Source organism: Equus caballus, chromosome X, assembly GCF_041296265.1.
Source record: "Equus caballus isolate H_3958 breed thoroughbred chromosome X, TB-T2T, whole genome shotgun sequence".
NCBI classification, from domain to species: Eukaryota; Metazoa; Chordata; class Mammalia; order Perissodactyla; family Equidae; genus Equus; species Equus caballus.
In genome coordinates, this window is record NC_091715.1 from 36387762 (window position 1) to 36459850 (window position 72089).

The window sequence follows — 72089 nt, forward strand, 5'->3', positions numbered from 1 at the left end:
AAAATCATTGCCTTTCTTGTATACCTGTCATAGCTAATGAAAGCTACAATTCATTCTTTTTCCTTATTTGAATTTTCAGACTTTCATATAATTACTATTTACTACTCGAGTAATAAAAAAGAGCAGTTGATCAATAAGAGAAATGAGAAAGTCACTGGTTTTAAGCAATTTGATCATGTTGTGAATCCTGTCGTTTTCTTCATGTTTCTTATTCTTGGAGGTCATTGAGCTTCTTGAATTTGTGGGTTTATAGTTTTCATCAAAATTGGACCCTTTTTTCACACATTCTAATTTTTTTTTCTGTCCCATTTCTCTCCTTTCTTTTAGAGATCCCAATTACATATATTATGTCACTTGACATTGTCCCACATCTTACTGATGCTCTCTTTATATATCTTTTTAGTGTTTTTTCTGACTCATTTCTTTTTTCAAAAAATTATTTTATTAAGGTCATGATGGCTTACAACATTTTGTATTTCAGGTGTACTTTATTATCTATCAGTTTCTGTATAGCGTACATTGTGCTCACCACCAATAGTCTAGTTCTTATCCATCACTATACATATGTGCCCCTTTACTCTTTATTTCATTTTGGGTAATTACTATTGCTCTATCTTCAAGTTTACCAGTCTTTTCTCCTACAAAGTTCAACATGTGGTAAATCCTGTCCCGAGTACTTTCCATCTCACATATTGCTGCTTTTATCTCTAACATTCCATTTGAGTTTTTCCTATTTCTTCCGTATCTCTACTTAATATGCTTAATCGTCTTCTACCCTCTACAAGATATGGAATATAACTACAATAGTTGTGATATCCTTGTCTACTTATTCTGTCTTCTCTGTCATTTGTGGATTTGTTTTGATTACGTGATTTTTCTCCTCATTTTGCCTCATAATTCCCCAAATCTTTGCATGCCTGATCATTTTTGATTGGTTGTTAGACTTCATGAATTTTACCTTGTTGGTGGTTGGATACTTTTGTGTTTCTAAAAAAAGTTTTGAGCTTTGTTCTAGGACATTATTGAAGTTACTTGGAAACGGTTTGATTATTTTGAGGGTTTGTTTTAAGTTTTGTTAGATGAGACCTGAGTAGCCTTTAGTATAGGTCTGATTTTGTCTCATTCAATATCTGTGTGATTACCCTATCCAATGCCCTCTCCATCTGTGAACCTATGAAACCAGATGACAAGTTATCTGCTTCCAAAAGACAATGGTGGGATAGACCCCAAAATACAAGTGAGTCCATGTTATGAGTGGACTCCTCAAAATTGTAAATTTAATTACTAAGTAAACTTGTGATAAACTGCTTAACATGGTAGTAATCAAATAACTGCAAACTAAAAGCAACAATGAAAATCTATTTTTACTTATCAAATTAAAAAAGATTAAGAAAATATAAAACCCAGGACAGCCCTGGTAGTCTAGTGATTAAGTTTGGTGTACTCTGCTTCAGCAGCCTGGGTTTGGTTCCCAGGTTCGGTCCTACACCACTCATCTATCAGTGGCTATACTGTGACGGCGACTCACATACAAAATAGAGGAAGACTGGCAACAGATGTCAGCTCAGGGCAAATCTTCCACAGCAAAAAAAAAGAAAAGATAAAACCCAAAGTTGGCAAGAGACGGGGAATGAAATAAGTGCTTGTCTATATTGCCAGTGGAAATAAAAATAAGAATTCTCTTTGTGAAAGCAATTTGGTAATATTTATCAGCAGTCTTAAAAGTGCTCCTCTCTTTTGATTCTGTAGGTCCACTTCTGGGAACCTATTTTAAGCAATAATAATTCTAAATGCAAAGATTTTTTGTACATGCAAAGGTTCAAATTATAAGAAATTGGACACCATCTAATATTGATTATATAAATTATATATCTATATAATAAAATGATAGACCATCATTAATAGTGTTTACAAAGAATATAGAGACGAAATAGATAAGTGTAAAAAACAGGAACAAAATCATATATATGGTAAGTACTCAACAATGTTAAAATTTCAGGGAACTAATGACTAGGATGATATTCACAAATGCATTGTTGATTATTATCCTTGGAAATAGGAATATACACTACTGTATTTTCTTCCTCATACTTCTCTGTATTTTCCAAATTTTCAACAATTAACATATATTATTTTTATAAGAAAAAAAATTAACACTTCAAAAATGCCAATCAAAATAGATTTGAAACAGTATAGAGGTTCCTAAAAAATTAAAAATAGAACTACTATATGACCTAGCAATTCTACTTCTGGATATTTTTCCAAAGAAAATGAAAACACTAGCTCAAAAAGATGTATGCACCCCCATATTTACTGCAGGATTATTTACAATAGCCAAGATATGGAAACAACTTAAGTGTCCATTGGAGGATGAATAAAGAAAATGTGGTATATATATACAAGGGAATATTATTCAGTCATTAAAAAGAAGGGAATCTTGTCATTTGCAACAGCACGGATGGAACTGGAGGCATTATGCTAAGTGAAATAAGTCAGATGGAAAAAGGCAAACACCACATGATCTCACTTATATGTGGAATCTAAATTTTTAAAAAAACAAGCTCATAGATACAGAGACTAGACTGGTGGTTGCCAGGGGAGGGGATGTAGGGGGGTGATGAAATGGGTGAAGGCGGTCAAAAGGTACATTACTTTCAGTTATAAAATAAATAAGTCCTGGGGATGTAATGTATAGTTGGTAACACTGTAGTGAATATTTGAAAGCTGCTAAGAGAGCAAATCTTTAAAGTTCTCATCACAAAAAAAAAAATTTGTACCTGTGTCATGACGGATGTTAGAAAAAAAAAGATAGACATGAAATTTCTTATAAGGTCTGTTTTAAAATAGATCTCAAGCTTGGTGTCCCCTAGGTAGTCTTACAGATAAGTATGATGATCTCCAAACTTCCTGGTCGAGAAATCATCGTTATTGTTAGTGTTATCAATGTTTTCATCATCTTCTGGAGCTGATGATAAAACCTCACTAATGATAAAATGTTTGGGCAGTAATCTACTTCTGAGGAAGTAGAGTTCCCCCCTCATGGTCCTTGTCATGTCCCCCTTCATTTCAGTTCTTGTAGCTCGTTACTACTGTGCAAGATCCCTAAGAGGAAGAACTTAGAATCATTCTGAAGTAATGCAGCGTTAGATAGAAGAAATGCTATCATGTACACCAGGATTTAAATTTATTAGCTGTTTACATCTGGAAAGGCTAATAAACTTTACTGAGTCTCAGAATTTTTACCTGCAAAATGGAGATAATAAAACCTAATTCCTAGAATTGCTAAGTGTTAGAAATAGTAGACACACACAAAAATCACATAGTAGATATTCAATAAATTATAGCCAGTAGTAGTAGTAATAATATTTCCTAGAACAAAGGCTAAATAGACATGGAAGGGATGCATATCGAAATTATGCAATCAGTTACACTCTTCAGAAAAATAGCAAACCAATCCTGAGATGTATTGTGCACATTATTATTTACATACTTGCTCCTCCCAAAACTAATACTTTTAACAAGATTCTTAGGAGGCAAAATCTTCAGTTGAAGTGTGCACTTTTTCTAACCACTTTATTGAGGTGTTATTAACATACAAAGAGCTGTAGATATTTAATGTATACACCTCAATGTGTTTGGTGATAAGCACACACATGTGAAACTATCATCACTATTAATGCCATAAACCTATCCATCACCTCCAAACATTTTTTCCCACCTCCTTTGTTTTTTTTTCCCTTTTGTGATAAGAGCACTTAACATAAGATCTACCCTCTCAGCAAATTTTTAAGTATATAATGCAGTATAGATCTACAGAATTTATTTATTTCATGTAATTGAAACTTTGTCCCCTCTGACCAGCCCTTCCCCATTTCCCCCTCCACCCAGCCCCTGACAACCACCATTCTATTCTCTGCTTCTACTTGTTTGACTATTTTAGATTCCACATATAAGTTGTTCAGAATTTGCTTTTCTGTGTCTAGGTTATCTCACTTAGCAAGAAGGAACTTCTAAGAGCACAGTTTAATAGTATAACAAGTGAGCTATGGAGTGATTTTGGAACAACAGGAATCATCCCAGAATAACCTCCAATCTTCCTTACTTTGCCTATGGGTAAGGCCATAAATATAATAAAGGAATAATGAAATTTCATGCATAGACAAAATCTTGAATATCTTTCTTTCCATCAACCCTTAATCAGCCACTTCATAGAGAGGGAAACCAAGACCCAAGGAGCTGCAGGAATCTCCCCAAGGTATAGTGTCAGAGGCAGGACCAGAAGCCAGATCAGGCCTCTTGGTTTCCAGTCTAACCTTTCCTGATGCTATTTTTCATGACAAGGAAGTGGGAGAGAAAGAGGAGGAGGAGGAGATGATGACAATGATGGTGGTGCTGCTGCTAAAGAAGGAATACTACATGTATAAGGGCTTCGCTTCACCTTGTTCCACAGAGGGACACTGACTTACAGTAGCATGGTGTTATGGGCTGAACTGTGTCCCCCACAAATACATGTGTTGAAGTCCTAATTTATAATACCTCAGAATACAACAGTGTTTGGAGATAAGGTCTTTAAAGAAATAATTAAATTAAATGGGATCATTAGGGTAGGTCCTAATCTAATACGACTGGTGTTCTTATAAGAAGAGAAGGTTAGGACACAGACAACATAGAGGGATGACCATGTGAGGACACAGCAAAAGGGTGGTCATCTTCAAGCCAAGGAGAGAGGCCTCAGAAGAAACCAACCCTGCCGACACCTTGATCTTGGACTTCCAGCCTCCAGAATTGTGAGACAGTAAATTTCTGTTGTTTAAGCCACTGAGCCTGTGGTGTTTTGTTATGGCAGCCCTAGCAAATTAATACACACGGCATTTAGCTCCTTTTTATAAGAGCAATTAGCCATTTATTTGCACTGATTCTTCTTTTTGATTAGAACTGCTCCTGGCCTCTTGTGTCCCACTCACGGAGAAATTTTTTAAGAGCGAAGGCATGGGAGAAAGTAAAGAAGTGTAAAGATGAATCAACAAAGGGATTAAACTCTGAAAAAGTAGAATAGAATAGAGAACGAAGTCATCTAAAAACTGACAGAGAAAATAGGGGAAAATATCACTCTTGTGAGTGAAGCTTTTCTTGGGTTTACAAAAATTTCCTTTTGTTCGCAGAGATTTCAATGCTATTTCAGCTGGCCTAAATGCTCTTCCTTCTCTTCAAGTCTTTCTATCACCCTCATCTTCCTAATCATTGTATTTAATTACATAACTACACATTTTATGCTGATTTTTTAAGTGGAAGAACAGGGCTGTCATAGTTCAATGAATATGAAATTGCCAAAAATCCTGATCACACTTTTACATGATAAATCATATCAACCGAAATATAGCAAGATATTTCTTTTGATCTGAAATCACTTGTCACATCTAGTACAAAGAAGCCTGTGCCACCTTTGTACATCCGAACAGCTTTAACCTGCAAATAAGCATATGCCTGTTGTGAAAGGAGGCTACTATCAGATGGTTCTGTTTCACCAATAACTGGATGCCTGTCCACTTATTATTTACCTCAAAGAGAAGATCTATGCCTCTGGATCAGATCATGATACATTTGGTTTTTAAGGTGTTGATGTACAGTCTAACTTGTTTCTTGCTTTATAGTTTGTTCTCTTTCACAAAGATAACGGTGACCTGAGAAAGAAAAGACTGGTAGTTGCGTATTCAGGTAGATACTTGTTTCAGCTTGAAAATATTTTACAAATAGAGTTATGTTTTTAATCTACCTATCTACATGATGTCCAAGATGCTGTAAAAAAACGTCTATACCTATTATTCCCTATTTATCAATATTTTTCCAAGAAACATCAGGGGTCTGCAGAAGCAAAGTGCTTTTGTGGAGGGTTGTAGATGGTTTTATTACTTTTAAATTGGACTTCCTGCTTTGTCATCAAATAATTTCTTCATATATCTCTTGGTAATTCTCCAGGGACTGATTATATAAGCCCTGATGGAAAATTTATAATTATGAATGGGTCTTTTTGTCTCTTTTCAAACAGGAAAAAGGCTTCTGGGATAAGTCTCTTAAGACTAAGATGTTATATTTCTGGCTTTTTCTTTGAGATCATTTAAATTAAAATTGAGGCTGAAAAAACCTTATGTGAAATATCATCTAGTGGTTTCAAATACCCTGAGTTCATTAGAACAGCAAAACACTTGCTAATAATTTATCAGTATCTGAACAAGTTGGTAACTGGCAGATGAAGAAACATAAATTTAATATGCAGTTTAATTAAAGCGTGAAAGGTTGTGATGATCACGTGAATCATATATTGTCATGAGAAAAGTGTCCCTAGAAATCTAGGGCATAATAATAGTATATGATAATAATAAGATAACGTCTTTGCCATTTTAACTTTGAGAATTTTCATGAGAGGGTGAACACATAGTTTGAGTGAGGTCTGGGTGCCAGGAAATTGTGTGCATCAAACTTAGCTTTAATGGCAATGCATAGGATGGCTTTATGTAACTTTTGGCTTTAGTTCCTTCACACAATGGAGGCAATCACAATTTCTTATTTTCTCACATGTCTTTTGTTTGCACGTTCAAAATTTATTGATGGAGTACACAATCAAAAAGGTGAAGACCTGGGCAATAAGCTACCTGTAAGGGTTTCTTTTAAAGGGGTAAGAGTATTGAATCTGTGTTTTAGAGTGATAACACTGAGGTACATGTAGGTGATACTTTAAGCGAGAAAAGGAAGTATTTTTTCCAGCTTTATTAAGATATTACTGACATATAACATATGTAAGTTTAAGGTGGACAACCTTAAAGGTGATCCTTTAATACACATATATATTGCAAAATGACTACCACAATAGGCTTAGTTAACACCTCCATCCCCTCACATATCTCTGTTTTTTTGTGTGTGTGGTGATAAACATTTAAAATCTACTCTCTTAACAACTTTCGAGTATATAACACATTACTGTTAATTATAGTCTTCATGCTGTACATTAGATCCCCAGAACTTATTCATCTTACAACTGGGAGTTTGTACCCTTTGTATCACGTAAGTCTTGATAAATGTTGGTTTAAGAAACCAATCAACCAACCAAAAATATTTAGTTATTTTGGGCCTTCTAATCTCATGTGTTCCTCATAACTTTTTCAAAACAGACACAAAGAATGATTAAGAATAAGTAATTTGCGTACAGACATGATGAAGTGGTCTACTGTCCAAAAGGCATTCTATTTTGAAGAGTTTGTGGGCCTAGAATTATAGGGCAGGGGAAGTATCATTCTAATTGCTGAAACAGAAATAATGCATCCACTCTTTGGGAGTTAAAAAAGAAAATCTTCCTTTTTCTTACCACATAGAGGATGTTTTCTTGACAGACTAAAATATCCACCAAACAGCCTTTATTTAATTTTGGGTTAAGTGCATTCTGATGGGAAAATGATACAACTTAACAACAATAAGTCAATATTCGTAATTATCAAGGAGAGCAGAGTCTCACTGATTTTTACAAAAATTTTGTCAAAACTTAATATTCAAGGGTCTTTATTTGCCAATTCTCTGCTATCTTTTATGGCTGTGCCATGCAGTTATTTAATCTGTCCACAATCACTACCAGCACACGACAGAGATGGATTGATAGATGTTGATAGATTGATGGATGTGGAACTGTACGTACAACTCTTGTGACAAATTGCTCTGTTTGCAGTTCATAAATGTGTGCAGGGATATTATGAAAATAAATCAATTTCCTTTTTCAAAACATGGTCAAAGACTAAAGGCAAAATGTGCTGGCTATCTTGCTACCTTCATCTGACTTCTGACGCTTCCTTTAGCTACACATGCTTCACAAACTTCTCTAAGAAACTTTTGCGTGACTGTACCAGTTAGCTTTTGCTGCACAGCAAACTACTTCAAAATCCAGTTCCTTAAAACAACCATTGTTTAGTTTATAATTCTATGGCAATATGGGCTGGGACTGGCTAGGAAGGTTCTTCTTCTGGTTTTGACTGGGCTTCCTCATGTGTCTAGGGCAAAGGTCAGCAAATTTTTTCTGCAAAGGGACAGATACTAAAGATTTTAGGTTTTGTGGGCCATACAGTCTCTGTCACAACTACTCTACTCTCCCAATAGAGCACTACAAAGCCATAGATAGTAGTAAATGAGTGAGCATGGCTATTTTCCAATAAAACTTTATTTATAAAAACAGGCAGCTGTCCAGCAAACGGTAGTTGCCAATCCCTGGCCTAGTGTCAGATGCTTGTCAGCTGTGGGCTGCCTGGTCTAGAATGGCATCAGCTGAAGTGATGAGTACTTTTCAAGCTTCTGTTTGCATCCTGTTTGCTAACACCCTATTAGCCAAAGCAAAGCAGAAGGCCAACCCAAATTCGAGGGGTGTAGAAATAGATTACACTTCTTGGTGGAAAGGGAAGAATTTGTGGCCATTTGTGATCCCTTAGCTCCCGGCCAATCATAATTCACTTAACTAAATGATCTTCAGCAATATATACTGAGGAGCCAAGACACAGCTAGAGTTCATAGTAGCCAGGCATAGTCAGGCTTCCTGCGTTGATCCTGGGTCCCCCTTCTGCAGGCAGAGCAGGAATGTACAAAATCTCTTAGAATGGTTCTCCCTTCTTGGATGAGGTCAGATGGTCCTGGTGAGACTGTTACCACACAAAGGGCACAATCTGTTTGCCGCGAGACAAAAGCCAATCGTCAAGAGGCAAAGTGGTGGCAGAGAAAGGGCATTTTACTACAGCTTGCTAGCAAGGGGGATGATGGGTGACTATATGTCCGAAAGAACCATCTTAAGGGGGCACAGAATCTTGAAGCAGTTGTATAGGCCAGTGGTTATAGGGGAGGGGTTAGGAACGTTGACCCTCTGGTGTTACAGACTGGGAGTCGCCACACCAGATCTTTCTGTTGTCATTGATGGATACGGCTATTAGCATAGACTCTCTGTTTGGAGGTCATCACATTCCTAAAGAACTCAAAAGAACAAAGTTATCATCTCATTGCAGCTGGGAGGTATGTGCACAAGCAGGGGTCATAAAATCTACAGAGCAGGTAGATCTCCTGAAGGGTGCAGATACAGCTGGGTTAGTTAGCCAGAGGTCATTCAAAGTTACGATATAGTTTCTTTTCTACAATATGGCTTCCCTTATGTCAACCTTGTGTTGAGCCAGTATCAAGACTGCCACCCTATCTATCTTATGTATAGTAAATGAACAAGTAGGGTAACCTGAGAATGAAAAGGGACCCAATTGGTCCAAAAGCATCGATCTCTACCGATAGCCTATCTTCCACCATTATAGCCACTTCTTTGGAGTTAACAATAGGGAGGCACCTGTTCCCAGGAGCGCCCAATCAAAGTGCAACCAGGCCAGCAGAAAGCCCAACTTATAGCTCAGATTTACTACCTGCCACCTTGCCAAGCACCTTATGACCCTAAGGGCACCATGAGGTCTGCTGGCTGCTCTCACATCTCTCATGGTGCTTTCACGTTGTTCTATGATGGTCTCTTTGTGTCTGTTCTGTTTTCTCCTTGTCATTGAGAGTAGGAGCATGCCTTATTCACCCAAAATCTGTTGCAAATTTTTGATGCAAATGTGAATGTGCTGGGGGCAGAGAAAGTGTAGGCACAGAGGACACATTTTTAAGAAGCTAGATCCTAGGGGGGCATTGTTCAGGCCTGTTAATAGCAGCATGAAAATATCTCAAATCAAATGCAGCCTGTTTCACGATTTGCTTGGAGGAAGCAGAATATCGTTAACCTAGTGTCTGCCATGATGCAGGCCCACCTTTAAGAACCTGGCTTACCTTCCCTCATTTAGTCTTCCTAAAAACACTTTGGCATACGTATTGTTATGCCCATTTTACAGATCAGAAAACTGAGACTCTGAGAAGTTCAGCAAATTGCTTAAGATTACTCAGCTAGTAAATGACAGAATCACGATTGAAACCTGAAACATGCTTTGACATCTCCAAGTGCTTCCTCCGAGACTGGAGAAGTGCTGCAGGTGTTTCTTCCATCATGTTTTCTCATCCCCAGAGCAAGCAGCCTTAACTTTCCAAATGTTTGAGACTCAAGCTTTCCTTTGCACATCGGTCTATTGAGTTTTCCAAATTACCGGGGGACTGTCAGAAACAACAGCAGTTAGAGTTTGGACCGTGACAGATGATGCACTCTCTATCCTGTGCTCAGAATGTTGTCATCTCTTACTAGAATTAAGAGAGGTCCTAGGAAATCATCCATCTTGCCTGGCCCTCACTTCAAGGCTAGAGAAAGGACTCAAGCTCTCTTAAATTGCTATTCTGTTCCTTTCTCAAGCTTTTCCAGCAGAGAGTCCCTATCTTCTCCACTTCAGGCCTCTTCCAGTGTTTTCTTTTCTTGAAAGAAAAGAATTTCTTTCTAATGAAGATCTAAAGTTCCTGCAGTTTTAACTTAAATCCACTACTGTATTTTTGTCTTCTAAGAAAATAAAGAAAAATGACCTAATTCACCCCCCATGAAAATCCTATTACATATTTGAAGATAGTAATTATGCCTCTTGACCTCCTCTACCTTCCTCAGTTAGTTTTTGGCCTTCTTTAGGAACAGTGATCTTGATCATAATCCTCTATCTCTCCATCTTTAGACACTCCTTATTAGCAAGGACCAAACTGACAGTCATAATTCTACTTCTTAAGAGATGAGCCTTTGGACTATATCACATGAAGCAATAAACAGAGAAGCAGATTTGGAATCAGATATTCTAGGTTTGAGCCCTGGGTCTACCAAGTGTTAGCTTATTTACTTCTGAGCCTCAGTTTTCTTCTCAATCTTCTATTTTATTTGCTCTCTTTCTTTTAGGGTAGAGGATACATTTTGAAATTTGGGAAGTTTTGTGTTTTTCTTAAAACTTAGTATATAGTTACTGTAATAGGCAGAGTAATGGCTCCCCCAAAGGTGTCAATGTCCTAATTCCTAGAACCTGTGAATATATTATGTTCCATGGCAAAAGGGAATTAAGGTCGCAGGTGGAATTAGGGTTACTAATTAGCTGACTTTAAGATAAGGAGATCATTCTGGATTGTCTGGGTGGACTCAGTGTAATCACAAGTGTTCTTAAAAGTGGAAGAGAGACAAGAGAGTCAGAGCAAGAGGAGGACATACGATGATGGAAGAAAGGTCAAAGTGACATGATGTGAAAAGCACTCAACTCACATTTGTGAGCTTTGAAGATGGAGGAAGGAGGCTGCAAGCTAAGGAATGTGGTGGTCTCCAGAAGCTGGAAAGGCAGGAAAATGCTTTCTCTTCTAGTGCCTCCAAAAGAAATGCAGCCCTGTCAACACTGGCTTTTAGCCTAGTGAGATCCATTTAGGATTTCTGACCTCCAGAACTGTGAGATAACAAATATGTATTGTTTAAGCCACTAAGTTTGTGATAATTTGTTACAGCAGCAATAGGAAACTAATACTATTAGTTACCTATATAGTAATGCCCTTGTAGAAGCCCTTAGTCCCTTCTTTGTTTATACTGTCTACAATGAGCAATATCGAAATTAGCTCATAAACACTTTCTCCCCTCTTGTCTCCCCTAGTATATAATTTTAAAGTAATATCCTTTTGATCCCAATTTATACATATAAAGCAGTCAGCAAATGTATTCTGCTTTTTATGTACTCTCTCCTTTCTCATTCAATTTTTTGAATACCACATTTACATTGTCAGAGATAACCATTATAACTACTTTCTACCTTACAATGATTTTAGTCTTAGATCATTTATTGATTCTCTGAAGCTTGTTGTCTAGTAGATTTTTCAGAAAGTGTTCATGGGAATAATATTCCCCAAGTTCTTGTAGATTCACAGCAGTTTGCCTATAGCCTCTATATTTAAAGGTTAGCCTAACTGCTTATAAAAACCATGGCTCACATTTTTTTTCCTTTAGTGTCATAAATATGCTAACTCCGTTGTCTTTGTTCATAAATTGTCTAATATCAATCTGATTTATCTCTCTTATCAGTGACATGGTCTTCTGGCCTGAATACCTAAAGGATGTTTTTTATTTTACTTTAAAATCCAATAGTTTTATTAGAATATGTCTTGAAGCTGGCTGTTCTAGTGGATTGTCCTAGACAACTTTTCAAGTTTTTTTTCATTTTACTCCAGGAAGGTGTTCTTGAATTCCTTCCTGAGCTCTGCTGTCTCTCCTAACTCTCCTCCTCTTTTATTTAGGCCTTCTCTTTCCTTTGCCTCTAGGGCACCTGTTTCTCCTCAGTGTGGCCCTTGTCTGGGAAGGGTGCTTCAATTGTTAGCTCTGAGAGTTCCTAGGGCCCATACGACTCCAGCAAAGTCCTACCTTAACATGGTCCCTAGATTGTAACCTGGAAATACCCCTCCTAATTTTGGCTGTTCTCAGATTGACCCCATGAGCTTTCCAAGCTAAGAGGAAATACATTCCTTTGGAGAAATCATTGGACAATTTTTGGATCTATTTCCTGGGCTCACAGAAGTTCCCATTTCTTTCCTTCACTTCCCCTGTACAATGGCTGATTCTATACGGGTCTTGTCGCTGTTGGTGTTTTGTCCCAGATTTGCTTATCTTTTGGACTTCGTAGGGACACCTCGCCACATGGTTTTGTTGTAGATGTTCTAGTGTTACTATCCTAGTTGCTCTATATTTTTTCTGAGAAGATTCAAAAGCTATGATGCTGCCAGAACCACTATCTTCCAAGAATTCCTTTCAGTAAAATGATATTGATAAATAATGATAATAATAAAACCCACCTTCCAATGCCACAAGGTTATCATAGAAATCAAGTGAGAAAATGTCTGTGATAACATGCATAAACCAGAGAACAATCTACACACGCTACTTTATATTGCTCATGGGAGAGAGAGACTACAGTCCTTTGATTGCTTAGACCACATTCAATGCAACATCCACATACTAGACATTAACAAGCTCACGTTCATAATCATTGATTGCTCAGTGTGACGTGGGGGTAGGGTGCAATCAGACTCCACACACTGAAATCAAAACTCCTGTATTTCTAGATGATTATTGTTATCCTATTAAAATATACACTGGAAACAGATGGCAAGTATTTAACGTCTTGGTATTCTAATTCTCAATGCAACATTCCAGAAGCAGAACCCGACAGAAAAAGAAGACAAAAAGTCTGAGTGAAATAAACTGGTTGAATAAAAGGTGTCCTTGGGAAAAAGGAAATTCATATTGCCATCGTTGGATTTTTCTCAGAAATGTTTCCAGATAAAATAGTACAACTGTAAACCCCTGTAGTTATTGAGAGCAATTTACTTTAAAAATGATCAAAATGTCTTAACAGAAATGGCCAAAAGGAGAAAGGTAGAAGGGAATTAGATAAATAAAAATATGAAAATACAGTTTAAAGATGCCAGAGGCAAGATTTGGGTACTGGAAAGTAATCATGCAAGCATGCAAACATATCACAGGACAACAGCGCTCCTGTCATGTTCCTGCCTCTTTGCGGTGATGACACTGAAGGGTCAGAAGAATTTCCTTGACTATGCAAGCTAGTGTAAGACAACAAATGCTGTTTAAAAGGAAGTTGAGGGTGGTGGAGAACAATAGATGTGAGCCTGCAGGTCCTGGACAAGACAGAGCAGGCCACAGGAGCTCACCACTCAGGACTCTTCTTCCCTACCCAGGAATCTGGAAAAAGCACAGTATGTAGATTTGTCTTGCTGGCTCCATTTCTGCAGCCTTCAGTCACTATAGTCCACCTCCCCTGGTAGTCTGGCCTCTCTCCTCTGCACTTTGATGAAATGTCTCTGGCCAAGGTCACCAAAGACTCCCCCATAATGCCATCGGACCCCAAATCCTCACACAATCCTTGGGTGGGGGATGCACAGTTGACCACCCCCTGGATCTTCTCCAACCTCCACTTCCTCAGCTCCTTCTTTCCTGGACCAGCCTCAGCATCTCTGGTGGAAACCACTCAGAAGTCTCCATTGGTTCCCCCTTTTCTACCTGCCCCCTAAATGTGGGTGTTCCTAGGGTCCCCTTTTAAGTTTGTTCATTCTCATGGCTTCCAGCACCGTTTCTGGGCTGAAGATTGCTATTCCTGTGTCTGTGTGGCCTCCGTCTTGCCTAGCCCAGCACAGAGCTTCTAAGGGCCTAGCACTCCACCCCCTGCAGAATGTGCAGGGCAGCTCACATATGCTCACCCTAGCACCACCTTCAACATCCAAGCATCTCACCTCATCTGCAAGTCACATGTCCCTTCTCTTTCTACTCCTCCTCCTAGTATGCCCTCATCTAACCTTTAAAGGATGGGAGATGTAGACAATGGAAGCACAGCCTTGGCATTCAGCTATAATGATGTTACTCCATTAGTAAATGTGAAACTTATGCTCAGATGCTCCCTTCTCTGTGAGGCCTACGCCCTTCACCCTATTTCAAACTTGTCTCACACCCCTCTCCAGCATTCCCAATCCCTCTTACCCTGTCCTACTTTTTCTTTTTTCCATAGCACTTACCACCTTCTGATATATTATGCAAGTAACTTACGTGCGTTGTTTGTTGTCTACCTCTCTGTTAGAATTAAGGCCCCACAAGGGCAGAAATTTTTGTCTGTTTTGGTCTCTGGTGTATCCCCAGCACTTAGAACAGTGCCAGGCACATAGTGGGCCCTCAATAATTAGTTGTTGTGTGAATAAGTGAATAAAGCACTAAAATTAGAGCAACTGATGAGGTATATGAGAATTAGAAAGAGAAAAGAGATAGAAGACACAATTGAGGCCAGAGTACAGGGTTCAAAATTCCTCCATATATAATGTAATAGGCCCTAATGTAAGGCATTACCAGTGGTTATGCAAAAGAGAATTACAATCAGAGGGTCCACAAAGGGCCCCAGCTGATACAGTAGATGAATGATCTCAGATCAGAAATATTTGTTTATATTATTTTGTTAGAACCTAAAATTTGTGTGATTGGCTACAGTTAAGTTCCAGATGACAGGTGACATGGTAGACAAAAGCTGACCACAAAAAAAAAGTCCTTTCCAACAGTTACCTGCTTCATTTTGGGTAGGATGCTCATTTTTTTTTTATTTTTTGTATTTTATGATGCTTTGGCATTTGAGGCCTTGAAGATTCAGGTAGGGGCTGTCCCTCCTAAGGTTAGCTAATTCCTAGGAATAGCAAACAACTTGCTGCAACCTAACCACTCCTGAGTCCATCCCCACCTCCTTTTATCAGGCTCCTGCAGTCCAGGACACTATCCCTCTGCCCTAAATCACGCCAGGGCCAGGTACCAGACAACAACAACAACTTATAGCCCAGAGCTTGCCAAAATTATTCAAGCTATTCAGTCCTAAGTCTGCTCTGTTAGCCTACCTTGCCTCACCCATTCCTTTCCACAAAAACCCCAATAAAAGCTCTTGCCCACGTTTTTCTCTCACTCCTTCTGCCTCCTGACTGACTCTGGTGCTTCCCCATGTGGCTCTGCATGGTACAGAATGCCTCCTGATTTTAAGGATCTGTGATTAAAAACTTCTTCTTTCATGATGGTCTTTTCCACATCTGCATGTCTTACCATATCTGAGTAAAACAATTCCCAGGTACATTGTAAAACATAGGGCCTGCGAGACTTCTGGTCAGACTTTCACAGCCCAGAATTTCTGACTGAGAAACCTCAGCTAAACTGAACAAGTACATGTCCTCCCCTTGCTTGACCAGATAACAAAAGGAAGGTATTAAAAACAAGAACACTTTGGGTACACTGTGTTTGGACAAGTGTTGAAGGCATGTGCTGCTCCAAGCAGGCTTCTCTTTTCTTAAGATCTCTGAAATGCTTAAGAGAATTTGATATACTAAATTTTAGGAAGGTTTTTCATGTTAGGTTTGTGGGTCTGCCTTTGTAAATGTGAGAGAATCAAATACATTAAATTTGTAAATGTAGTTTGAAATATCTAAGGTAATTCAATTAATTAAAGGTGGAACTGATGTTAAATATTTAGAAGAATTTGATCTGTCAAATCTATGAAATAAGTGCACCTTAATCAAATAACCAATTAAAGTGATTGCTCTTTTTGTTATACAAAAATCACTAAGATTATAACTATTATAAATATAACTTATAAGTTGAGCCTAAAAGCTTGAAAAATACGTTTTTATATTTATTATTTTCATAAATTGAATAGTAAGACACAAGAAACTATAAGAATATTTTTCTGTGTACAAAAGTTCTTCAAACAGAAAAGTCACTAACGCTGAAAACTTTTCAAAGGCTTCACAATTCCCCTAAAATTAAGTCTAAAATATCTGGCACAAGGGTCTGGCCTGGTAGTGTAGTGGTGAAGTTCACGTGTTCCGCTTCAGCCACCTGGAGTTCACAGGTTTGGATCCTGGGCGTGCACATATGCACAGCTCATCAAGCCATGCGGTGGTGGCATCCCATGTACAAAATAGAGGAAGATTGGCACTGATGTTAGCTCAGCGACAATCTTCCTCAAGCAAAAAGAGGGAGATTGGCAATGGCTATTAGCTCAGAGCCAATCTTTCTCACTAAATAAAAAAATAAAATAAAATAAAATAAAATACCTAGCACAAGACAAAGGACCTGGAGAGGCAAGTCAGCCCCTGCCTGCCTTTCCATGTCATCTCCATGCTCCTCCACATTCTGCCTTACTTCCCACACCCAGTCTCTTTCTGGCTGCCAACTCCCCACCCCCTACACGTGCTGGTGCCGTCTTAACCCTCTCTCCACCTGATTCTCTCCTGCCCGTCCTTCCAGTCTCAGTTTTAATATCTCTTCTTCTGAAATGAACTCGTACAGTGTTCTGTGCTTTGCAAGTAAAATCCATGTGAGAATCCCCATCTATGTATTTATTGCTTTGGGGCACTACTGGACCCTCAGGGGTGGTTGGGCAGGAACAACTTCCCTCTAATGGTAACTTACCATTTGGCCAGCCCACTGATAGATGTTTTCTGAAGCAATAAGCAAGTTGCTGTCTTCTGAAATTCAGCACGAAGACCACAAGTGACACCTCAGACGCCCAGGACTAATCCCCAACCATTGACATTCAAGGTAAAGGAATGCTATCCCCCTGCTCCTCATATGATCACACCCTCCCAGTGCAATGCCCTCTGCCCAGCTCTACATCTCGTGCAAACTTTTGGCCAAATCTCTTCATCTATGAAACATACGTGATGATTAGCAGGGCCTGAATGCTCTAAAGAAATGGAACTGGAACAACGGTATAGAAAAAAAAAAGAGAACCTTGACCCCTACTTCACTCCATTCACAAAAATATTTATTTGGGATGTAGTATAAACCTAAATGTAAAACCTAGAATTATAAAGCTTCCAGAAGAAGACATAAGAGGATATTTTCATAACTTTGGGACAGGCAAATTTCGTACACGGGACCCTAAAAGCCTCAACCATAAAGGTTTTGGGTTATTCAGGGTTATTTATTTAAATAGGTCATTTATTCTGCCACACACCCCAAGCTGGTAAGCGCCATATGATATACTTGCTAAAGTCAATATTTGAAATTTCATATTTGATACAGCCCATTTTGTTTCTGAAAATCCTAAATTTTAAAAAGTTCATCACCAGTAACATATCCTAGTGGATCCTAGATCAGAGGAAAAACATATTGTTATAAAGGACATTATTGGGACAATTGTTGAAATTTGAGCACGGAGTGTATAATTTTACTCTGGTTATGTAAGAGAATGTCCTTATTCTTAAAATGCATGATAAAATATTTAGGAATATAGGGATATTATAATGCCATTACTCTCAAATAATTCAAAAAAATATAAATACATATATGAGAGAGAGAAAAAACAAATGTGGCAAAATATTAACAATTGAGGGATCTAGATAAACAGTATGTGGGCATTCTTTGCACTTTTCTTGCAACTCTTATGTAAGTTAGAATTCTTTTTTTAATTTTAAAAAACTAAAAACAAAAGTTGTTGCTGAAATTGAAATCTATCTCCCAAAGATTTCCATCCTTTTGGACCTAATGCTGCTTGTTCCTAGATCTTTCTGGACAAATTGATTTTTTCCCACTATAATAGAATTTCAGACATTGGAATGATGGTATCATGACTCTCCCCAAATTTTTCGCGCCAGATGATCTGGATGGGATCATTGCCTCCCTCCTGACCTTCACCCCTCCCTGCTCCCCAGTCCTTCTTTCTCCTCTACTCAGGGCACATACAAACACACACATGCAAACACACATACACATGCGTACACACAAACACACATACTCACAAGGACCACGTATATATACTAAGGGTGACATTCTACTTTGGGAGTCTCTGTGAGCTCCCACATGTGCAGAGCTGTCCATGTGAATGGACAAGGAGCTATTTTCTTCCCTGTGTAAAAAACTTCAACAATGTCCAAGGCTTCACAATGCAACTGTGACACAGCCTGTCACCCGCTGCATTGGCAAAGAAAAACTAGATAGCAAAGCATTGTCTCTTTTGGCAGGACTATGAGACAATTGGAGCCTCAGGAACTTACAATGTGTGGAAAAGAGAAGAAATGAGACATAAAAGCTTGCTGTAGAAAGGTTGCTATGGTGTGATGTGTCTATCCCCACCCTTCTTTTCAGAGCCACAAAAAAATGAATGGTGCTAGGTTTCACCAGTTCTTTCTTAAGTGAATGAATGAGGCTTTCCTGAAGAAAACTGTCTCACAAAATGAATGGCTCCATCACACAATCTGGCAACACAATCGGACATTATGAACCAAGATCACCATAAACTCTAGTCAAAGCACAAAGACATAAGATGAATCTGAATTCTGAGGATGTGTATTCACATTTAAAGTATTGACTAATGGCATGCATGGAGTGCATGAGACCTGCCTAGAGTAGTCTGGTACATTTAGCACTACCAAAACCTTGCTGTGGCAACGCAAGCCCAGGAAATGTATTTTTATCCAAACATGTTTGTGAGTGTGTTCCCAGGGCCTGGCACAAGAGGCATGAAATATAGCTAGCTTCTTGAGGTCTCTTCCACCTCCTTGATTCTGAGCATAAACAGTTCTTGCAGACTCTGAGTTCTAGTAGAACATTAGCACCATCTAAAGGCTACATACCAAATGTCTTCTCAATGTGAATGTTCCTCAAAATACTCTTTACTATGATATTATTCTTTGGGGGCCTGACACCGTGAAAACTTTTGCCTACCTGGAAGGAAGCAGTAGGCCACTATGGCATGCTATGTGTCTGTGACCATTATATTCCTGGAGAGGTGCATGTCATCTGTAGCGCTTGCCTGTTTGAAAGAGTAAGCCATGTGTATCAGAAGCTGTGTTGGCTTGTTTTCTCGTGTAGCTACCTGTCATGCCTTAGCTCAGGAAATTCACTCTGCCAGGCCTAGTCTCAACTTGGCCATCAGTGCAGGGAGAAAGGAGTTTGGGAGGGAGGGGAAGGATGGGGCTGTCATCCAATAGCCATTAGCCTTGGCGGGAGAGATGAGGACTCCAGTTCTGCTTTGCTGTTTGCTACATTTGTCACCTTAACTTCTCCGGGCCTCTCATGCATAGAACAAGGCCATTTGACTAGATTATCTCTAGGGGCCTCTCCTGTTCTACCGTCAGTGTGTCCCTGGGTTCTGACAAGGTGATGTAGACAGCCTGGTCCCATATGTCTATTTCATATCATCACAGGGAGCAAAATAAAATGACTCAGGCAGGTTTCTTTTATGGAGTCTTAAGCCTAACTGAGCTTTACCTAAATCCTTTGGATTCAAGGCCAAGGAAAGTCTGACTTAAAGTTTCCTTAGGAAGTCATAAGGCCCCTGTGGTTATCTGGAGTCTCCAGACTCCCTAGAGGCTCCCAAAGACATTTTAGAAAGAGGGGCTGGTCTTAAAAAGACTCAAGTGGTAAGAGGTTTTAAGAACAGATTGACCTTTGATCCTGACCGTTTGATGCAGTCGTCTGGTGGGAATGTGTCTTGTCTGAGGGTCAAACCAAGGTGGATGCAGGGACGGAGGGTGGACGAAGCAAAAAGAAAAAGAATCTTAAGCTTAGCAGACAGAGACCTGTGGTCAGTTTGCCTCTGCCCCTTACTGGTAGTGAGACTCAGGGCAGATCATTCAACCTCGCTGAGCTTTGGTTTCCTTGTCTGTAAAGTGCAGCTAACAACAAAGTTGTTGAGAGGATTAAATTAGATATTGTACTCATTGTGTCTAGCATCATACTCAATGCAGAGTAAATATTCCATGAGTGATGTCTTTGGCTTATTGTTCTAAAATCACACTCTCCTGTTTGAGGCAACACAGTGCACAAAGAAAGGCTTAAGATTCTTGTGCCATCAGCCCAGGCCAAGGTGATAGATTCTGAGTCTCAGATCTAACAAATGCTTGCCTGGTTCCTCTGACACACAGCCCAGGCTCCTGCTTTTGTCTTTCAAAATATCCTCTCTGCTCAGTGCTTCCTGAGTATCTGCCATCAGCCCTGCCTTTCCCCTGCATGATCCTGCTTCTGCTTTTAGCACAGGTGGCTTTGCTGTCAGAGTATTTGAAGTTTTCCTTTGATGGCCCTGCAACTAAGCAACTTAATTATGAATGAACACTCTGCCTAAAAGCTTGTACCACTCTCTTTTTCCTTCAAATATCCCTGGCATATATCCAGGAACTCAATGCACCAAAGCAAAGCAATGACTGACCCACCCACCCACCACTGAACCACCCCTATCCCTTGCCAACCATCTGCTGCTCGATGCCTTTGTTAGAGGAGAAGAGAGGAAGAGGGAGCTTGGAGGAAAAAAAAAGAAAAATGTAACATTTTTCATAAAAGATACCACCATATTTAAATTTTTTTTGAATTCTCAAAATGAACGATAAATTCAGCAATTCACTATGTTCCGAGACTGGTGAAAGCAATATTTTAATGAGCTTACTTCCATTTTTAGTCACTTATATAAACCATCACCCATGCACATCTCTTGAAAAGAAGAAAAGGAAAAATGGAGAAACCCAATAAGTAAAAATATTAGATTTCTTAGTGGTGAAAAGACAGAAGAAATAGATTTTTAAAAAGCTCCTTTACCATAAGAATAGGTAAGTGTTAGAGCAGGGGTGTGAGTGTCTGTGTGTGTGTGTATAGAAAGAATATCCAGGATATGGGAAGAGATCTTCATAATGTGGTCTAAAAGACTGAGTAGTAGAAAGCATAAGTGACACACTGGATCACACAGCCGGTTAGTGGTGAAGCCAGGAGTGCACTGGGGTTTCCTGACTCCTAGCGAATTATTGGGCAAAGTCACATTGACAAGAGTCTCTGAAATATCTAAGTAACTCTTGCTTGCAGGTTCTAAGCAGGCTTATCCATAATTTGCAGGCTCAAGCTCTTTGCTCTTGTTCTTAGACTTGTCCACCATATATGCCCTTTTTGCTCAGGGATTTCAGGACACCCATGAAATCTCAAAAATAATATACAGTTCAAATTGATATGCATTGTGAGTGTAAAATAAACCCCATATTTCTAAGATTTGGTATGACAAAAAGGATGTAAAATATCTCATTAATAACTTTTCTTATTGATTACACGTTGAAATGATAATATTCAGGATATATTGGATTAAGTAAAATATGTTGCTAAAATTAATTTTACCTGTCTCTTTTTCTTTTTTTAATATGGCTACTATGAAGTTTAAAATGATTTATGTGGCTCACATTACATTTCTATTAGGCAGCATGGACTTACGTAATATAGAATTGTAGTTTTTCCATTTTAATTTGATATTCTACCCTTTGTTCAAATCCAAGACTTGCTACAAAGGTTTCTGGCTCTGGATAAATGACTGCTGTTTTGGAAAAATAGGAATTAATGTAAGAGATAAATGATTCAGATGTATTAAACTGAGCTAAGTAATAATTGTGCTATTTTGGAAAAATGTATAAATTGTGCTAATCAATACTTGTACTGTTCTAGAAAAGCAGAAATTAATGTAAGGAATAAATTATTTATATGTGTTATCTTGTACTATTTACTATAATCTTCCCTTCCCTGGAGTGGACCATATAGTCCCTGACTCTCTGATGTTCTTAAATTTAAATTTAACCAAAAGTGTGCCTTTATAAGGTTCTTTCAGCAGGCCACAACCCAGAACCTACTTCAGAATAGGCTGGTTAACTCACACCTGTAAGAGGAATTGTTAAAGGAGCAGGACGTATGCACAGGAGGAGAGAAGATAGTGTTTCTGAGAATAATTGGGTGATGGGAGGAAGAGAAGGCTGTACATTGTTTTACAGTCAATTAATTTCCCAGAAAAAGTGTTGAGAAACTTGCACATTTCATTGCTTTAATTGTCTCCATCTAAGCTTTATTCAGGCATATAGGAGGGCAAATAAAATGATCAATAGCTGTCTTCTGCCACTAGCATGAATGTAATTTTAAGCCAAAATACACAAGCTAAAAGTTAAGCTGTAAATTAACAACCATCTGTGATTTATTTTTACCAATTTAGTACTATAACCTTAAAAGTGGAAACTTTTATTGTACAGTAATGTAGCAAGAAATCTTAAGAATGCATAATTTTTGCTGGGAAAAAATATGGATGAGAATAACGTTCACCTTAGCCAAAGCTATGTTTGAGAAGTTACGATTTGTTCGAACTCTGAATGCATAATACAAATAGAGCTAATATTCATGAGTACTACTCAGTGCCAGGCATGGTTCTAGGTTTCTATACATCATGGATTAACTCATTTAATCCTCATAATAGTACCATGAGGTCTATACATAGACTCATCCTGTGTTACAGATGTGGAATCCAAGGCACAGAAAGGCCAAATAACTTACCTGAAACTCACATGGCTAATAAACAGCAGAGCAGGGATGTGAGCTCAGGGAGTCTGGCCCCAGAGTTCATGCTCTCAACATATAAGGATACATGGGCTGAGCACTATGAATTAGTAGGCAAAGTGGGCAGTCAAAGAAAATCTTAGAATGTTGGTTTCAACAACACTAGTAAAGAATCCTTTTGCATCGTTCATGGGAAACTGTCACGCAAGAAGAATCAAGAACGTAGCATTGGCCAATGGCGTGAGCAGGGGTTGAAAAGTTGGGAGACGTAGGATAAAAAACTTCTATAAAACGAGAGTTGGACGACATGTTTTCCATGTCTCTTTTCAGACCAATGATTCTGTTAGTAATATGGTTTCTCAAGGCTTCTTCCAACAACAGCTACCTGAAAAATCATGAACAGAAAACGAAGCTGTGGAATCAAATAAGAGAAAGAGGACACTGTCCTAATGAGAAAGAGGCAATAATTGGATGTTAGGATTACGGAAAAAACACACTGCTGGTGTAGAACAAAGCTGAAGAGAACACATTGTCATGAGATTAGTTGTTTAAAACCAAAAGCAGGGTTTAGAATGTCAGCTCTTACAAGGAGAGAGCTTACCTCTTTAAATTTATTTCCATAGCACATATGCAAGTACAGATATTTGATATACATTTTGTGATGATGATAGCAATACTAGTTTTGGTGATCTTTTTGAAGATAATGAAGATACCGGGATACCAAAAAAAGAGTCTGAATGATTAGAAACCATAAGCACTTATTCAAACTATCTGTAAAGAGGAGGTAATATTAACCTCAAGGTCTGTTGAGAGGATTAAGTGAGATAAAGCAGAGAAAATCCTAAGCACAATGTTTGCTTCATTATATGCTATTAATCAAGGTTACCAATGATGATGATGAGATGACAATGATGACGGCAGCAATGACATGACAACAACATGCCGTACAAAACAAACTGCTCCTAGGGAGTCATGGCCAACTCTTAACAATTTTAAAAGAAAGCATTTAAGTTAACATGTACGTATAACACTAGGGCATAGAAGCTATTCAAAAGATTACAGCCAAATGTGATAAGGTTTTGAATTCATAAGCACAGCTTTGGTTTCATATAAAATTTGGAATGTATTTATTTTCTCCAGAAGTTTATATTAGAATAGTATATTCTCTAAAGTTCTATTGGATCAAGGTCCTGTGGGCTTTGTGTCAACAAGCTCCTCACATTCTGGGATCACAGTTTGCTAATGAGAACTGACAGATACCAACACAAAATGGTTTGGTGGTCCTTTCCTTCTGTCCACAAGCTTTAGAAAAAAAAAAAAGAAAGTGTTTGGGAACAGCAAAGAAAGCACAGACTTTGAGGTCAGAAGACAACCTCTGGTTTCTTATCCATGAGATTTTTGTAATAATTAACTTACCTCATAAGGGTATTTTGAAAACCAAATGAGATACTATCTGTGCAAGTGCTTTACAAATGCTAATGTTATCATTAAAAGTCATATCCCTTTACTTTAAAATAGCCGCTTTAAAACTAAGCACACAAGATCATCTGCTTTGTGGATTATCTACATATGTCATCAGTACACTTATTATAGTCATCTCTCACCCTCTCTAAACTGTGCACATATTAAAAGCCAGGCTATGACTTTTTCAATTCAATATCTCCAGCATTTAGCATTCTAGCTGACACATAGTAGGTGCTGGTACATATGTTTAAACTATGCATTTAAAGGAAGCAGAAACATTGATTTGAACCCTAAATATTATGGGCCACATAATAAGAGTAGATGACTTAGATAGACTTGTTTCCTTTTACAGGCCAATAAAATATGTAAAAGGCGTTGTTGCAGGCTTTTGTGGTTCCCAAGAATCAGACACTGAGACGGAGCTTGTGTGGCAGGGTATTTATTAGGGATCAGCACGTGGGGAAGGCAAGGGGGGAAGCAAGCTTGGGCAGAAAGAGAAGTAGAGCTGGCATGCCTCAGCCAACCTGGTGGACAGCTCTGGAGAGAGGATTGTCCACTAGAGTTGTCTTTTATCAGGCCAAGATAGCCAGGCTGTTATTACCGCACCTCCGTCAGCCACTGGATATGAGCCACCCTGGAAGAGCATGCCCTTGAGCAAGGTGACTCTGTAGCTGAGGCAGTCCATGAAAGGATTGACAGCAGAGGCAACAAATCCTCCCTTGGTGCGGGTCCATGTTCACCGTAGTCACCAAATTTTAAATGCTCTGTCTACCACATGAGAAGATGGCATTAATATTTGAGGGCACAAAATGACTTTAATCAATGAGAAATTTGGAATTACATTCATAATCAAATTAAAGAAATTGTCTATACTCTCATAGATTTATGGTAGAGTAGACCAAAACATTTCATTAATATAGTGAAGACTTATAGGAAAACGTTGGTTTGTTGGCATGTGATGTTGTTTTCTCACGAAATATTGTCCTTCAGCAAGTAGTTGCTAGGTACCGGTTTGTGCATTGAAATAGGCATTACTAAGCAAAGCGCTTCCCCCTGGGATGTAATGACACAGCTATGGGCAGAATCTCTCTTCCCAGATCCAAGCCTCTCCACTGTTTTAGCTCCTGAAGGGAATGGGCATGTCTGTCCACCACGATGTGGCTGCACCCTGAGGTCATGAGGACAGCAGCATCAGTAGCATATGGCATCCCTTTCAAATCAAAGCTTTCCTAACACCCTGGCCCCACGCATTTGATGTTTCATCTTGGGCAGCTCTCTTGCTCAAGTGTGTATATTTCAACGTGGCCTGAAGAAGAGATCAAAAGCAAATCTGTGCCTTAATACCTCCAAGGTCAAAGGAAGAAATCAACTTACTCAAACAGTTCCCCAGTCATAATGTGTATGCAGCCCATTCTACCTAATACAAAACAACATGTTGACTGGATTAGCAAAAACTTGAGTTTAGAGGAAAACCAACTGTTCTTTCCTCAGGACCAAGAAGAGTTGATTTGTCCTTCATTCTAAGCTTCTGGGGAAAGTTCAGGAGGTTACATGAATAAGACTTAAGAGATTGGTCTGGGAAACTGAAATCTTAAGAAAATCAATTCTGTCTGTAAACCTATCTTCCACTGCAGTATTAACTCATTATTATTAAAATCCTTATAAATGATGAGGGTAAGATCAGTTTACAAGAGGCTTACCTTTCACCATTGTGGATTATCACATAGATTTTTAAGATGTAAGCCTACTAAAATAACATATTTTAATTTCCCTTTATTCATGCATGGCAAGTGGGGAAAACGGGTGAACATTCCTTAGACATTCTAGGAGTAATGTTTTTAACTGGTCAATGTTTTCATTTGGTTCTTTCTCAATCCTTAAGGGCAAACATTAGCATAAGGCTAAAAATGCTTAATTTTTAAAGATATTATACAAATTCCATAGTAACATAATATCCAATAATGTCTAAATTCTCTCAGTTCCCAGGGCTATTTTTAGGTCTTTGGGGAAAATATAACTCTTTTCCCTCTTTCTCAGCCCTGGTATGCCCCATTAAACTTTACGCTGTCTTGCTGCACTCTTTTCCAGCCCATTCACCATATTCAGCATCCAAGATGCTGAAAAGAGTGAGGCTCCTTTCACTGGTGGGGGGAAGAGAAGCACCCATGGCTGTGGAGAGCAGGAAGCCTGGCTTCTAGTTCCAAATGCAAGACTAAGTGTGTGACTTTGGGCAAGTTCCTGGGTTTCTGCAGGCCTCCATTTGCTCATTTATTTAGGAAGAGAGGAGGATGGATGGTTTTTAGTGGCCCTCCCAAGGCCACTGTTCCATGATTCTTAATGTTCCAAGCATATTCTGCTCATGGGGGAAGCTTTGACATTAGACCATGTCACGGGATTTGAAGGGAATATTTTCTATGGCTTCCAGAGAATTTGGAAAATATGAGTCATGTAACTGTCCCCCTCCAGGCCCAAATCGGTAGTAAGGAAATAAAGTCTGGTGTTTGGGCCATATGACTCTCAAATCAAATTGAGTTTTCAAAGCCAAGAAGAGATATTTTAAGGCTAGAAGTACTATTTCCACTTTTTGATTAGTGACGTGAAAGAATAGCTATAAATGTGACCAGCAGTTAATACTTTTATTATCAGTTAAGAATTATAACCATTTAACTTAGGTATTAAATTTAATTTTTTAATGACAAAATTTCTCTTCATGTAATAGTCCAAATTACTATTTCACGTATGCCTTCAGAATGGCGAGAACCTCCAGTTTAGCGGACTGGCTGGCTCTGCCACCATGAAGGTTAAGATCAAGGTCAAGGTTTCATAACATTAGTTTCATTCTGTTCGAAAGCCACAAATAAAAATTTAACCCTGCTGGCTTTCTAAAAAATGTGTGAAAGCTATGCCAAATACTGTACAAAACTATCATCTCTACAGGAAAAGTAATTCACAGGTTGGCTGTACTAACAGTGGGGTGTGCCATCATCTCTGGTGAACCAACACAGCATGGTGTCAAGGTTGCCCTGGAAACTGGGCCAGTCTGGGTTAGTATTGAGATGCCTAAAGTGGACATAGTACTATGCTAGCACCATGAGTATCCTCATAATGCTCAGGAGTATCATAGGACCTGGAGCACTGGACAGTCAATGGCACAGAAACCATTGTTTGTGAACTATTTGTCCTTCTTCTGGTTCTTCAGACCCAATTCATGGATACTTATTCTCTTCTGAGAAAAGTGGAGAGATTGCAAAGGAGGTGACTTCTGTATTTCATTCCATAGCACCTAAGAAAGCCAGAATGCATCAGATTTTGTGTTCATTCAATAATCTAAATTCTGGGGCTAAAAGCAGAATTTCATAAGCCCCCACCACCCTAATACATTGATTTCAAAAATGCCCCCCATGAATTCCAGAACATTATTTCCCTCGATTTCTGGACCCCTTCCACACACACACACACACACACCACAGGAGATGCATCATGCTAGGATATTGAGTAGGAAAAAATAATACTTAGTCAAAATTTTGAAGATACTCTCTTTTTATTTCAAAACATGGGAATAACTCAAATTTTGAGCCTCAAGGACCAAAATACATTTGAACCAAATGTTCAGAAGATGAGCCAGGCCACCATTTTGGCAGCAAGCTTCACATGGACGAATGAATGTTAGAGAATGATGCCTGCGACATGGCTAAAGCTATAGCACACCCACAAATAGAGTCATACTTGGTTGTCTAATTTGCATGCATGAGTAGAGTGCATTCTCCATGCCACTAGTATGTATATGCCTTTTTCAACGTCAGTGCAGGATCCGTATTTGTGCAGGTCTTTAAAAGTCTACTGCCTTACAGAATTTTACCATAATTTATCTGAGAGAGCCTTCAGGTGACAAATTCTTTATGCCACCTTTACTTCTCAAAAGACATTTCTGAATAATAATTACGGCTATCAGAAGTTCCAGCATCACATAAGAGAATCCGTTTGTTAGTTATTTTAATGTAGGTTAGCTGGCTGTGAGTGAACCTGGCTAAACATATCCATATAGTTGGTGCTTGGAATTTGAAATTGGTGGCCTTTAGCAGCAATGGCAACCTTAGACCAAATGACAAGATTAAAAAAAAAAAAAAAGATGATGTCTGGGAAAGAGTTGGGCTTTCCTGTTTTCCAAAGTGAATGCTTCCCTAATCTGCACCAAACAGTGACAGCCTGACCCACTCTTGCATGGGGGCCCATTTTCCCACTAATGCTGTATTGTTGGAAGTGAACAGCATTCAGTGCCAAGGGGGAAAATGCCTGAATCTGAAAAGGAACCAAAAGAAATTGTACCAAGGAAAGGAGACGGGAATGGAAAACAAATTCCCAGAGTATTTCTCCGTCAACAAGCCTGTAGAGTCTTTATTACTAGAATATGCAGAATCCCATGGGAATTGATGCATCTTTTTTTGCCTTAACTCTTTTCTTGCCAGTCCTCCCCTGGCTGGTTGAACTGCCTCGGCGACGGGGGAGGTTGTCCCATCTAGAATCCACGCAACAGCAGGCTTCAGGAGGTGCACTCCTCGCAGTGACAGGAGAGGATGTACCGGTAGGTGGCCGTGAGTCGCATGCCCCCTGAGCAGCGCAGCCGCAGCGCCTTCAGCTTGGAGGTCTGGGGCCGGCAGCAGTGACAGGAGGAGCGAAAGGGCTGCTTGAGGACAGTGCTGAAGGACACCAAGGGCTCGGAGCGTGACGCCTGGCTGCAGTGCCCCTCGCACCTGGCCAGGAGCACCATCTGGGGAGAGAAGAGAAGTGGTTACCTGCAGGGAAGCCAAAACCTCAGCCAAGATCCCACAGCATCCTTTAAAAGGCCCTACCACTCCTTGCCAATTCCTGCTGGATTAGACCAGTGGCTCTCAACTCTGGTTGCACATTGGAATCACCTGGCAAACTTGTTCTTAAGATGTCAACACTCAGACCCCATCTCAGACCAATTGAATTAAAATGTTTTGGGGTAGAGCCCAGGCTTTTGTGGTTTTCAAAGCTCCTTAGGTGATTCTGATGTGCGCTGAGGGTTTAGAAGCACTGGAAGAAGCCCACCACCACAACGTGCAAATGAAAACCAAAGAACAAAAGAAATTTCTCCTGATAGGTGGTAGTCTACCATTGGCCCAATGCCAATTCTACCAGTCTCAAAATGCAGAAAGCCATTCGAAATTGAAATTAGGGAGTAAATAAAGAATGACTACAGGAAGAAGGAATTCGTTATGTGCAGAAAGTTGCTAAAGAAAAGGAATATGGTTTCTGAAGAAGAAAAAGACGGTAACCTGAGTGATACTTAGGAAGAAATATTCTGGGCACTACAACTTGAGATAAGAGAATGAGCGGAAACAAGGTATGTTTGGGGCCCTGGAATCACACTTCTGGGCTTATGCACTGAAGGGTCTGAGATTTGCACAATCGCATCTTCAGAGTCATTTAGGGCAAACATTAGGAAGCACTCACTCTGACCATCTCCATTTCCAAAGGTAGGTTAAGATGATAATAAAGCTTGGGCTGGAGGAACAGAGGCTGTGTGTTCTTTATAGTGGCTTTGAATCCGGGTTTTGTAAACAGACTCCTTTAAGAATCCAGTGCAAACTACCAAAGCTATCCTTGGAACAATGGGCACACACTCAATAATTTGTATATAGTTTAAGAGGATACACCAGAGGCTCATTTATGTGTCCCATACATAAATCCTGCTATCCTGGGAGCGGCAGTCATGGATGGCGTAGGGTGGGGCAGCTTGATTCATTCAGCTATATAACCTTTTATATATTGGGGCACAGAGAGTGGGGGCAATCCGAGATTATTGGTCCACGTTTATGTGGGAGGGCCCTGCTTGGTGAATTTCATATTAAGTAATAGAGAAAAACTTGCCCTATAATTTCAGAACCAACAACGGTAACATAAAAAGCAGAACCATTTAAATATAAAAGATTAAAAGATATAAATACATATATATGTATGAAACTGTTTGACATTTACCTCATGACATTTTAGGAATTAGCAGTTATTATTAAAAACTCACCAGCTATTATCTCTGACATCATCCTATAGGACAGAATTAAGTACCTAAGGATTAAAAGAAGGAAATGGCCTGCCCATCTTCCCAAAAGGAAGGGAAGGGTAATTATAGATTATTGACATCATTATCTGAGAAATTTCTGGGATGAATCCAACAATCCCTTAGCAACCAACAAGAGAATGAGATACTAGGCAACAGCTAACAAGGCTTGGTGAATAATAAGTTGGACTAGACCAACTAATTTATTTTCTGAAAGATCACAGAGGCAGAGAGAAAATAGCAGCTGTAGCCTGTTTTGATTTTATTAAAGCTTTGTTTCTATCCTGCCTGTTCTTCACATTGACAGGCAAAACAAACAAGATGTAAAATAGATTTTGAGAGATTATGCCATGGGTCAGGAGTCCATGAGCCAGTCCCTGGTGTCGACACCCATCCCCCTTGTGACAGAGAGTCCAAGGTCTTCCCCAGTCCCTTGTCCCACATCCGCCAGTACATAGGAAGGGCTCTGTGGCACCTGGCTTGGAGTAGCGTTAAATTTGCTCATCTCTAGTGCAGATCATCTATTAGACAGACTAAGCAGTTATTCAAAGAGTTCCCTCCCAAAATGCAGTGTTTAGAGATCCAGTTTCAGCCTGGGTGGATACAGCAAACCTGTGCCGGCAGACTTAATTCAGAAGGACAAAGATAAGGTGGTGCATCATACTCAAATGATACACATACAAGTGAACCAAATGTAGACCTTGAATGACCAGGCAATTATGTATATTTTGTAATTATAATTATATATTTTACACTATCTATAAAATGACCTGTGAGCGATGTAGGACCATGTGTAGAAGAACTAACCTGTTAGTGATTTCACTAAAAATTTTCAAGGCCTCAAGCTCCACCTTCAGCTCATTCTGAAGGACAAGGACTCCAGCACTGAAGAACCTGGGACCATCTCCAATGGGCCCATCTTCCTCAGGAGCTGAATCTTCTGGGCAGGGAGAACGGACAGACATGTATAATAAATACCTTCAGTGGCTACTCCTAGCCCTCAGAATAAAATCCAAAATCCTGAGGAGTAAAGGGCCTCCATGACCTGAATTTCACATCTTTCCAAACTTACAACTCTTCTCATTCTCATCACCCGCTCCCTATTCCAATCAACCGTAATTACTCAGGAGTCAGTGGAACTGCCCTGAATTTCCCTGTCTCTTGTTTTCACTCACGTCTTTTCCCTCTCGGGAATGCCCTTTCCTCCCAGCTCTGCTTGATGAAATCCCAACTATTCTCCGTTGCCAAATTCAATGCCCTCTCCTCAAAGAGACTATGAAACAATTATTGATTCTCAACACACATATGCAAATTCCCTCTCCGGGAGATTCCCAGTATATAGATCCCATCTCAAAGCTAGAAACTATATCAATATCTAGCTCTGTTTTGTGTACAGTGTTGGAGGGGTAAAGCAGGGGTTTGGAAGATAAAATCCATAAATGTGTATCATTAAGGAACAGAAGGGATAAACATCCGCTTTCCAGGTTCATTCTTGATATTTCACGTTTTAGTCTCTGTCATGCCTCACCTGTGTTTCAGATTCAATGATCGCTTCTGATCTCTTCCAGACCAGAGCTTCTCAAACTGTAGCGTGCATGCGAATCAGCTGGGGATCTTGTTAACATGCAGATTCTGATTGAGTAATTCTGGGGTGAAGCCAAGGATTCTACCTTTCTCATAAGATTCTAGTTGATGTCAGTACTGCTGGGCTAATGACCACACTTTGAGGAGCAGGGCTCTGAACCCGTTAAAGTTTGAGAGGCTCTGCTCGAGGGGAATCACTAGGCAGTGATCATTTAGCTAATAATAATAATGGCAGCTAACATTTGTTGATTGCTTACAACATTTAATTGTCATAACAATCCCATGTGAAAGGTACTATTATTATCTGTACTATTATTACAGATGAGTAGACTGAGGCTTTACAGCACTGAAGTAACTTTCCCAAACTCACGTATCTGGTAAAAGGCAGAGCTGGAATCAAATTCAGGTCTGTTTAAAACCAAATCCCTGGCCTAAACCACCATAATATCCCTCCTCTTGATATCAAGATGGTTTCCTGAGGCATGAGCCAACTCACACCCTTCTCTAATCTACTTTGACCTGCCTCTGGGAGCCCTATCCATATTATAACCAGAGACACACAAGTCTGACCTTTTTCCTATGGGCTTCCTGGACACATCATCATCACCTCCAAGCTTACGCAGAGCTGAATCTGCTGAGAACCATGGCAGTGCTAAATAAGAACTCCTCCACTGTCGAGACCCTCACCCAGCTTCATCCCCCAACGATCTGGGGACTCCCAAGAATTCCAAGCAATTTATTGGATGGTACTGCACACTCTCTAACTCCTTAACCAATTCATCCTTCAGTTCAATAAACCTTTGACACCTTCAAACATCAGTTCACCTGTCAAAACACATTGGCCCCCAGTTGTGGTCGATGAACATTCCTCATGCCTGGGTGATGTAGCTGTGTTTTACTGACGTGGGAAGACTCCTCTGCATTTTACACTGCACTTAACTGCTCTTAATAGAGAGCATCCACATCCACATTTGATTCATTATCAAATAAGGAAATGAACTTCTTTTGACAAAGAACTCACATGGAGCTTCACTGTTAGAAGACTGGGTTGAACAGTTGGTTATTGCTCATATGACCTTCTGTTGACTTCTCACAGCTCAGGTGGGTGACAGATACATGTTATCTGCTTTGGGTCTAGTTTAACTTTTGCTATCTGATGTTCCCCAAACAAGTGGCCTGATGCCAGGAAGCTGGGAAACTTCTCCAACAGCCCCTTATAACCTCCCAGCCTTGGAGTCACCCAGCTCCAGTGAAAGCCAGTTCTGTCCAATAAGAACAGAGCTGCCAGGTTCAGAGTGTTTGCTCAAGGACAGGCTTCTTCATGTTCTAATCTGGCTTCCCTGTGCTGAGGCTAAGAGTAACGAAAGGTCCTTGGGTAATAATAAAAGAACAGTAATGATGATGATATATAACTTGCATCAAACGTTTACTAGGCTCCAGGCACTGTGCCAAGCTCTTCACATGAAACTTAATTCTTAACCATTTCAAAAGGTAAACTCTCCTCATTTTACAAATTAAGAAATTAAAAGGCAGATCGTGCGTTACCAGCCTGAAGTCACATAGCTGTATCATGGAGGGCCAGCATTCTGAACCAAGGCAGCCTGATTCCTGAGCATTCTCTCCTAACCACTGCGCAGTACAGTTAGGCCATGACAGGCAGCTTGTCAAGCCCTCACGTTTCATAAGATGCTCAAGTTGGTCAAGGGTGCATTCAGGCTACATTGTGAGGGCTGTAGCCAGCTGTGATTCCTGGGTCCAGACCAAGGATTGCACCCAGAGACCTCAGGTCCCTGCTCTCTCTAGTGACCTACCATACTTCTTAGACAGTTATATCTTCTGCTGCAATACACAACTATCTTCTGAGTGAGAAAAAGTCCAAACACAGATGGTTTTCATCACCCTTTGTTGAAAGACTCTCACCATTCGCCAAAGCCACTTTTCTCTCCTGTCATGGGGAGCCCCCATGAATTCCTAGCTCAGGCTATGACTGACTAGATGTCTCTATTAACATCAGAATGAAGACCGACCTGTGCCACCATAGAACAGGGTTTTGGCTATTTTACCCCAAATGAGTGAGAAACAGATTTTGCCTTTTTCTCAGCAGTAAACACGGTGCACTTCTTATTCCATGGCACCCCTTGAAGCACCCCCTTTCTCCTCGGGAACAAGATTCACCCATGCCTCTCCCATTCCTTCCCTTGCCAACACCCTCAATAAATGACTGTTCAGCTTGTCTCTAGGGACTCAGGTCAACCTCCAAAGGGCCTGTGCTGGGCTGAGAGCATCAACAAAACTGCAAGCAGGGGAACGAAGCAGGGTGGGGGTGGGGGGAGCTTTGACAGGGAGCATGGGGACTCAACAAACTCCAACTGGCACCTGGTCCCTTTAGTCTGGTCACAACTCAAACTGACACCAAGAGATCTTTATACACAGAACACTTCCCTTCCCTCTCTCCCCCATTTACTGGTAAGCATTATGAGGGACAAAACTTTGTCTTTCTTTTCCTACTTTTGTGCCTCCAGTACCTACCACAGTGCCTGCACATAGCAGGCATGAAGCATAAGTTTATTCCTTTAAAAATCAAGTCGTATCTCTCCAGTAGTTAATTGTGTTATGAACTTGATATTCCTGACTCCCCTCATTTATCCTACCACACTATGAGCTTCGTGGGCAGCATTAGGAGATGGCTTGGGCATCCTAACTGCTCCCTCTCAACCCCAAGGCTCAGCCCTTGGCATGCCAGGTCCCTTCTCCTCTGGGAATTTTCCCAGGCTCTGTCCCCTGAACCCTCCTCCTCCTTCTTTGCTGCCGCTCCTGTGGCCCTTCAGAGTTCAGACAACCACATGCCCTGGTTCCATGCCTCTGGCCTGGAGCCACCATTTCCCACTCCTCACCCAACTCGGACTTCACAGGCCTGCCCCACTGGCTTGCTTTCCCAACCTGGGTTCCTGAAAACCCCTCCCTGGCCTGAATCCAGAACTTTCCTCCCTCCAAACCCTCCTTCCTCCACTCACCTGGGAAGAAAGTTCAGATTGCAGGATCTGTTTCTCTTTTATCCCCCCTCTTAGCACCCAGCACAGTGGCTTACATTTACTTTGCTCTTCTGCACGCTCCCCCCACCTCTGCCAGGTTTCTGTGTTTAGCAAGAACTGCACTGAGGTTCACTTTCCTAATCCTTTAAGGCTGTAGGAGATCCCAACAGTTATTGAGGGCTCAGTAGTGACTAAAATAGAAAAATGAGTCTAAACACCTGTCCAGTTTATAATTTCATCATCAAACTCATAGTATCATTTATTAACGTCTATTATATGCTGGACACTGTGCTGAATGCTTTACAAATATTATCACCAGTACCCAAACCCACACCTTCAGGTAGACAGCATTAGCTCCATTTTACATTGGAAGAAATTGAAGCATTAAAGAATTACTTGACTTCCCCCAAAGTCACCCATTTGGCAAGCTATGGAGCTGAAATTTGAAAACAGGTCTCTCACTTCAAAGTCTGGGATGCCTCAGTTCTCTTAAAGATTCTCCAGGCAGACTCGTTTTCACTAATCACTGACCTTTTGCTTGTTTGCTCTACAGCCTTCACTGATTCAAAATTGCAGGGAAGATTGTCAATGAACCTGCCATTCCCAGGATCTTTTGTATTCAATTCTAGGTGTTGTCACCACTGAAAGCTACCAGGCGCATCCTAATCTGTGGCCACACTGATCTCCTTGGTGGATCACTGCGGCCAGTCTTTTCTGCCTCAATCCATCTCTGCCCTTTCCTGAATTGCTAGAAGATGGACAACAGGCCCTGGGGCTGACCAGCTGCAAGTTCATGGGCAAGGGGAACAGACGGTCTCATCGAAGGCTCCCAGAAAAGCTTTCACTATTTCTATTTTCTAGGAAGATTGCTGAGTATAAATCGTTATTTCCAGCAGATCAGAAGATGAGCCTGGACTTCTAAATAGTGACTCCTACATTTAACTTGTGTCCCACCAATACGAAGACCCAAGGAGTTGAAAGATGAATGCTCCGAGGCAGACATCGCTATTCCCGGGCTAAATAACGTCGAGCAATCTACTTAATACTTCTTTTAGGTTTCAGTTTTCCTTAGTGGTAAAACGGAAATGATAATGCCTTCCTTCACAGGTTTGTTGGCAAAGATTAGACCATATATTATAAGGTGCACGACATATATTAGCTGTTCAAGCCTACACCCTCCCTTCCCTGAGCCTGGGTCACATTCTCCCCTTCATCTATCTTCCCCAGGCGAGACACTGGAGAAATGTAAGTCAGGAAGCATTAACAATTGACAGGCAAACAGTGGACGTGTGTCTAGTAAATAACGGCCATTGAACATCACGTTGAGGGAAAATTTTTGCAAAGAGGAAAAATCTACCTTAGACTCTTCTTTGTAAAAACCCCCGTTGCCTGTTTTCTAGACACAGGCTAATGAAGATGAACAATTTCGTTAAATGAGACCCATTAGAGACAAGACCAGCCTGAGTCTGTGAGAGTCGAGAATTATAGAATATTTCAAAATGAAAAACGTTTTTTGTTCCTGGGTACACAGAGAAAATCTAATCCAGAAAAGGTCTGGGTAGTTGAGATTCTGCCAGGCATATTTTATGGCCAAGGAAGAAAGGTTTACAATTACAAGCACCATTTACATAAAACTATTGCTATATTTGGGATAGTTTGGGATGTTTGAAAACAGATTGTTCCCATGAAATTACAAACATTTCTCCTATTATCACAATTTGGAGCTATTTACCATGGCATTCTGGAAGGAACAGAGGTAAACAAAGGTAGACTAAAGTCCATTTCTAGGACTCACACCCAAGCACTGTGAGCTTGTTGGGTTCGAGTTAATGACATCTCTTCTTTGACCTTCCCTTAACTAACGTGATAATTGCTAAGGCGCTCCTCCATCATTTCACCAAATCTTTCCAGATTGTTTTTTAGTTTTTACAGATGCTTCTATTTCTCTGTTCCTTCCTATCATCACATTGACACTTTCTTTGAAATAATTCTAATTCTTATTTTAAAGAACCATGATTATGGAAGAAAATTTAACAGAGGGAGAAATCATCTATGGAATGAGAAACACTAAATACTAGTGCTATCTGTAGTGGGAGGGGAGGAGAAGCTAATAATTGCTCCAGTCAACCTCACTCAGACCTACAATTTCTAAACAATCACAGTTGTAAAAACACATCCCATCTTTTTTCTCAATTTGTTAGGTTTTTTTCCTAAGACGGGATTGCAGTCTTGCAAAATTTATCTATTTACTCCTTTTTTTTAGTTCTACAAGTACAAATAAGAGCCAGAAGGTTTTTCTTAAGTGGAAAGTCTCTATTTTTTCCCACAGTCATAGATCTTATTAATATAACGTTTAAAGTGATTTATTTCAAATTCTGATCCCCCTCAAACTAAAACAAGCCATCATCATTGAGCCATAATCAGAGAAGTTATGGAAATTTTTATAGGCAGACAGAAGTCATAATTTTTTTAAAAGGAGGATAGAGAGATTAACTTATATGGTCTTAATTCTAGTGGTTGATATTACAAAAGCTTCCTAACTATACTGGTAATTTTAAAAATATGAGAATATTTGAGTGGTTTTAGTTTTAGGACTAAAAGTGAAAATCTCTGAGGTTGGGCTAAACAAATTCTTATTTACCAAATTTGGGCAAATTTCACTTGTGTGACTGTTTGGGGGCGGTGACAGTCATGAGAACTCTCATTCTGAGTCCATTCTTCCCTACTATGTGCCTCCCTTCTGGGTGATCCATGTGGCTGGCCAGTCTTGGTGGCCCTCGAAACATAGTATTTCCTCATACACCTTGTCTCAACACTGAAGCATCAATTGCATAGGTTGCCTGTGCACAAAACATACAATCGACTCCAGATAAGAATGATTTGGATAATCAATGTAAAAATAATAAATTATCAAATTGCTGTTTATCTTTTGAAACCATTTTAACATAAACATGGCAAGTGGAGAAAGGCTTGGATCACAAGGCCAGTGACCAACTATTTCTCCGGGAAACTTTTCGAAGAGCCACCCAAGAAGTATGTTTCATCACCCAATCACATTTCTGCATTCCCTTCCTCTTTATTGCTGGGGAAGGTAGGATGAGTTACAATAACTTGTAGACTCCATTTTTGTTTCTTGAAAAAGGACTCTACTGCTTATAAATTTCACAGCCAGTGATGAAACACACCTGCCTTGTGTTTAGCAACAATTTTATTATGAGAACCTTCTAGCCTTTCCTATTGATTTTGAGCAGCCTGAAAACTGAGAAGCTGCTGGGTGTGCACATGGTCAATTAGGCAGCTTTGCTGACAAAAGTGCAAAGCATGGTGGGAAACCTTAAAAGCATGATTCTCCTACAAGCCCTGTGGGTCAGCCATATAGCTCGGGTTTGGGCTGTGATCGTAGTTCTCCATCCCTTGACAAAGGAATATGGCCTCTCTCCTGTTTCTGGAGGTAATGCTACCCTCACAGAGATCTTGGTCTTACCTTTGAGCTACACTTGTACAATGGGTGACTGATAGAATCCACGTAGTGGTGCCTCATGCAGCGTCGAGGATCCGAGTCCATCATGAATGAGCTGTCCGTTTTGCTGTCTGTATCTCCCATTAGCACCAGCAGGGAGAGCATAGAAAAGGATGCAGCTAGTACATGATTTCTCATTGTTGTAAGGAAAAGCTTCTCAAGAGGAACAGCAGAGGGAGGCAGAGGACTAAAAATTGGAAATGCCTTCACCTCCTAGGATCCAGTTCCTTTCAAGGAAAGGGCAGGATCTTGCTGAAGCTTTCTGGTTGTCATTGTCCTTTGTATGCCTGAGTTTCGTTTTACTCTTTGCACTTGCAATCCATCATCACAGTATCTGCTGCACAGCTGGAATGAAAACAGAAATTATTTCCCCCAGAAACATTTACCCAGAAGCACTAATAGAACCCATGAGGTATAGAGTAGAATTTTTCCATGTCATTTTGAGTGGACAATATTGGTTTCTAGAGTGTCATTAGCATAAGCTGTCATCCATTCCACCCCGCCCCCCATAGCTTATGCTGCATATTTATAACCATTTGGAGGTAAACACAATGGTTTAATGGAAGCACATGTTGACTTTAATTGCTGGAGTCCATGTTTCTAGGAGCAAGAATAGTTTGAACCCACGGTAAAGATTAAACATGTGGTTCTAGCCACAGCATAACTGAATTGGGTGGTCTCATCCTTATCCCTAGCTGGCGGGAGTGGGAGGGCCTATTCAGTTTCTCAGTCAGCTTTGGTGTTAACATCAGCTTACAGGGCTAGAGAGGAGGCAGGTCAGCACTACTGAACACAGGTCATACCCCACAGGAAGTACATTTTCCATTTCCAAGTCCATACCCACCCACCCACCTAGTTTTCCACTACTGCTCTCTGGGCTCATCCTGTTTTTGTTTTAAGCCGCGTGCCACCCAGCATCAATGACAAACTGCATCTGACATACACATTATGCTAACTGGCCTCCAGTGTGGTTAAGGCAACAGATGTGTATTTACCAACAGAGTCACACATTTCTGCAGAGCCTTTGTAGCCTGAACACATGGTATAATTTGAAAAAGTAAGTGGTTGTTGGAGCAGAGACTTACCATTAAAATGGGATCACGCTATACCAATTTTCCTGAAATTTGCTTTGCTCTTTTAATCACATAACTCTTAGACAAAGGACTGGGGTCCAGAGAGCTCCCTAAATCACCTCACTAACCGCCCCCGCACACACACAGGTATGGCCAACACTGATGCTTTTTATCACACCAGAAGACAGAGAGTATCAAAAATATTTTCAAATATTTAGGAAAACTGGAGGGACCTGACATTACATCCAAAACGAAAAGAACATGATAATTATAGCTTCAGAAAAGCTTTCAGAGGTATTTTAGATAAAAGTTTGATTATTTTGTTCATAGTAGAACATCTTTTTTAACTTCCTACTCATGGACAGCCTGAATAAGCAGGGCAAAGTATTGGTAAGACCAAGATTGGAAGTTCGATTCCATATGAGTCAATTAGTTTTGCTGTAATAGACTGTCCCCAGACCCACTTAGCCTCAATTAGCTGTCCTGTGAGTGTGGAGCAGGGGATCCCAAGCAAAAGAGAGTGTGTGACATAGGGCTGTTTCAGAGCAGAGAACCCGTTGCAATGGCAAAACCTCAGCGTGTATGTTTCAGGGAGGTCCTATAAATTGCAGGAAGGGCAGGGACTAGTAATGAGGGGACCCACCTGGACTCTAGCGCTATAATTACTTAGCTGAAGGACCTTGCACAGGTCATTTAAACGGTTCCAGCCCCCGTTTCCTCATCTGTAGAGCAGGGGAACTGGAAGAGATGGCATGTGCATGACCCTCTTGCTCTAAAATGCCAGCACTTGATACTAATGGGTTCAGTTACCGCCATCTCCATATGCAGAAGAGAATTCTAAAGTTGAGGAGACCATATTTTCATACAACTTTATACCACTTTCCTTTATGTGCATGCTAATGGCAACATCTCACTAAAATTGATCAAACCTGAGCCTAACACTCCAAATGAGCAAAGAATACAGAAGACATTTTTAAATTTTCTTTTCAGCTGCATATTATAGGATTTCCTACGCACATTTCACTGAAACTCACCAAGACTTCGGCTCAAAAAGCTGGAGCTTTCTTGGGTTCCATGTTCAGAGGCTGCAATATTACTGACCATTTCTTGAGTTTTGATATGACTAAATTATCCCAAGTGGTTATCTGTTTCTTTGAAGCCTTAATTAGTCTCAGAAAGAGAATTTATTAGATTTCTCCTTTCACCACTCCAGTCTACAGATATTTCTCCCAGGAGTTAATGGCAAAGGGATGAAGGGAAAAACAGACATTCCCTCCTCACTGCCAGCAACTTCTCCTCAGAGCCATGGCCAGGAGATATGGTTAAATGAGCAAAGCAAATGAAAGAAAAACATGTATAGCATGATTGTAAAAAACAAGCAACAACATCCATAACAAACCCTGCATATGTGTATGTGTGGTTGTATTTGTTGGCGTTTGCATTTTCTCCACAGAAAAGGAAAAATAAAGGACACTTAGCCACAGAAGATGAGTACCCTCACTCATTTAAGAGGAATAAAAATGGAAGTACTTCGAGATACTTTGTTCAACTGATCAGATTTACAAATTTCAAAATCTGATCATGCACCCTGTTGGCAAGGCTGGGGGAAAACAGGGCCATTTTGGAGACAGTACAGTATAAATTGGTACAAATCTTATAGAGGTCAATTTGGTGATACCTATTAAAATTGCAAATGTGTATAATTTAGATCTAGCAACTCCACTTCTGAGAATTATCCTACATGTGAATTCACACAAGCATATGGTTATTCGCTACAACATTAGTTGTCATAGCATAAAATTAGAAACAGCAGAAAATATTCAACAGTAGAGGACTGGTTAAATATATTATACAATATTTATACAATGGAATACTATGCAACCATATAAAGAAGGATGCAGAAACTCTATGTACTGATTTGTGTTAAAACAGGGGTTGATAAGAATATATATATTTGTATTTAGATAGAGAAGCTCTGGAAGGATAACCAAGAAACAAATACAATTAGTTACCTGTAGGAATTGTAACATGGGAATGGGAGAAAAACTTTTCAGTGTGTACCTTTTTTAATTTGTAGATTTTTAAATTTGTGAATGTATTACCTACTCAAAATTTCTGTTAAAAATACTTTCTCTTTTAAAAGCTTGGTTTAAAAATAGTAATCAAGTTAATGGATGTTTAATGTTTGTGCCAATTTGAGTATTTTAGTAGTATTATATTTTTATTTCTTATAAACATATGAAGACACGCTAGTCTCCTTTCTTAGTCAAATATTCTTCCAGGTGGACTATTTCGTTCTTGTGCACTACTGCCACCTAGTAGCAACATCTTGAATTGCAAGCACAGTTAAATTTTTTTTTTCTTTTTCCCAAAAGGTGAATACAACACTTTTGCAAGCAAATATTATGAAGTTTATACTGATAGGTAGGTAATGTCACACAAAATGTAACTTTATCTGATTTTTCTCTTTAAAGATAATAAACTGAACCCAGAAGTAGGATTAAAGACAAAGTATAAAAGAATAACAGAGGAACTGTTGCTTCACCACTAGTAAGAAACAGAGTTTTCCTTTCAACACACTCACAAGGCATGATACTTTTTGTTCAGTTTTAAATTCCTAAATAAGAATGCAAGAAACAATGTAAATATGCTGCAGAACTCACAGAACCCTCAAAACAGAAAGGTAAGTTTCTTGCTGCATAACATTGGGATTTTTGCCTTAAGTGTTTGAACTGAATGAACCAATACTGTTGTGTTGAAGAAGAAATAAACATAATGCTCAAGAAAAGAGTGATGTTGAGTCGAGTTGTCTTAACATTGTGTAGGTTGGGGTGTGCATAGGTGAGAATGTGCAGAGTGCCAAGGGAAGCGCTCACAAAAAGGAAAATCAGGAATAAAGGAAATTTATATCACTTGAGATCTTCACTTTATGGCAGCCTAAAAGTTCTATGTCTGTATTGTAGGAGCTTCTGTCATTTGTCTCAAAATTAAAATTCCAATTTGTTTTAATTTTTTAAAGCCATGTAGCATAAAATCAAATGCTGCCTATCAGGACTTATAACCTCCGCCCAGCCAATGATGGATTGAATGAGAGAGCAACTCTGCTGCTGAACTTAGTAGCCCTGTGGCTGCTCCGTGCTCCGGGTACAGTGTCTGAGACACGGACTTGGCCGATGTACAGAGCCCACGTTCTAATAGCTCCAATGTGGAGCCTCTGCTGGCAGGAGAGGCACGTAGGCCGGCGTGCCCGACTTTGGAGCTACCCTCCAAACGATACCAGTGGAAAAGAACAACTGGTGCCCAGATTTCCCCACCTGTCATCCTCAGCGAAATAATATAGCAGAGCTTACAGTGGGCCCAGCCTCCTGGGTGAGAGATGGTGTTGTGTCCACAGATCAGCTCACTCTTGGGCTGACCTTCTGCCTGGCAGAGGGTAAAGTGCTGGTTTCACACAAGTTATTCCAGCAACAGACTAAGACAAGTGGCATATGCCAAGAATGGCCTTATTCTTGGCCTGCTTACCAGGCAAGGGAGAGTGTTGCTTCAGTATCCGGATTTCCCCCCGGGCTGTTTTCAGTACTAATATATGCAGGTATTGCCTCCCGTGCCTTCTTTCTACAAATATTTACTTAACACATAGTCTCTGAGCACCTACTATGTGTCTCCTTTTGCTCTAGAAGATAAGAGTTAAGAGTCAGGGGGAAAAAATGTCTTATTCTACTTCCCTCTTTCAGCTCACTGCATCCACAAGCAAAGAGTCTTGGCCTGCTGTTTTCCTGGGAAATTTTTTGGACACATTAATAAACTCCCTTAACATCTAACTCATATCCAACATGCATTTCATCATTTCTAGGAAGATCAAGTTAAGCAGATAAAATATAATGACTTTGGAATGGCGTCAGTGTAACAGAATTATTTGATGTTTACTATAATTTAAAACAATCATATCAGGCATGATTAAGGTAAAGATGGCAGAGCACAGAGCCTCTCTCAAAGGAATTGCCAAGATAAAAAAAAAATCAAAGACTTAAATGCAGAAGAAAGCTTGCCACTAGATAACACTTCATACTGGGATTAGAAAAGCAGGAAATTCTAGGTCTAATCAGATAGTGTGAAGTGCTAAGTAGCCCCTTCCCAGGAACTCAAAGAATTCCAATTGGATCTAGTCAACTAGATGCCTTGGAGAATAAGTCAGATGCCTCTTCCCAAGGCACTTAATTTATAAACTGTAAACAGCACGTTGGATTTTATAAAGCATGCCGTGAGCTCAATGAATGGTGTTTGATATTATTCCTATCTGGCAGCACATCAGTAGCAGCCAAGAAGCCAAGCCTGGGCTGACCCAGAGGCAGTGGTTCTGACTGCAAACACTGCCAGGCCTCCAGCCTGCCAGCCCCAGGTATCTCCAAAGATGGGCAGCCACAAGGTCAGCGGTAAGGGAGTGGCTCGGCCACTGTCACCTCATGGTGTTTATTCTACAGCCAGAGGTGGGGGAGTGTGTGAGGCAATGTCTGCCCCCCTAGTGCCACCTTAGGAGAGAGAAGACAACGTCCTTGTGATTAAACAACAGCCTCCAAACTGGGCTGAGACTCTGCGTTCTCCCAACCTGCATTACTAGCCAAGCATGGCCAAACTCAGCAGTGGCGATGATGGAGGAAGAAAAGAGATGAGAGAAGCAAAAAGGAAGAAGAAATATAGCCCGTGAACGAAGCAGTAAATCATAATCTTGGGGTAAATAGGGGTCCAAAAACAAGGACTGGGAATAGAAGTAATTTCTGGGGATGAGCTGACTGTCAAGTGGCCCCACCTGTGTGTGTGTCCTTGGATTGAATAGTTTTACTGTCTAGGGAGAGACTGGCATGTGAGGACTGGACTTTGAGACTGGCTGAAACTTAAAATCCTGGTTTGCAGGAAATCTAGAGGAAGTTTTCATTGTTATCCAAACTCCCACATACAGCATTCATCTCTTCCTCCCAAACCCATTTCTAGCCTATGTTGTTAGTGTCCCATGTCCCAGTGTTTTGCACTCATTTGTCAGAAATATTGGTTAACTATTCCTCTACATGCCAAAACCTAAAGACCATTCTACTGTTGTCTGCTCTGATGGAAGGAAGGCTGATCTGGGGCACCTCAAGCTCTGAGCCCTACCTTCCCATCATTGGTTGTTCTATCTTGAGCAACTCACTTGCCTTCTCTTGGACTCAGATTTCTCATTTACAAAATGAACAGATTGGTCTAGATGCTTCTATGGTTCTCTCCATTTCTAACATTCTCTAACTTTACCCAAGCTTCTCAGAGGCCAGCACCTGCTTTGGGGCTGCATATTCCCCAAGGCAATATTACAGAAAGAGTTCTTTCCTCACTCAAGAAGTTAATGATTGCAAAAAAGCCTAAACAAGTTCTAACGTGGTGTCTGAGCCAAAACTGAAGGCTGAGCTGTAAGAATTTTCCCCTTGATGAGGCCACATTGGTGGCCTGAAATAAAAATACCCCTTAATAAACAATTGATTCTGTGCTTACAATGTACTAAATAAGATTTATAAATTAATAATGTGTTGTTAATAACAGGAAGCAGTTAGCGAGGATATTTAACCAGTTCTTATTTCTCTTAAAGCTGTCCTAAAACTTGTAGTGTTTCTTTCCAGTCTCCACCAAATGGGGAAAGGAGAAAAGCTAATAGTGATCAGTCATGCTGGAATTAGACTTCTTTCATTTGATGATGATGATATAGGCTGATGATATAGGTTATCAACCCTCCTGCACTTTTCCCATGAATGACCCTTATTTCTAAATTGAGCTTGAGTCACAGATCCTCATGCCCTAGTGAGGCCATTTGTGATGCTCTGGTTCAGGATAGAAGAAGATTAGTGAGAAGAGTTGTCTTCTCTGCAGATGTAGAATGAATAAGGTCCTAGTGGTCAAGAACAAGGCACTCTGCCTCATAAAGTATAGAACCTCTGTGTTAGGGGAGGTACATTCCTGAAGCCTTGGGCTGGGACTTGGGTCTAAAAGAGTTGCCCGCTGGGTGTGGCTCTTGGATCTTGTCCTGGGTTTCCATAGGCTTCTATAACTTCTATGGAAAGACTCATTCTGAGTTCTTAAAGGTTGACATAACTAACTGATTTTTAGAATACAAATCTTGGATAAATTGGAAATGACCAGGTCTCATTACCCATGTATCAGGAAACACGATACAGTTGAAGTCTTTTCCTCCGAGAATTTGGATGATTTCTGTAAATCTAGCCAGCCCACTAAAAGCTGTGACTGATACAGTGATGAGCTGTCAGAAAATGCTTAGGGGTGGCCTTTCTTCGGTGCCACAAATCAACAATAGCCCTAAACATGGAGTCTCCTTCTATCCTTTTTCACCAACAGGGAACAAAAACAGGGAGAGAGGAAACCACAGAAAAAGTGACAGAAGAGAAGGAGGAAAGATTATTTTTGATATTCCAAATCTGCCACTGCCCTTTCAATGATTTCAAATGGCGCAATTTCAGAAACGGATGGTTCCTTTCATTTCACCCACTCCCACTCACATGAAGAATGAGACACGCTCTACCACTCACCTTGTATAAGACCCTTTGGAAAGAAAGCACGAGAGTTCTGAGATATCCAACCCAACCGAGGGGACACATTCCTTCCAAAAACACATGAATGTCTACTCTCCCTATGGCAAAGAAAAGGTGGTCAGGTGTTCTGGGGACCCTGGTGCTAATGTAATTTGACACTGGTCCTGCCACTGCACTGCTGGCTGTGGTATGGTCTTAGGAGAAGAGAGGTGACCAATGTTATCTCAGGGTACAGGCTCCCCTTTACCCTGGAGCCAAATGAGTATGTTGGCTTTTCTTCAAAGTGTCCAGCAAAGTGTTTCCAAAGCTGCATTTGAATCTCGTCATCTACAACAGCATTTTGGAATGGTGGGTAGTGATCTCACCTAACAGCTGTAGAGCCCTTAGTTAGAAATGGGGCATAAACAATAGGAGCAACTCAGTCTTTCCATTCCCCATTCAATTTGCCTTTTCTGCCCAATGGTGGGATTTGAATACTAAATTCAGCCCAGTTGCAATCTGGAACGCTTGTGGACGCAGGCCTATGTCAAAGTTAAAATAAAATCACACAAAAATGTTTCCCTATATTGCTAATAACTCTGAACTTATCAGGCTGTTGGTTTTCTGCTTGTATCTTGCTTGGCTTAAACCACCCACACTACAGCTACGTCTTTTGATTGCCAGTCTTCCTATAACAATTCCATTCTTCTGCCCTTGGATTTGAAACCACAAAAGAAAAAATTCTGAAAAGAAATAATTTCCCGTAATTTGGGGGAAAATCACAGAAATGTATCAAGTTCTAAAATGTTGCCTCGTGTTTTAAAGAAAAATTAAACTTTGATTAAGGATTGGGTTTCTTTGATTCTTCACGTCCATTTTAGTTATGTGTGTGCCTACATTTGGCTTAGAGTTGAGAATGGGGGATATTTTTTTCACTTAAAAAGTTGACCTCCTTTCCTAACGTCAAGTAAAGAAGGCAATTTCAGAGTTCAAACCCCTCTTTATGGGAGGGAGTAAGTGAAATTAAGGGAAGTTCTCTTTTCTGAAATTGTGCTATTTGAAAATCTGCAGTGGCAGAGTTTGAGCATCAAAAATAATCCTTCCCCAAGGCTGGCCCAGTGGCGCAGCAGTTAAGTTCACACATTCAACTTCGGTGGCCCGCGGTTTGCCAGTTCCGATGCTGGGTGCAGACGTACGCACCGCTTATCAAGCCATTCTGTGGCAAGCGTCCCACATATAAAGTAGAGGAAGATGGGCACGGATGTTAGTTCAGGGCCAGTCTTCCTCAGCAAAAAGAGGAGGATTGGCAGCAAATGTTAGCTCTGGGTTAATCTTCCTCAAAAAAAAAAAATAATAATAATCTTTTCCCCTTCTCTTTTGTTACTTCTCCCATGACCTGCTCTCTCCCTATTTTTGTTCCTTATCGATAGAAGATGGAAGGGGACTCCATGTTTAGGGCGACTGTTGGTTTGTGGCACTGCAGAAAGGTCACCCCTGTGCATTCTCTGACAGCTCATCAACTTCTTGAATGTATTAACCTGTTGCCCTTTCATTTTTAAAGGCTATTGCAATTGGTTGGATCACAGCTTAAAAGAAAAAGTTGGGATTGAGCCAGGCCTTGGAAGAGAGAAAATTGTCCGAAAATTTTTAGCTTTTGTAGAAAAACAAAAAGAAAAATATATCTACTGCGAATCTTATACAACCGAGTTTAAAGCTACTAGTCAATGGTCCTGTGCAGATTTTGACATGAGGGTGAAATGGACCCCCATTGGAGGAATTCCTGATTATAAGCACTGGGGATATATTGCCAACTGAAGTTACCCATTCTTTGAATTTTCTGAGTCAGCACTCTTTCTAACAAGAAAGCAGTTATTCCAGACTGTGAACCCCATCCAGAGTGTTACATTCTGACTATTGAAAATGGGTTTAGGGGGTGTGACTCTTAGCAGTATACCTTCACCCATCAGTTCTGAGAGCCTCTGATGAAGAGGACAGTAAGCACAAATGGCACCAAGCAAACTATTGTCAGACACACAAGAAAAACGCTTTGCAGATGTGAATTTCTGATTTCGGATGCAGCTGGCATCAGAAATAATGCCATCGGCACAATCTTCCTCAAAAACTCAAATGTGTGGGTGTGTGAATTTGCAGCATGCAACCTGCACAGCCAAGCTAGCCTTCATTTCAGTACCAGCGTCTCCCACCCCGCTGCACACACATGGGGGTTTCGGAAGAATGCCCCACCCTTTGTTTTCTCCTAGGATCAAACATAGAAGTTCACGGTTGCTGATCTGACTGGTGAGGAGTGGGTACTACCAGCTGGAATGTTGCCACTGGCAGGGGCAGACAGGAAAATAGGAATGCTCTTAATGTCCTCCCAAAGAAAACCTTTGATGGACAAAAGAGTGGTTGTATTTTTACCCTCTCTCTTCATGCTGCCAGGCGTCTTTAAATAGATCCTCTAGTCTAGAGACTTGTATGGAATAATTCATATTAAAACCCAAGAAGTGGCAGAGGAGGGGAGTTGGTTCTTTTTTCTCTTTCTTTTCTTTCTTTTTTTTCTTCTTGTCAAGCTAACAGGAAAAAGACTCATTTTAATTCAGCTGTGTTAAATTTTTCCTTTTGGGTCTTTTAATGAACTTTCGCTAATTCGGAAAAGACTACCAAAGCCCCCAGGAAAAGAAAAGGAATAGGAAGATGCATTGTAAACTGCTCTTTAATACCTTTTGGTCCCAAGGACATTAGCAGCATCTTTTAAGGATGCTGCACAGAGGGGGTTACATGAGGTTCTTAAATGGGAACTTCTAATTGAGAAGTCCAGTTCCTTCCATTTGCAACTCATAAACCAATCTGTTGTTCTGCTGTTAAGAGAAAGAAAGAAAAATCCCTCCCCATCTCCCCAGCCCCATGCATTTTTAGTCAGCTCAATGCAAGATCCATTTCTCCCCTCTCCCTTTCACCAAACCGGTTTCATAAAGACATTCAAGCCATGCTAGCGAAATTAAAAGTCCTGTCTCTCCTTCTTTCTCCTTGGGAAGGAAAGGATGTGGGAAGAAAAAGGGGGCAGGGCATGGCCCAAGGATCCAGGAAGCTTTGTTTCAAGTCACTTGTCTCTCCCCCTGAAACAGAGAATAACCACATTTCTCTTAATGTAGGCCGAAGTGCATCCGGGCGTTCCCATAGCACTCCCACCCCCAGCCCTTTGCTGGAGATGTGCGGGTCACTGTGATGGTATGCTTGTCCCTGCCAACCCGGGTCACTCCAGTCCTGCTCTCAGCAGCCTAAAGGGCAGCCGAGCCATGTGGCTGCTTCTCTCTGCGAGTGGCTTCAGGCTCAGGGCTCCAAAAAGCCCCCCAATCCTATCAGCCCGGCAGAGCTGCTGCCAAGAATGACATCCTGGGAATACTATGGAGATGGGGAGACCTCATGGGCTGTTGTCCCCGGATGGAACAGAACCCAGGCTGTCTGGAAAACAGGCAGAGCAAAGAGCAAGCTCACAATGGAAGGAGCTCAGGCGAAGGGAAAAGGGGGCGGGGTGGGAGTGGTGGAGAGCAAAAGAAAAGAAAAGCCACATGCCACCCAGGAAGATTCCAGGGAGGGCGGGAGGAGGTGGTGGAGGAAGGACTTGCAGGAAACAAGTACCCAGACATGGCACTGCCAGTCTAGCTGGATTCTTTTCTGAATTAGATTATGCGAAAGAAAGAGGGGAAATATATAGCCTGCCAGCTGTTCAAAGGCTTACAACCTTGCTTTTATTGTCCGGGTAAGTTGGTGAGGTGGGGCATCAGAGGAATTCCAAACATACCATCCCAGAGAAATTTTAATATGTTCCACAGTGTCATACACGAAGAGGAAATGACAGCTGATCACAGCCAGGGCAGGCCACAGCAATCGGGGCCCTGGAGCTCACCCACATTCACATGGCCCGGCTTCCCTCCTCTGCTTTAGCACTTCTCAGCCCGTCCACCTGCCTCCCCATCCCTTCTGCTCCCACTGGCCCAGCCAGGGGGCTTGGACAAAGTAACAGTAACTGATTGTCATGGGAAGAGGTGAGGATGGAGTTGAAGGCCACCGGCCAAGAAGCTGAGGGCTGGCTAGGGTGAGTCAGGCACCCCAGGGAGTCAGAGGCATTTTAATCCAACCACAGGGGATTATCTGCTGATAAGGACCAAATCAAGGACCCTGGTGATGCTATCTTCAGGGTTTTTTCCCAGTAACCTACCCACATCAGAAAACACAAGCCTGCATTACTTGAAAGCAACATTGTGTGTGGCTCTCATGGAGACCTGGGTTTGGGGAACAGCATCCGGCAACTTCTTCCCAGGGGCTTCTTGAATTTAGGCCAGATCCAGAGGTCACTGGTTTGATCCTGGGGGTGGGACAAGTAAGTGGTGGGAGACAGTGACTGCATCTTCCTTTGTGCATGTTTCTAATTCAATGATTCATCAAGTGGCCCTGATGTCAGCTGCTGAGTAGGTGACTCACTGCTATCCCTGATAGAGACAGCACGTGGTCCTTTCCAAAGGGTGCTCAAGGGAGCAGAGAAAGGACAAACTGCCCTTTTTCCAGGCTTCTTCTACCCAGGCGGGAAATATCCGGTCTTTGTTAGCTGTGCAAGTGATGTGTAGCCAGGATCTGGCGGTAAAGGCCTAAGGAGAACCTCTTAATCATAAGTGGAGAGAAAACCCATTGATAAGTGACAATCATTTCAAGTAAATCTGGGTACCAGCAGATATTTTAAAGGATTCGTTATAACATGGAAGTCATTGCCCAGCTTCTCCATTGGCAAAGTCCATTTCGGTTCCAAAATCTACAGTGTACAGACTGACAATTAGGGTATGGGACAATGTCTCATTCACCTTTACATCCCTCAGGACTAGCACAATTGATTAAAATAATGATGGAATGAATAATTAACCAATAAGAATAATAATACTTGAACTGAGAGTTCTTAAAATACAGTAGAAATTGCCGGCCACCATCAGTGGCTACAATTCTGAGAAACTTATCCCATTTTTCAAGGGCCCAGGAAAATGAATGAGTTGGAAATTGTTAAATGTATTGAAAAATGATTTATTTTCCCCTTGATAGTGTCACTGGAACTCGAATTAAGATTGAAAACTCCACAGGCTTGTTTCCATCTGTGGGTGCCAGCTGCTTGGTACACAGGCATCAGGAAGGCCTTAGCCAGTTCTCCCTTCACCTGAACCAAATGGATTTTAAAGCAAATGATGCAAAACATCGCATTCTGTGTTCAGACAGTCTTATATAATGATCTGAATAATAGTTTAAGAAAATCATTTTGATTCAGCCAAATGCCTTAACAGCAGTAGTTTTAAACAAAAATCACAGTAAAATTGTGTAGGAATAGAATCCATAGTATCATTACAGGCTTTCTCCAACTGTTGTAATATCACAAAGTTGTAAATTAACTCATTCAAAAGCCAGATTTTCATTTAACAATGCTTATTAGGCTAGTTATTAAAGAAAATCGAAAAAGTTCCCCATAAACCACGTCCCCACTCCACAATGAAAACTGGCAAATAGAACTCTGACAGTTTACTTTCGGAAGCCAGACTAGTGAGAAGAAAATGGGCAGATATCTGCCTTTGCTTTATAGGCACAATTGAGAAGGATTCTGCAGTCCATGCTGTATTTGGTTGACACCCTCAGCCAACACTGCATTTTAGGCATCTCTATGTTTTCAGATGCACCTGGTATTTAATGTTATCTATTGGAGCAATTTGCCAATGCCAGTTCCTTGTAATTAAAATACGCTAATATTAGAAACGAAAAGAGAGATGTTTCGCAGCATCCATATCTGTTATAAATGATAGTTACAAAGAATGAAGTGGGGCTCCCATCTTGCCAAATAGCTTCCTTTCCCGCACCTGAATTTCAGCAGAGACGGGAGACTCCCTTTTTCATGCAGGTTTATCTGGGCTCCTCGATTACAATGAGCCTCAGTTACAGGGCGTTCTGAGTCATTAACATTCTGTACACAGTCAAACTTCCCGTCCCCCAAGAAAGAGTTATGCCCAGGCCTCCTACAGCCCAATTGTTCATTTAAAGAGAGAATTTGTATTCAGGAGCTTGAAAGAAGAACCCTCCAAATATTGCTCAGGTGTTTGTAGGAGTCATTCCTACAGGTCCTGGTCCCTGTGCTGGTGGGAGCATCCTTTCCCGGTCACTGCTCGGACAGTGTAGCATCGGTGGTGCTGCAGGGACAAGCTGACTACTAAAAATAACCCTTTGCAATAAGGCCAAGGCAAACAGCATGCATTTCCTTGGACTTTTTGCCCAATCAAAATCATATAGTAAACCCATCCTCCTCTCTCCCCACTGCTCCTGACTGCGTCTATGGAAGCAAAGTCCTTGCACGTTGGGAGAAGAGTGCAAAGGAACAGGATTCCTGCAAAGCGTGACACAGAAAGCTAGAAATAAATGTTGCCTATTGTTTGAAGTCATTCTAGGCACTCCGGCAGAGCCCTGGCAGGAGATCAGCAGCATACATAAGTAGTAATAAAAGTAAACAGTGCGCTTTTAAACTCGCAGGCTTGCCCGCGTTAATAGTGCCCCCATTGTAAGAGGGATGAGGGTGGTGGGGAAGATACTGGGGCTCCAGGAATCCATGTCGGCAAGTTGCTGCTTCTCAGTCTCCTTTTACAGGGTCAAATATAAGAACCATTACAAAGTTACATCTAACTACGCAGAGAGTTTGAAAATAAAATCTCTTTAAGTCAAACCAAAAGAGATTTTCCAGCCTCCCTGTGAGGCTCCCCTGCTCTGTCACAGACTTCAAAGACCCGTTCATTTAAAAAACACAATGCTAGCATGCTACAGATTAATGCAAATTAAATTAATGCAAATTTAAGTGGTATTTAAAGGTAGTCTCTTTGTCTGAAAGGAGGATGAAATGCTCGGTTTGGAAAGAAGTCATTTCCTAGGCAAGCCGTCAGCGCTGGTTTTCCTGCTTACCTTGGGGGAAACGCAGGGCTCCTTTCTTCTCAGACTTTTCTGAGAGCTAGAAAGAGGTCCTGTTACTTCCAAATGCTTTTGTTCTTCTGTCCCTCTGTCACATGGCTTGCCTTTTATATTTGCAACACACAAAAGTTAGGACTGTTGTTTAAGCGACACAGGGAGAGAGAGAGAGAGGGAGAGAGAGAGGGAGAGAGAGAGAGAGAGAATGTCAAATGGAAAAGTGCCATTGCAGTCATATATCAATCAGGCGTGCGGCCGCAGCAGCGCACTAGCAAATGGGAATGCCACGGAAATGTGAGGCGCTTGTTAGTTATCGGGGACTCACAGCCGCTGCCCTCCGCTGGGCTCCCTTCCACGGAGCATCTTACGATGGGAACAACATAGAAGAACAAGGGCAAGGAAGTCCCCCCCCCACCCCCACCCCGCCCCGGTTTTTGGTATTACGGAAATAATAAGGGGCTAAATGAATATTCTGGATCTAATTCTTTGGCACGCATGTGGCTGCCATAAAGATGTGCAGTCCGCAGTAAAGACACTTAGTTTCAGAAATACAAAGACGGTGTGGCATTCTGTTTAACGATTCACCAGCTGACCGGGATGAAGTTGAAATTCTAAGTAAGAGAGGAGAAAGATGGGAATCAGAGCTACTTGTCAGGCGAGGCTGTTGAAGCAAGTGCAAAACGCTGCCCAGGTTTATCACGATGTGTGTGGGTGGTGAGAGCTCTTCTTTTCTGAGTTGTTCATCCATTAAATGATTTTTAGCAGCATATCCATGATTAAATCCAGAATGGCACTTTAATATGCGCCTTTGTCTGCATAATTTAGAATAAAACTTTAGATGTGATTTAGAAACACCAAGACAGTGTAGTCCTTGACTCCTTGAGATATGTGAGTGAGAAACTAACAGGTAAGGCCAACCCAATGCACCACAGCTAGTAGAAAAATGGCAAAGGTAACTATGTGTGTGGTCTGAGTGCTTGCTAGCTGGATAATACTGTTAGGAGCTGTGGGAATATAAAGGGAAATATTTCATAATTCTTGCCCTTAAAAGCTTAAAATTAAGACAGAAAACCATCAGCAATTTGGGGGGAAAACACAAAGAACCATTGAACCATTTATAACATTTTTTTATGTCAGATAGACCCAGCCCCAGCATGAGGATTTTTATTAACACTGATGAAGAATTAAACTGAAAATATGAAAAAACAATATTTCACGGAAGAGTAAATACATCATAAAACTTAAGAAGGAATTTCTCTTGGGAGCCCAATATAATCGGTGATGCTGAAACTGTCATGTTCAGCTGTATCACATCATTTATTATTTATTAATAAATTGGTAATCACATTATTACTTTTCCACAGAACCTTTAGTCCAAACAGTCACTGATGTTTACAGGAGGTGTGTTAAAATGTTCAGTTTTATCTCCACTCTTTAATAAGAAGCCTCTTTTCTTTTACTCCACTAGGAAAATCCTGTCTACCTGGGGCTAGCCAGTCACAAACAGAATCCACTTGCAAGGATAAAGGATAAATGACAAGTTCAAAGCCTTGAAAGAAAACCTGGCACTTGGCCGATGATATTGGCTAAATGTCTTAAAAGCAGAAGATCAAAAAGTAAATGGAAATTGGGCCTGAAAAATGGAAATAATCTGAAAGGGGAAATGACTTGTAGCTGAGTAAGAGCCATGGAAATAGCCGTGAACACATTTTCTGGCTCAATTTTGTGGATCAGATTGGGAGGGAGAATAAACTTTTTGGCCACCAACATATTCAAGTATCAGAGCTTGATGTCCATCCACCGTTTCATTTCTCCTAATAAATGATGTGTGGCTTTCTCAACATATGTTCACCACTCCACCCTGCTATCTTTTCCTTTGGGTTCTCAGAGTCACTCTATCTGCTCTGAAGTAACATGAAATGGTGTGGTTCTTCCTGGTTGGAATTTTCCAGCCTTCTACAATCTGCCCTTCTGCAAGAGCACCACAGAAAGTGTAAAGATTGCAAACATATTGACTGCTTGGCCACAGAAGACAGGCTGTCTCCCAGATGGAGCCCCACTGCTTCCTCCAGCCGTTATTCTGTCAGGGGTGGCGAAGAATACCATCTGCTGCCCCTTTCAAAAGGGAGGCTTTGCCTCCGCCCGTTGGGCTCCAGGGGACTTGTTTCTGAGCCTACCAATAGGTATCTGGCAACAGTAACTCTTTTCATCACAGCACCATGCTTTTTAGAAAGGTTACTGTGTCACATGTGGTTACTGGCCATCGTTACCATTGCTGAGAAAGAAGGGCTCCCTTTAAATTTCTATCCATGCAAAAAGGATGAAAATACTCCTGCTATTATTTCATATGCACTCAGGATGGAAAAAGTTTGGAGAAAGAGATGTCTGTCAGCTTGACGGGAAATCCTTCAAGGCGCCACTCCTTTCATTTCTGGTACTTTTTTCAGGTTGCCTCTCTCTTGGTAGCTCTAGTGGATATTTACAGGAGTCACCCAGCATCTAAACACCCCTGGAGGGCTGGGTAATCCCAAGGCAGGTGGGAGGCGGGACCTGCCTCCTCCCTGCAGAACCTGAAAGGAGCAGGTGTTTCCTCTGCCCTCCTCAGGGCTGCTGGAGAGCAAGGTGCAATCAAGCCTGGCTCACCAGATATGCCATGCAGGAGGAGTGGCCAAGGCATGCAGACATTCAGAGGTCACTTTGGAATCGAGAGCCTGGAGGTTATAGCAGCCAATGTTGGGGGCAACAGAGCCCAGCCACGTGACGGTGGGTGTCCTGGGAACACAGGGTCCAAGAAAGCATCCTTAGCAGTCTGGTCTTTTTGGCTACATTTGTGTTCATCATCATTTAATGAGCCTGAATCTCCAGGTTTCCTGGTGACTCTGTGAACTGCCCCCAATCACCACGCCCACTAAGATCTCTCCAATAAATTCCTTTCTGCTTTAATTAGCTAGAGACAGTTTTTAAGGTTGGCAACCTGACCTGAACACTACATTTTCCAAATATAGGGGAACTAACATCATTAACATACAAATGGAAATGTAGCCTCTACTTCCTCCTAGCTACTTTCCAAAACAAACAAATGTTTTTAGATTCAATGTCAGTCAGCTATAGTCTCTGCTATAACATTTCAAAAGTGGAAAATTCCTATGTGGGTATATAGCAAGATCCATAGTTCTTATGTATTGGTACTTATCAAGATGCCCACTGAAAAGCAGTAATATTTGACATCATGGATACAGATGTGTGTGTGTGTGTGTGTGTGTGTGTGTGTGTGTATGCAAAATCCCAACATACCAATGTAGTTTGATAGGCATGGTTTATAATTATCTTGAGAATACTAACCTTTATCATCCTCATAAATATGATAATATTCATCTAAAAATACCTATTAATAATAATAGCAACTATTTAATGGGTGCTTACTCTCTATGGGAATCTGTGCCAAATATTCTATATGTATTGTCTCTTTTAGAGAGATACACAACAATCCTATGAGGTAAATACTATTATTCTCTATTTTATAAATGGAGAAACTGAGGCTCTGCAAGGTTAGGTGACTTCCTTGTGCTTGACACAGCAAGCAAATGGCAGATATGAGCTCTGGTTTCCTGACTCCAAAGTACCATGGTTTAGCCACTATTCCATGCTGCCCCTATTCAACAGAAATTCACTGAGCAACTCTCTTATAGTAATGATCTGCTATTTGGGAGGGGCACAAATAAAAGTAGGACATGAATCCGGTTCTTAAGGTGTTTATGATACTGTAGAGAAGAAATAAATGTTCTCTTATGGAGACACTGCAAGCTAGAACATGATCAGGGCCACAAGAAAAGCAAAAGATACAACGAGATTGGAGGTCGTTCATCCAGGAGAATTCCATTGGGTCTGAGCTTTAAAGGCACAGAATGGGAACCAGAGGACAAGGGTGAGTTTGTGGGGCAACACATAATCAGACATTTGGCTGAGCCTAAACCTAAGCTATGTGAGCCAGGAGGATATGGTGAACAGAGGAGTCAGGCTAGGAGCTGGGGCCAGATAAGGAGAGAATAGGGTGGTAAGGCAGTCTGAGACAAAGGAGAGATTATGTAAGTGGAAGAAGACAACTGAGGCAGAGAAGCAAAGATAAGTAGCGTGCTGGGGTTCAAATAGGTACTTTCATTTATTCATACATTCAATTAACGAATATTCTTTAAGTGTCTCCTACCTGTCAGATGTTATTCTCATTCAAGGGCTCCAGCATTGGATAAAACAGACAAAGTTTCCATGGTGATGGTGGAGAAGTATGTCAGTAAGGATGCTTTCAAGGCAAATCACAAAAAACTTGAGTATCAATGGCTTAAAACATAAGGACATTTATGGCGCTCAATCAGGAAGTAGATAGTTCTAGGGTTGGTACAGTGGCCGTGGCATTATCAAAACTCAAGCTCCTTCCGCTTCCATCAAGCTCAGCATTGTTGGCTTCTTTTCTTCTCTGGCAGGTCAATTCATGGATAGAAGATAGCTGGTGGAACTTTAGAAATCACATCTAAATTCAGAAGTCAAGAAGGAAGGAGAAAAGTACTTGTTCTTTGTCTGCTTCTTCAATCAGGAGGAAAATCTTTCCAGAAAGCCCAAGGGTTTCCCCTTGCATCCCAGTGACCAGAACTTGGCCACATTCCCACCCCAACAGTAATCTCTGCAAAAGGAAACACAATTGCTATGACTGGCCTGGCCCAGTCATGATCCATGCCCTGAGGCTGGGTGCACGGCAGACTAGACATAGTCAGATTCTTAGTGATAAAAGAGGACGAAGATTAGTTGGGTAGATAACCAGTAGTATGTGCCACAGCAAGAGAGACAATATATACCCAGGTGACTTCTGAGAGGGACAAATGCTATCAGGAAAATGAAACAGTAACGAGAGAGTATCTGAAGTAGTGGAGCAAGAAGATGAGTTAATAGGCTAAGAGCAAACCTGGTAAGCAGAAATGCCAAGGTGGCTGGAACAGAATGAGAGGAGCAAGTGGCAGAAGGTGTGATCAGAGATGAAAGCAGTTGCCATATATACCACATAAAGCTTTATTGGCCAGTGTAGGGAGTTTGGGTTTTTGTTATTGGTTGAATTGTGTCCCCTCCAAAAAAGATATGTTGCAATCCTAACCTCCAGTACCTCAGAATGAAACCTTATTTAGAAATCATGTCTTTACAGAAATAATCAAATTAAAATGATGTCATTAGGGTGAGCCCTAATCCAATAAGACTGTTGTCCTTACAAACAGGAGAATTTTAGACGCAGAGACAGACAGAGGGAAGATAATATGAAGACACACAGGGAAAGGAGTCATGTGACTGGACCAAGGAAGGCCAAGGATTGCTGACGAACAACAGAAGCCAGAAGAGACAAGGAAGGATTCACCCCTAAAGCCATCAAAGAAAACATGGCCCTGCTGAAACCTGGATTTCAGACTTCAGGCCTCCAGAACTGTGAGGCAATACATTTCTGTTGTTTTCAACCACCCAGTTTTTGGTACTTTGATACAGTAGCCCTAGGAAACTAATATAGTTTTGTTTGCAATTGGATGGGAATTCATGGGTAAGTTTAAAGCAATAATTTACATTTTTAGAAGCTCACTCTGGCTCATGTGTAGTGATGGATCATGGATAGATGAGGAAGTGCGAAGGGACAAAGAGTCAAAGGAGAGAGGTCACTGAAGTCTCCCAGGCAAGAGAAAGTGGTGGCTTGCACTAAGGTTGAAGTAGTGCAGGTGGAGTAAAGTCGACAGATTTCGGAGGTATTTTGGGGGTAGAATATACAAGACTTTCTCCTGAATTGGATGTGAGAGGTGACAAAAAGAAGACTCCAGGATGATTCCTGCCCCATGGTGGACTGAGGGAAGCACAGGTTTGATGAGGGGTGGGGCTGGAATCATTAAGTTCAGTTTGGAACAGGTTCAGTTTGACATTCTTATAAGACGTCCAAGTTGAAATGTAGAAGATGGTATGATACACAAGTCTGAATTTTGAGGGCAATTTCAGATCTGGAGCTATACATTTGGAGGTTGTCAACCTATGGAGGATATTTAAAGCCATGTGGCTTATTGAGATCACCAGGGGAGAGAATCTTGCTAAAGATGAGGAACAGGGATGGAGCCCTGCAGCTCACCTACATTGAGTGAGATTGAAAAGAAGAGGTCAGAGAGATAGGAGGAGAACCAGGATAGTGAGTTTTCACTAGAAAAACAAATAACACTTTTGGTTTTGCTTTTTAATCATAGAAAGATATTGCCTAAAACCAGAGAAATTGAACTACGGCTTTAGACTTGTGCATCTCAAATTTAGAACTGAAGAAAGAGTTTTTAAAATGCTGATACCCGGGGGGGGGGTGGGGGGAGGGCACAGAGGGGGAAGTGGTGTACCCACAACATGACTAACAAAAATGTACAACTGAAATCTCACAAGGTTGTAATCTATCATAACATTAATAAAAAAAAATGCTGATACCCAGGCCTTGCACAGTCTAATTAAAGCAGATTCTTTAGGGGTGGAGAGTGGGCATTTGGTATTTTTTAAATCTCCCCTTGGTTCCTCAAAAAATTAAAAATAGGACTACCATATGATCCGGCAATCCCACTCTTGGATATCTATCCAAAGAAAATGGAAACAGGATCTCAAGAAGACATGTGCACTCCCATGGTCATTGCAGCATTATTCACAATAGTCAAGATATAGAAACAATCTAAGTGCACATCAACAGATGAATTGATAAAGAAGATGTAATATATATATATATATATATATATATATACATGGAATATATATGGAATAGAATATTATTCAGCCATGAGAAAGAAGAAAATCCTGCCATTTGGGACAACATGGATGAAATTTGAGGGCATTATGCTAAGTGAAATAAGTCACACAGAGAAAGACAAATACCATATGATATCACTTATATGTGGAATCTAAATAGCCAAACTCTTAGAAAGTAGAGTAGTGGTTACCAGGGATTGGGGTATGGGGGAAATGGAGAGATGCTGGTCAAAGGGTACAAGCTTCCAATTATAAGATGGATGAGTTCTGGGGGTCTAATGTACAGCCTGGTGATTATAGTTAATAATACTTGAAAGTTGCAAAAAGAGTACATTTTAAACGTTCTTACCACCAAAAAGAAATGGTAATTATGTGACATGATGGAGATGTTAGCGAATGCTATGGTGGTCATCAGTTTGTAATATGTAAATATTTCAAATCAACACATTGTACACCTTAAACTTATACAATGGTATATGTCAATTATGTCTCAATAAAGCTGGAAAAAAGAATGAGAAGACAAGAAATAAAAATAAATAAGTAAAAAATAAAGGTTTCCTGTACAATACCAAAGGCACAATCCACTAAATAATTAATTGATAAGCTGGACTTCCTTAAATTAGAACTTCTTCTCCATGAAAGACAACGTCAAGAGAATGAAAAGAAAAGCCACAGACTAGGAGAAGACATCTGCAAAAAACTGTTATTCAAAATATATGAAGAAGTCTTAAACTCAACAGTAAGAAAATGAACAACCTGATTTAAAAATGGGCAAAAGACCTGAACAGCCACTTCAACAAAGAAGATATACAAATGGCAAATAAGCATATAAAAAGATGCTCCACATCATACGACATCAGGGAAATAAATACACATTAAAACAACAATGAGATACCACTGCACATCTATTAGAAGAACCACAATCCAGAACACTGACAACACGAAATACTGGTGAGGATGTGGAACAACAGGAACTGTCATTCATTGTGGGTAAGAATGCAAAATAGTATGCCACTCTGGAAGACAATTTGGCAGTTTCTTACAAAGCTAAACATAATCTAGCCATACAATCCAACCATCATGCTCCTTGCTATTTACCCAAAGGAGTTGAAAACTTATGTCCACAAAAAAACCTGATCACGGATGTTTACAGCAACTTTAGTCATAATCATCAGAAGTTGGACACAACCAAGATGTCCTTCAGTAGGTGAATGAATAAGTAAACTGTGGTACATCCAGACAATGGAATATTATTCAATGCTAAGAAGAAATGAGCTATCAAGCCATAAAAAGACATGGAGGAACCTTAAATGCATATACTTTACAATTCTATATGTCAATAATACCACAATAAAGCTGAAATTTTTTTTAAAATGCACATTACCAAGTGTAAGAAGACAATCTGTAAAGTCGACATACGATTTGATTCCAACTGTATGACATTCTGGAAAAGGCAAAATTATGGAGACGGTAAAAAGATCAGTGGTTGCCAGGGGTTGGAATAGAAAAGGGATGAATACATGGAGCATAGAGGATTTTTAAGGCAGTGAAAATAGTCTGTATGTATTATAATGATGGACACATATCATTTTACATTTGTCCAAACTCATAGAATGTACAATACCAAGAGTCCATCCTGATGTAAACTATAGACTTTAGGTGATAATAATGTCAATGTAGGTACATCAATTGTAACAAATGTACCACTCTGGTAGTTGATATCACGGGGGGCAGGCTTGTGCATGTGTGGGGACAGGCGAAATATAGGAACTCTCTGTACTTTCTGCTCAATTTTGCTGTGAAGTTAAAACTACTCTAAAAAATCGTCTATTTTTTAGAAACACAACAACATGGCACATCCCCTTCTCCCAAAAATATTACCCAATTAAGGAGACAGCCTCAGGGGAAAAAACGAACCCCAACTCCCCAGGCAATTCTAAAGCTCAATTAGAGTTAAGAACATCTTTAGCCATTATAAAAATACCCAGTCAACCAATTCTAAATAATTTCATAGTGTAAATTCAAACTAATGAACCACTAGATATGTGCTAATTTTAGTGAATAATCTTTTTTGGCATCGTTTCCGCCATTTTATGATCATCTTCAAAGCATTGAGAGGACATCGTTGTCTTGCAACATGCTGTACATCTCATCAAAGGCATAAATCAGTACAATCTTTGGTTTATAAAAAGATGACAAAAGAAAAAAGACTCTCAGCTCTAAATTTAAGCACCTTTTGAACTTTATAAAAATCACTTTAAGAATAACTTTATTAGCGTAACAAAAAACTAAAGATTTTTATCTAGCCCTTTTCTTTTTAAATACATTCTTCTGTCAGTGAGTTACTCCATAAAGATAATGAAAAATCATTTTATACACAAAATTAAAAATGCAAGCATTCAAAGCAGTCTGGAGAACATTTGAGAAAAAAAGGACTTATATTTAAGAAGAAAAACAAACTCTAACAAAATGTGTTATGCGCTTCATTATTGTTCTAAAATTAGCTCTTCCTTATTTAGGTAAGAAATAGGGCTAGTTGCTTAGTTACATCACTTACTACTCTGTCAAACTGCTGAGGGGCTCCATGCTAGCAGTAAAGACTCCAAAGGTCCATTTTATTTCAAAGGTCTTGTTCCTCACTCCACAGGACCCCTCAGTAGTATCTGACACAAATGAGCAACTCTTCCTTAAAATTCTTTCTTCCCTTAGTCTTCATCATGTTATAGGATCCACTCCCACCCTGGCATCCTTTTCCTTCATGGCCTCAATTCTCTTCTCCACTAATACCCACCTGAGTGATTTATCTAGTTCATGGTTCAAATGTTACCTTGAGGTCAATTTCTGTTCTTAGCCTACTTTCTGAACTTCAAAACAAGAATTTCCACTTATTCCCGAGCAATCACCATTTGAATATCCCATTGACACCACTCACTGGGATACTAAGTCCAACTGATTATCTTCTCCTCTAATGCTGCTCCATTTTTTTGCATTCTTAACGATTACACCACAGTTGCCCCAGCCTGGAAAATCTTACTGGCTCTGCAATTTTGGGAAAGTTGTTAACATCTTACAATCTCAGTTACTTCATCTGTTTTATGGGTAAAGAAAACCAATTTAAGAGGTTCATCGTGAAGGTTATTTGAGACATTGAACTGACATTGCTTTAGATTTCAAAGATTATTGCTCCGTGTTATTGTTTGACAAGGCCCTGTTGGAGAACACCTAAGGAAACGGTGAACTCAGCCCCAGCTATAAACAGGCCCCAAGTCTTTGACTTCCATATTATGATGCTATAAAACTACTGGCAGGCTAGGAAGTAACAACTTTCCCCATAGAATGAAACAGAACTGTTTCAGTCATATTTGAACTTCAATTTCTTATGTTCTTGCTATAAAATAATAAACTCTACTGTCAAGTCTTCTTTTCTCAAATTCTTAAATTTCACAGTATTAAGAAATATTCACTTCCTTTAGCATAAAATGTGGCATTCATTTAGAAATCTATTTTTAATTAACTTTGCGTGTCTCAGCCATCAGGTACAAACTACATTCACTAGTAGCTCAACAAATTCACGTTAGGTCAGTTTGAATCCTACTTTAGGTCAATTTCACACAGAAATAATTGTTGTAGGAGTTTGTACTGACAGCTTATAATTAACGTATGCTTTTGAAAGGATGAATAGTCAGTGATTGGATATTCAGAGAAAGATTATATTTCTTGATCTTCCTCCCACACACACAAAAATGATACCACTCATCATATTTGACACTTCTTTATTTTTCCCAAAAGAACTTTTTCACATATTGAACAGTTTGTCTGCCCCAAATTTATGACTTTTTCAATTAAAACTTAATTTTAAAAAACATATTTGGTGGTTTGAGTCAAAGAAAAATAACAGGCTTAGAGGTATTCCATGGTTGTTCTACGTGATGAATACAAGCAGCTTCATTTTATCCATTTACTTATTCAATCTGTATTAAGTGCAGAAAACCCCACCTTCCTTACCGAATTGATGAATAATTATATTTTCAGCAGTATCCTCTGATTTTCCCAGATATCTGAAAAATGATTTTCAGAACTTTTTTCAGTCCCACTCATTCATTTATTCAACAAATAATTTTTGAGCAGTGCCAAGCCCTGTCTTAGGCCTTGCAGATAGAGTAGCAAACAAGACAGACAAGGTCCTAGCTCTCATGAAGCTGAAATTCCATTAGAGACAGACAACAAGCTTGTAAACGAGTATACAATATGCTTTCAGGTAATGATAAGTGCCATGATGAAAATCAAAAGGGATAAGGGGATACAGAGTGAGGGGGAATATTATTTTAGGCTGGGTGATCAGGAAATGCACCCAGGAGGAAGTGGTATTTGAACAGAGATACGAGAGAAGTAAGAGTCATGCAAGGGCTAGGAGAAGACCATTCCAGGCAGAGGGAACAGCCTTAGGATGGGAGCAAACTTGGCATGTTCACAATGAAGAAAGGAGGCCACGGTGGCTGGAGCAGAGTAAACAACAGCAGGAGTGGAAGAAAAGACAAAGGTCAAGTCATGTAGAGCCTTGATAAGCCACGATGAGGCATTTAGACTATATTCTAAATGTGATGGGAAGCCACTAGGGACTTTTGAACTAGAGGGTGACAAGACTTGATTCATGTTTATAAAAGGCAACCTTGAGTCTTTTGTGGAAATAGGCAGTCTGGTTAGGAGGCCAATGTAGTGAAACATGGTTGAATTCTGACTATATTTTTGAAAGTAGAGCTCTTGCAGAACTTGCTGATGGATTGAATTTATGGTTTGGATAAAGAAGAGAAATTGGTGATGATACTTAGATTTTTGGTATGAGCAACTGGTGATCGATTGCTGTTCTCATTTAATTGAAATAGGGAAGATTAGAAAATGAGTACAGTGGATGGGGGAGGCATAAACAAGAGTTCGGATTCGAACATAACAGAACACCTATCGTATGACCAGGACAAGTGTTCTGCTGGCACGTGGACGAGACCTGCAGGAAGATCATTCACCGGGAGACAAGATCAGGGCAGATATGTGATCCCCCTTGCCCCTCACACTCTGGGATGGCTTCACCCCAGATGCCAGATGTGGAAAAGGGATGTGACTTTTGGGATGTGGGGCTTTTAAGCTGAATGGTTAGGGAAGAACCAGACTCTTCCCTGATATAATGAGGAGCTAGAATGTAATAGCAATATGATACACTAGAATCATGTCCCATCTTTATCCTGCCAATCTCTCCTCTGAGGTGATCAGGGATCAGGATATAAGAAGACGACATAGCAGAACCTTGTTCCATCCCTATCGTGCCAGCATCTCTTCTAGCATTACGGGAGTAAGATGAGGATCCACGCTACCTGTTGCAGCTGTATGACAAAGAAAGCTAACACCAGGGGGCCAGTCTGGTGGCGCAGCGGTTAAGTTTGCACATTCTGCTTCATCAGTCCGGGGTTCGCTGGTTCAGATCCCAGATGAGGACCTATGCACCTCTCGTCAAGCCATGCTGTGGCAGGCATTTCACATATAAAGTAGAGGAAGATGGGCACAGATGTTAGCTCAGGGCTGGTCTGCCTCAGCAGAAAGAGGGGGATTGACAGCAGATGTTACCTCAGGGCTAATCTTCTTCTTCTTCTTCAAAAAAGAAAGCTAACAGCAGGATTTGCCACATCAGTGCTCATGATTGGAGAAGTACCAGCCCTTATCCAGGCATGCTTGGAGGGCTGAGGTCCAAGCCTCATGGCTGACCAGGATTGATTGCCTGAAGTACTAGCCTTGGCCAGTTTCTATGGAGATTTTCAGGAGGCAAATTCCTTCTCTACAGGGGCTAATTCATGGACAAATTAACACTTACCTCTTAGTAGAAACTTGGACTAAGTTGGTAGTAGTGGAGTAGTGAAACGTGGTTGGATTCTGGAAATACTCTGAATGTAGATTTCTCAATGAACTTGCTGGTGGATTGACTTTATGATTTGAAGGGAAAAAGAGGAATCAAGGAGTATGTATAGGTTTTTGTCCTGAACAATGGATTTAATCATGCTGTCATTGACAGAAATAAGGAAGGTTGAAGGAACGTGTAGAGGGGGTGGAGATGGAATCAAGAGTTCTGATTTGGAAATGCCTAATAGACACCCAAATAGAGAGGTGGACACTACCTGGAATTTAGGGGAGAGATCTGGATGATGGATATAAATTTTGGAGTCATCAGCATGTATGTGCCTTTTAAAGTCATGGGACTGGATCAACTTAGGAGGAAATGTGAAAGAGAAAAAGACTGCAAACTGAACCCTGCTTGGGTTATGTCAATATTTAAACTCCTGGAACAGGCCTAATACCCACTTCTCCAGGCAGACTCTTGGTTGCCCACACCAAGAAAAGAAACATTCAAGCACAATGTAATCTCAAACTAATACCTGTGATTTATTGCATAAGGCAGGCCTGAGATAGACCTGAAGTGTCATGTTCCAACGCAATGGGTGAATATTTCTACACAGATTCAGAACATGAGGAACATACAAATAGTAACAGCACAGCTTTCTCCTCACTCTGCTAAGGGGAATTACCTGCCAGCTCAACAGAAAACTGACAAAACTCCATAATTTGCTTACTCTTTCAGAGATTTCAATTAAAATTATATAATTATTTCAAAGCTTTTTGAGCAGGGTTTGTTTTTCTTTCAAATACAACGTTTTATCTTATCATTAATAGGGCTATATTTTACTCTCTCCTCCTCCAAAACTATAGAATTATTAAATTATTTGACATTCCCTCACGTGATATGTGTATTTTCCATTTCAAGTCTAGGTTTCTCAGACCAATGTTTCAATTACAGAGTAATGATGCTTCAGACATGGTTATTCCACTACCGGCCACTCTTACATCCTTTCTTACTCTGAGGAGAAATCATCAAGGAAATTTGAAAATGCCATTGACCTTTCCTCAACTTTTCGATCTGGAGCCAGGAATTGGTTATGGCCTCAGCTAAATGAACTAGAGATTAAATCATGATTAGTAATACTTAATTAGGGACTGAAAGAGTCTTGGTTGGTAAGAATGGAACAACAAATAAAAACATCCAACAACATGAAATAGGGAACCATTCTGGTCCCTCTTTGTTTTAGCTTATTTCCTCCCTCCAAAAAAAAAAGAAGTATTTTTGTATAAAAACAATTAAAATTTAATATATTGGATTCTGAAATTAATCAGGTACAATATATATGAGAATAGCCACGAAATTTCTAGGAAAATGAACAATGAATAATGAAGGGTGTGGCAAAAACATCTGCTGCTCAACCAGTGTCCATGTACTCTTCCCCATTTCTCATCCCCCTTGTTGTTGATCAGATGATATGTGACTAATTCTGGCCAATAGGCAGAAAAGGTGTCACTTCTGGGTCAAACCATTTATGATCCTGGGCACAAACTCTTGAGTTCTCTCTTCCCATGCTTTGGTGACCTGGAGGCCATATATTAAGATAGTGGCATTACAACACAGAAGCAGCCAGTGTCACTGAATCTCTGCATGGAAGACAACTGGCCTGAAGAGTTGCCTGACCCACAATGGAATTCATGTGAATGTGAAATAAGTCTTTGTTGTATTAAACTACAGAGATTTGGGAGTTTGTGTTTTGCCATACTATATAAATATATACTGACACAAAAGGACACTTTCCTAGGTAAATTCTACTAAACAGATCAATGAAATATGGGTTCATAAATAGACCCATGTCTATTTGGAAGTTTAGTATATGACAATGATGTCTTAAATCAGTGGAGAAAGATGGATTACTGATATATGTCTCAGTTAACAAATTAACCCAAAACTTAGTAGTTCAAAATGGCACTAATCATTCATTATCTCTCATAGATTCATTGGGTCAGGAGTTCAGACAGCACCATGGAAACAGCTTGCCTCCACACCCTGAACAACGTCTAGGGCCTCAGCTGGGGCAGCTCAAAGGGGAGCTGGAATCCTCTGAAGGCTCATTCACTTACATGCCTGAGTTTGATGCTGGTTGTTGGCTAGGGGCCTAGTTGGGACTGTCAGCTGGAACACCCACATGCAGCCTCTCTGCATAGCTTGGACATCCGCACAACATGTTAGCTAGGTCTTAAGGGTGAATGTAGCGAGAAAAGGAGCAGTATTGCCTATTGTGACTGGGCCTCAGAAGTCACACAGCAGCACTTCTGCCATAGACCGCGGATCAAGGCAGTTACAAAAGTTCACCCAGGTTCAAAGGAAGGAACACAGAAGCCACCTCTGAATGGAGAAGTGTCAATGTCATATTGTAAGAAGGGCATGAAGAATTATGTATGTTTTATAGATAGATAGATAGATCTATATCATCCATCTTTGAAAAATACAATCTGACACAGTGCAAATAGGTAATTTGTTTGTTAAAGATCCAATACCACTTTTGAACAAGATGAATGTATGCCTTCCTACTATAGAGATGAGAATAACAGATATTGTCTTATATGCAAATATTATGATTTGAACAGATTACTGACACTCTAGCTAATAATTGCACAAAAGAGGTGCAGCTGATAAGCTTTTCTAAAATTAAAGATGTTTTAGTAGACCTCAAATTACAAACTAGCATACAGAGTAAATTTCCTTAGACATTATTTTATTTCGTTTTCTTGTATTGTTGGAAACAATTTGGGTCATTTACTGGGATATTTTTAATGTTTTGAAGCCTTGAAAAATTCCAAGCTAAAGATATTTTTGTTATTTTATATGGAGTAGAGCTTCAGGCTTTTATTTCCCATGAGTTTATGCACTGTAATAAATGAAAAACAATTTTCCAGGAGAATCTTGGCTTTGCCCATAGTTTTCCCATGTCTCACCTTAAAGCAAAGTAATATGGCTCTCCATTCAGGCACACACCCTTGTCAGATGGTTTCTCACTTTTCACAAAATGATGTCTACCCCTTACTCCCAGGCAATCAATTGTCTGCAAAAGTGTTCCAACATAAAAGGACTGACTGTCAGAACGCATCATAGAGTGTAATCTTGAACTTTCGGTTGCCCTATTTTTAACTTAAGGTTTGTCTGAAATAAACAATGTCTAGGGAGGGTTACTTGAGGGATACAGAATCCACCCAGTAGCCAGCACTCTTTTAGCCCTGCCCAGATCCCCTGGGATCCCTTTCACCAGTGTGTACCCCTCATGCATCTTCTGCAACTCTTTTTGCAAAGACTGACCTCGGGCCACTGGAGCCACTTTGCCCACAAGCACCAGGACAGGAATTACCTGGGAGTTTACATCACTCCCCCATCTCAACCTTGGACCCCAAAGCCCTTAGCCAATGATTGATGGGTGCGGGAGAACAAAGCCCAGTTCCTCTGCCCCAAGTCAGGACAAACTCTGAGTTGTAATTTCTCCTCCAGAGTTCCCTGCGGAATCAGGCTGAGGCTGGGACATCACCTAAACTCATACCCTGGCCCAACTTCTTCCCCTCCTCTATCTTCTTCCCACTACTCCTGTGACAGTTTCTCCTGGGAACACTTTTTAAATAAATCACATGTGCATGAGTCCTCAAATTAAGATCCGCTTCTGGAGAACAAGACCTAAGAGATAATTCATCCACTTAGATATTCTATTATCTTTCTGTGAATTAAGGTGACTCATTAAGGAGTGGGATACTTGGACTACATGGTGTAGTTCTCACGAATCAGAATCTACACGTCAATAAGATCCCTAAGGGATCTGTGTGCACCCTAACCTTCCAGAAGCACTTTCCTGAGAAAGAGTCCTAGGAACTGGTTCAAGAAGTATGACATTGGAATAGACCAGAAACCGTGGAAGAGATTACAAACCTTGTCAAAAATAAAGTATTGAGTTATTTTCATTTTTATAATATTCCAATGTTATTTAAATAATTCCAAAGTAGAGAAAATGATGGAAAGCTTCCAATTCATTTTATGAAATGAGCAAAACCACAATATCAAATCCTGATAAAGATTAAACATTCACAGAGAAAGCTTATTAAATAGTCTAGCTAATATATGGAAACAAAAATCCTAAAGATTGCATTGACAAACTGAATCCAGCATGAAAATAAAAGAATACAATACAATACTGCAAAAGAGTTTATACCAGGCAGGCAAACGTATTTAATACTCAAAAATCTACTAACATAACATATCACATCAAGGGAAAAAGCCAGAATTTCAATAGATGTCCCCAAATTAAATAATAGATGATAAAATCAAACATCCATTCATTATAAATATGTGTAGTAAATTGGGACTGGAAGAAAACTTTCTTAACTTGATAAATGGCATATTTTGTGAAGCAACAATTTATATCATTCTGACAGGCTTTTCAGCTGAAGTCGGGAATAAGATAAGGATGATTAAAATCATTGCTATTATTTTTCATTTCTTGTAAGTTCCAAACAATATAGTAAAACAAGAAAAGAAATACGAGGTATAAATATTGGAAAGGGAACAAAAGTATTTTTGATTTTTTTACCTACCTTGAAACTTAAGAAAACCATCCATGAAAATGTTATAACTCCTAAGAAGTGATGGATAACAACATAAACAGACAAGTATCAATAATTTTCATATATTAAAAAATAAATATTATTTTATGCACAAAATGAACCAAAAATATAACATGTTTACAAATGATCTCAACAAGAAACGTGCAAACTGCTTAAAGAAAACCAAAAAACACTTAAAAAATAGTTTAAAATGGAGAAATACAACTTATTTCTGGATAGGAAAATCCGTAATTTTTAAAGTGTTAATTCTTCCCAGTTTGCTTTATAAATGTGATACATTTCTAACCTAATATAATACCAACTGAACATTCTTGCAACTAGACAAAATGCTTTGAAAGTTTACCCAGAAGAATAAACATGTAAGAATAACCAAGAAAATTTTTAAAAGAAAAATGAGAAGGGACTTAAAACCAAATGTTGAAATTTATTATAAAGCCACAATAATTTGAACAACGTGTTAGGGGTGCAGGACTAGACAAACAATTCCAGGTAATAAAAATAGGAAGTCCAGAACAGATGTAGGAATGTATAAGAACTTAGCATGTCAGGGCTGGCCCAGTGCTGCAGCGGTTAAGTGCACACGTTCTGCTTCGGTGGTCTGGGGTTTGCCGGTTCGGATCCCTGAAGTGGACATGGCACCGCTTGGCAAGCTATGCTGTGGCAGGCATCCCACATATAAAGTATAGGAAGATGGGCATGGATGTTAGCTCAGGGCCAGTCTTCCTCAGCAAGAAGAGGAGGATTGGCAGCAGATGTTAGCTCAGGGCTAATCTTCCTCAAAAAAAGAAAAAGAAAGAACTTAGCATGTGATAGCCGTGTCATTTAAAATCACATTTATTATATAATTTGACTAAATATTTGTGGGAAAATTAAGTTAACTTCATTATATCCCAGAATAGACTTTAGCTGGGCTGAAAATGTAAATTTTTAAGAAAAAATCATGGAGGAGACGGTATCAACATGGTGGCATAGGTGGAGTCTGAACTCACGTCCTCCCACAGACACAACAAACTTACAACTACTCTTGGAAGAATTACCTGCTGAGAGAAAACTGAACACTGGATAAAAAGAACCCCCACAACAAGGGACTGTGTTGACTGAGGCAGAAGAGGCAGAAATTCCTTTCTGGGGAGAAAAAACCATCTTCGAGCCACAGTGCTTCATGGCCAGCCAGGGGCAATCCTAAGGTACAAACCCTTCCCTGGAGGAGTGGGGGATCTGCGCAGGGGAGCATTACCACAATAAGCAGCTTTTGGACTCAGCACAGCTGAGACAAGGGTCATAATATCTGGCTTTGCTGGCTATTAACTACAATGGGGAATACCCACAGAAAAACTATTGCACATAAGGGGAAAAAAGCCTACTCTTAAAGGGCCTACACACAAATTCACCCATTTTGGAAAGCAACCTAAAATCACTGAAAAGAAAAGTGTGCAGTCCTTTGTTGAAGAGACTCACTTGATAGGCTCTGAACCCATCTCGGTGAGAAGTGAGACCTCCCCAGGGACTGAGACATTGACAGCAGCCATTATTGTGAGCTAGTACAAGAGTGCTGACACAGGCGTTGGCAGATGCCATTGGAGTTCTTCCATTGGCCTGTTAGCCCAGGGTCTGCCCCACGTACTAGAGCACTGATTTCATTAAGCTCAGCCAGGGCAGGCAACCCATCCTAGGGA

General features: G+C 40.3%; 1 protein-coding gene across 1 annotated transcript; it reads right to left on the reverse strand.

The window, feature by feature from the left end:
- Window positions 1–27805: 27805 nt before the first annotated feature.
- Window positions 27806–53748, reverse strand: NDP (norrin cystine knot growth factor NDP). Its single transcript, XM_001490351.6, has 3 exons — window positions 53101–53748; window positions 38466–38846; window positions 27806–29051 (listed from the first exon to the last, which is right to left on the reverse strand). Exons 2-3 carry the CDS (start codon window positions 38637–38639, stop codon window positions 28824–28826), a joined length of 402 nt encoding a protein of 133 aa, XP_001490401.1. The 5' UTR covers window positions 38640–38846; window positions 53101–53748; the 3' UTR covers window positions 27806–28823.
- Between the last annotated feature and the right edge of the window lie 18341 nt (window positions 53749–72089).

Coding starts and splice junctions, on each gene's coding strand:
- NDP (XM_001490351.6), bottom strand. CDS start 38,639: ATGAGAAATCATGTACTAGCTGCATCCTTTTCTATGCTCTCCCTGCTG. Junction 29,052..38,465: donor TGTACAAGTGTAGCTCAAAG/GTAAGACCAAGA, acceptor TTCTCTCCCCAG/ATGGTGCTCCTGGCCAGGTG.